General features: G+C 40.3%; 4 protein-coding genes across 6 annotated transcripts; 3 read left to right on the top strand and 1 right to left on the bottom strand.

Annotated features, from left to right (window-relative positions):
* The first annotated feature begins 1,088 nt into the window (after positions 1-1,088).
* SLC16A12 (solute carrier family 16 member 12) lies at positions 1,089-12,903 on the top strand. 2 transcript variants are annotated; one of them, XM_069864326.1, is made up of 7 exons: positions 1,089-1,442; positions 1,720-1,939; positions 4,043-4,146; positions 5,365-5,508; positions 7,930-8,521; positions 9,625-9,884; positions 10,977-12,903. In XM_069864326.1, exons 2-7 carry the CDS (start codon positions 1,734-1,736, stop codon positions 11,237-11,239), a joined length of 1,569 nt encoding a protein of 522 aa, XP_069720427.1. In that variant the 5' UTR covers positions 1,089-1,442; positions 1,720-1,733; the 3' UTR covers positions 11,240-12,903. The 2 variants fall into 2 exon arrangements, with proteins under 2 accessions (XP_069720427.1, XP_069720428.1); XM_069864327.1 differs by having other exon boundaries at positions 1,089-1,395.
* Positions 12,904-16,794: 3,891 nt separating this feature from the next.
* Positions 16,795-20,846, bottom strand: LOC138723844 (interferon-induced protein with tetratricopeptide repeats 5-like). Of its 2 annotated transcripts, none has more exons than XM_069863226.1 (2): positions 20,685-20,846; positions 16,795-18,821 (listed from the first exon to the last, which is right to left on the bottom strand). In XM_069863226.1, exons 1-2 carry the CDS (start codon positions 20,687-20,689, stop codon positions 17,390-17,392), a joined length of 1,437 nt encoding a protein of 478 aa, XP_069719327.1. In that variant the 5' UTR covers positions 20,690-20,846; the 3' UTR covers positions 16,795-17,389. The 2 variants fall into 2 exon arrangements, with proteins under 2 accessions (XP_069719327.1, XP_069719326.1); XM_069863225.1 differs by having other exon boundaries at positions 16,795-18,824.
* A 4,048-nt stretch (positions 20,847-24,894) lies between these two features.
* Positions 24,895-38,663, top strand: LIPA (lipase A, lysosomal acid type). Its single transcript, XM_069864386.1, has 9 exons — positions 24,895-25,009; positions 26,855-26,975; positions 30,789-30,987; positions 31,370-31,479; positions 32,081-32,217; positions 33,601-33,747; positions 34,798-34,869; positions 35,927-35,998; positions 36,710-38,663. The coding sequence occupies exons 1-9, from the start codon at positions 24,902-24,904 to the stop codon at positions 36,941-36,943; spliced, it is 1,200 nt and encodes a 399-aa protein (XP_069720487.1). The 5' UTR covers positions 24,895-24,901; the 3' UTR covers positions 36,944-38,663.
* Positions 38,664-42,520: 3,857 nt separating this feature from the next.
* On the top strand, positions 42,521-46,122 carry CH25H (cholesterol 25-hydroxylase). Its single transcript, XM_069864336.1, has 2 exons — positions 42,521-42,579; positions 44,607-46,122. Exon 2 carries the CDS (start codon positions 44,652-44,654, stop codon positions 45,549-45,551), a length of 900 nt encoding a protein of 299 aa, XP_069720437.1. The 5' UTR covers positions 42,521-42,579; positions 44,607-44,651; the 3' UTR covers positions 45,552-46,122.
* The last annotated feature ends 24,921 nt before the right edge of the window (positions 46,123-71,043 follow it).

Genomic DNA, 71,043 nt, shown 5'->3' on the forward strand with positions numbered 1-71,043 from the left:
GAAAATGTAAACTCATTGGATCTCATTTGCTTTGTTTGGTTTTTCTGATCAGCTGTAGGAATGAACTTGTAAAGACTGCATCCAGCTGGGACCCTTTAAACTCACTTAGGAGCCTCTGTGCATGAGGTACCAGATCTGGTGGCTGCTTACAAAAGCTCTTGTAATCCCAGCTGCAAATTCTTGTTTGATCTTTGTGAGCTGGTATGACCATTGCTATATAGTCGAAACTGTAGCTATGTCAGATGTCCCATTTGAGATATAACCTCTTCTTCATACAAAGAGTGAGGCATTTACGTCATCAGGCAGAAGGGAGCACTGTGTATCTCTCCAAAGACACACAGAAGTGACAAGCAAAGCAGATCATTAGAGATTTTGTTTTTATCATATCTGAGCTCTCTTCTAGTTCATTAGTACTTTGTGCTGCAGTGAAAATCCTTGTTGTGCCAGTCTCCATATAAACACAGAGAGTAACCCAGAACTTGCAAAGACTTTTTAATATAATTTAACTTATGGTGAAACACATGCTTGTGGCAATGGAGAAGTGAACAATAAATACAGAATTGGTACATGTTCTAATGTTTATTGTGGGCATTGCTTTGAGCTCTGAATCATTAGAAAGCTTTATACAAATATTTACTTATAAGTAAATATTAGCAAAGCCTATTATATGAAGAGAAAAAATAGGATAGTAATTTTTATTTCCAAATAGTATACAGCTTTTTTGGGCTAAAGTAAAATGTGCGGTTATTAACGGGCTGACTAGCACAGCGGCAAAAATAAATGGTACATGAGGAATGCACAAAGACCTGAAACAGATATTTAATGGTAGATTTTTTAGCTTGTGTAACTGGATAGCAGTATAATATAGATTTGGCATCTTTTGTGGATATTTTTATTCACTGTTATTTTTCAAGGATATTGTTTCAAACATGGTCACCTTAAATCACTTCTCAAAAGAATTGACAAGGACACATTTTGTTGTGAGATTGTGAAGAGTTCTGTTTGCCGTTCACTTCCTGTGGCAGTTCAGGTGCCGCTGCCACTGGCTTTTGGTCTTAATTCCCATCTTTCAAAACTGCACTTGGAAGAGTGGGAGAAGCTAGCTCTAATCTTTAGTGAATTGTCCATGCTCAGAAAATAAAGTTGCTGTGTCCTGCCTGATTACATCCTTCATCTAGGGTTTGCCTTGTGAGAACAAGGAGATCATATGATTTTCAAATCTCTGATTTTGCAGTGAGTATTCCCTTTTCGTACAGAGGTGATAACTGTATTCCCTCAAACAAAAATTTTGCACTAAATTGTGTACAAGGAAGTATAGCTACTTGGAGCGGAGACTGCAATCAAAAAACCAATTCAGGCCAGGGACTGGTGTGAGCCAAGGGAGCCCCACTGAAGGTAAATAAGCTGCAGCAATTGGCACCACTAAAGTATGTGACTTACAGGTACGTGCTCTGACATTTGTGGGGAAAAAGGATATCACGTGTTAGGATGTAACTGCTGAGCAAATTACCCTGAGATAAATGATACTGGACACACAGCCAAATTCTGATGGAACTCTTGCTTCCAACAGATTTTCATAAACTGTGTTTGAAAGAAACCTCCCCCTTTTATGGGGTAAAGCTGAAGCCACATCTCCTAGCTCAGCCATGCAGTTTATAGTGTGTGCTGTGTGCCCTGATTCCCTCTCTGCCTGTTTTTTTTCTCTCTCTCTCCCTTCAGATGGCCAGTAACCCATGTGCTGGGTGGCCCCAGCGCCTGCGTGGCGTGCTGGCCGGAGTTGGCCCCTGCCACTGAGGCAGGAGGAGGGAGGCATCGCCCCAGCCTGCACCATGGCCTTGCTGCAGAGTGCCCGGCACGCTGGCCCTCCCGATGGAGGCTGGGGGTGGATGATCGTGGCTGGCTGCTTCCTTGTCACTATCTGTACCAGGGCTGTGACGAGGTAAAGGGGCTGCTTCTTGTCTTTCTGACCTGTTTGTGGTATTACCCTGTTGTTTTATTTTTCCTTTGGAAGAGTATTTTGGATCTCCTTTGATGTCCCTCAGCTACAGGGGTTATATTATTTGACTAGCTGCAAACCCACTCCTGATACGTTTTAAAGGCTTCCCGAAACCCCTGAAGCTGTGAAGGTGGATGGGGTATTATGGGCCCTCTGGTTTTAGTCTCGCCTCTTGTGACAGCTGCTCTGCCTCTCAACACCCTCTCCCTGATTTTTTGCACAATCAAAGCCTCGGGCAGGCAGCATTATTTCAGGCTCTGGTGGTTTGGTCAGGGAGGGAGGAATTGTGTAGGGTCTCTTTGGGTCCACTGTGTCCATCTGACCCCACAGCCGTGCTCATTTTTGCTAGTCCCACTGGATTTACTTGGCTCTTGAGTCTATCTGAGAAACCTGTAAATACCCCCTTCTCCTACTGCAAGCATTTCAGGTACCATCCATACTGAGAATGCACATGTCCTACAGTAGGAGGCCCCTCTCTATACCCTTCTGGTATCTGAAATATGCAAAAATAGACTACTGTCTTGCATGAACATAATGTACACATCTAGTATGAGATGGTTTCCACAGCTGCTGTTGGGTGATTTTGATGTCAGCTGGAGGCAGAAGAGCCAAGTCAAGTGTGTGTGGACATGGTCATTTAAACTATATTAAGCAGAGAAATAAGCACCCTGGTAAGCGAGGAACACTGATACAGTGTGTTGCTGGGCAGCCAGTATAATGTAAATACAGTGTTTGCTACTTATATTTTTTTTTAAATTAAGGCTGTCAGGTTTAGGGATCTAAAATCTAAGGTCTTGGAGTCAGCAGCATAAAAAGGGCATGGAAAAGTTGACACAGTTTATGGATGCAAATGTGCCAGTTCCATAATGACAGCAGAGATTTCCCAGTTGATTTAATTCCTTATTCATATCTGAAATATAGAATCATAGAATCACCAGTTTGGAAAAGACCCACCAGATCATCGAGTCCAACCATTCCTATCAAATACTATGTTTCATTCAAGAAATCATCTGGCACAGATCTATAGTATATGCAAGAATGAAGTATGTGAAAGACAAAAGCTAAGGAAAGTGTTATTCATTGATTTGCAGGAGAAGGAAAAGAGAGTGGGAAAAAGAGCTCTCTGGATAAGCCAGAAACTAGAATGAAACAATGCAGCCTTTTAATCCATTCCCCTGCAGAGAGAGGTAGAACAGTAACACTCATTAAACTGAGGAAAGTAACCTCTCCTGGAAGCATTTTAATGAACTGCTGGAAGGTCCATGGGCTCCTTCTGTGTTTTGATCCTCTGTTCATGAGGAGTTGCTTTTCACTTGCTTTGCGCTTGTACATCCCATAACACATAACTAGAGGTGATGTTGGCTCTGTGGTACCATCCTGGCCCTGCTGTGCCAGTTTGTGCAGATATGAACGCCACCATTAACGAGCAACCATGTCAGTGAAGAACTGGGGAGCTGGGGCTTTGTGTACCAGGGAAGCAACATCATGACATGGGCCATAAATTGCTGGTGATAGTTACAACTTCAATTTCATTTCAGTTAAAAATAATATAGGTTATTATAGCAGCAGCATATACCACAGTGAGAAGCATGGTATTATAATGCTCATAATCTTTCTGGAGTAGTTATCTGCCTGAATTAGGTTGTACATCAGCCTAGTTGTCTAATCTCACTGTTGGGATAAGAGTTGGACGCTAATTTGTGATTCAGTTGTTGCCAATGCAAAGCAAGGGCTCTTCTCAGGTTGAATCACCCTTAGCCTAGGTGCCTTACACAGAGTACTGTTGGAATTATCTGACTTTCACAGATGATGTCATGTCTTATCCTGCATGCATTAAAGTAGTCTTTCAATTCCAATATCTTTTCCAAACTTTTTTAAAAAAATCTTCATCTTGTTGGGATTTAGGCAAACCACAGATCTAATTTTCCTGGGGGCTGGAGAAGACTTTCAAGTGGGTACTCTTTATACCTGAAGAGTGAGACCAGTGTTTTCTGTGAGGCAGATATCCCATGTTCAACAGATTGGTGTTCATGTTTTCTTTCCTAGGTGCATCTCCATTTTTTTTGTGGAGTTCCAGGCATACTTTGGGCAGGATTATGCCAGAACGGCTTGGATCCACTCCATTGTCGACTGTGCTACGATGCTTTGTGGTGTGTATTACCTTCTTAAGACAAATGTGTCTGCTTTTTCTTCAGTTCCATCTGTATTTTTGCTTATTCACAAGCTGGTGGTGTCAGTTGGGAAAGAGAGATACTGTAGACTATCTGGGATATGGTACAGTCAAGCTGCTACCCCCAGCATAATTGCACAGAAAGGAAGTGTCTTCATACAATAGAAAAGAAGCAGAACTTTGTTTTGTCAAATAATCTAAGTTTTCAGAAATGTACTGTTGTCAAGGTACGATGGAACAAGTCATGGTGGAGAGCTACTGAGTACTTATTTTTTTGCCTTTTGTTTGAAATCATATTTGAGACTTAGCATGGGATGTACATCTTGCCTTCAGATCAAGTCACAGTCTTCCTCTTTTTCGCAAACTTGTAAGCTCGCAGTCTTTTCCCCTAAAAGAAAACTCAATGTTACTAAAAATAGCATGCATTCATACAGCAATTGTATCGAATTTCTCATGGGTTTACTTTAAAATTGTACAACTAGGTGAAAATCCATCCCTAATCATGTGGAAGAGAGTTAATCCATGAGAACTGCTGTGAAGGCACAGGGACACAGCTGGAATGAGATGTAGCAACTCTCCCATGTCAGCCAGGTTATATTTTGGGAAAAAAAAGAAATTAGGATAACCTTGTCATGGTATTGCAGGTAACAGAGAGGAAGTGGACTGATGATGACACAGTGGTAGAGGTAGGGTGAACTGAGAGCTGTCAATGTTAAAAAGTGCAGGAGAAGGGGTAACAGCCCTCGAGATGGTCTGAAAGATGAGACCACTCCTGTTGTGCCCACAAGGCCAGGGAGGAACAAGGAAGGATGCTTGAAGTTACTGAGCGGTGAAGTGCAAATTCCAAGTTGTAAGTGTTGTAAGTGTGGAGTAATGAACACTATGGGCTATTGCTGTGTCCTCTCTTAACCTCAAAAACTGCAGAATAGCTTGGTCCTGTAACAGCTTTGATCTGCTGAAATGGTTGCTGAGAAAGCTACTTTAAATTTCAGTTTTATCCTGACTTTCAGGAAAATGATTTTCAGAAGTTTTGTGGTGCTTACACCATTGTGATGGGGGGATGTTAGAAAACCAGTCTGTGTAGCTGTTATCACCATTTTCTTCTGATTGCCTGTTACTGCCTTTTCCTTATGACGGTTGCAAAAAAATCTGTGAGAGGACCTGCCATTAACTACCAGCTTTATTTGTTTCTTTGAAGCACCGCTTGGGAGTTTAATCAGTAATCATGTGTCCTGCCAAGTTGGTATTATGCTAGGAGGGCTGCTTGCATCTACCGGACTGATTTTGAGTTCATTTGCCACCAGCCTGGAACATCTCTACTTATCATTAGGAGTCCTTACAGGTAGGAGGCATTTGGCCCCTTTATTCCTTCCAGGAAAAAACACAGCAGTGTTAAAAATTATTATCTTTCCTTTCAAGAGAGGTAGTGTCTTCTCCATGTCATATTGCCACTGCACTGGTCCATAGAGATAACTCAGAACTGTTCCCTTCACTGTAAAAGAGAGGCTTTGGCTGCCCCTGTAAGAGCTTCAGCACTCAGTGAGTCTGATACAGCACAAATGTAGCACCCTGCCAAAGCAACTCTAACTTCTTTTAGGGAGAGGACTGGTCAAAGTTCTGAAATTATGGGTCAGGAAGGCCTGCTCTTACAGGCGATACACAGAAAGGTTTCCTTTTTTTGCCTGTAATTTGGGAAGAGTTTGTTATAGCAGGAGTTCTAGAGTGATCCAAAATATTTCCATATTTAAAAAAAAAGAAAGTTTAAATCAAGACATAAGAGTAAGCGGGCAGAAGAACACTGGGTGAATACATGGTACTCAACTGTGCACTTTATTTTTGTCTGTTTGTTCCATTTGAAAAGCAAACCAGTTGCTGGTCGGTAGTGTTGCTGTAGCAGCTCCTCAGTTTATATTCAAATGGTAACACGTATCTTTGCTCTGTCCTATCTCCCTGTGTTTGTTGTACACAGGGGAACTTGAGAGGTGCCCATGGTCACACTGACATTCCTTCCTCATTAATACTGACCTGGTAGCCACGGTGATATAAGCCTTTGTACTTGGTCCCCTGCTGTTTAGTAACAGTTGGTGGAATTACTCCAGTTCACATGCTGCCAACAGCTTATTTGTTAAAAAAAAATAAAGAATCCTTATTGTAGTGCATGTCACTCCTGTATTACAATGTTAATCTTTGACAAATGTGTTCATAAAAAATAAAAAGGCTCCTTGTAACTCGAGGGACTGTGCCACATGCCATGCTAATGCCTCTGAGGCTTCTGTAGCAAGAACCTCTGTGAATACTGAGGTGGAAAAGCAGTTGCACTTTGTACCTGGAGTTGTAAAGAGCCAATTCAGCAAGCAGTGAACTTCTAGTCTGTGGGGACTGGTTAATGAGGAGGTGAACTGTTGGTAAAGGCTAGAGATGGTGCCCCAACCCAGAGAATGTGTGGGAGCATAACTGGTGAATGTCTGAATCCATAAAAGCTTCAGTAGTTGAAACTGTGAAGAGTGAAGCAGAGGTGAGATGTGGGAGTAACTATAAGTATCAGAGTTCTTTCTAAGAGAGATGAAAATGTTTTCAGCTCCAAACTTTGATTTCCACTTTTCACAGGACATTTACAGGGTTTTCTGTGACCTATTTTCTCCTGACAACTCACTTAAATGATATATGCACCAAATAGAGTATGATTTTCACAGCTTTTGAGTGATGATGGTCTATCTCAAGGCTGCTCCTCTGGCTCTGCTAATAACGCAGCTCCAACTCCAGCTCTCTACCATACTTCTCCCTTTGCCTCCTGAGGGGTGGCAGTGGGCACTTGCAGCCTGGAGTCTCTCTAATCCACTTATCCTGTCATGGCAGGCTTAGTGCCTGCCTGGCACAGCGCAGCCTTTGAGGAGGATGTGGCAAGCTGGTTGCAAGACTGGGTGATTATTTTCTCTATTGACAAGTTCTGCCAGAGGCAGTGGGGACTGTTTTGCCCTCAGTGTAGAACACACTCCAAAACCCTGGTCAAGAACACATTTCTGCAGCGGATTCAGAAATATATGGGGTTTAGTGTTAGGGCAAGCATTTAGTTCTTAAAATTTGCTCTCTGGTTCTGCAGCAGAGGCCACAATATTTTTCCAAGTCTGAGAGATGGATATTATTTGTTTACTAAATCAAACATGGCACTGTTTTCTGGGGCTTTTTCTCCCCTCTTTTCTTGTGAGCAGGGATTTAAAACAATCAGCAGCACCTGCTGCATGAGGTTTGTTTAGCTAACTCAAAAAGGTTTATTGTTGAGTATTAGTAACAGAGACAGACCCTTTGTACTGTGTTTCAGAGACCTGAAAACTAATGTTCAGGGCTGCAATAGACCAAAGCACAAAGCGGTGGTGCCTTGTCAGGACAGTGTGCCCAGTGCCATCATCTGTGTGGACCCTGGGGCAAGACCTCATCTTGCGTCCAGGAGAGGTTGACACACCATTTCTCTGATGTTTATTGATTGTCCTTGTTCTTGTTGTTAAGTGGACCCTACTACTTGTTTATGAGCGTTGTTATCATGGAATAATGATGATCCATTAGTTTTGTCAAGTCAGTAACCCTGACAGTGGACGAAAGGAGTTATCCTACTTTCTCTTCACACTGTAACTGGGCTGCATGATGCAGTACCAGAAAAAGATTCCTGTTCGTTTGCTCTAATGAAAGTAGGTTATGCGGTTTAATTTAATGTGTTCCATGTATTGTGCTTAGTATTAAGCCATCTGCACTGTGCTTTCACTTCTAGGACTTGGGTTTGCACTCTGTTATTCTCCAGCCATCGCGATGGTGGGCAAATATTTCAACAAAAGAAAAGCACTGGCGTATGGAATAGCCATGTCAGGAAGTGGAATCGGTACCTTCATCCTGGCCCCTGTGGTCCAGCTCTTAATTGAGCAGTTTTCATGGCGTGGAGCTTTACTCATCTTGGGAGGTTTTGTTTTAAACCTCTGTGTCTGTGGTGCCTTGATGCGACCTATTGCTCTTAAGGAGGACTGCAAAAATGCTCCTGAGATTCTTGAACACGATCACATTCCTGAAGCACAGAAACGAGTCTTAAAACGAATATCCATCTGTTCACCTTTAATCAAAGCGTGGTCTCATGAGTGTTTATGCTACTGTTCATGGAAGGAATATGACTTTTTACTGATGCCAGGCTTCATGATGCTGGCAATTTCGGTTTTATTTATGGCATATGGATGTAGCCCTCTTTTTGTCTACTTAGTGCCTTATGCTTTGAGTGTTGGAGTGAGTCATCACCAAGCTGCCTTCCTCATGTCCATACTCGGTGTCATAGACATCATTGGTAATATCACCTTTGGATGGCTAACAGACAGGAGGTAATGGCTTACGGCTAAGCAAATGTAAGCTTTAGCTGGTGGGAGGCTAGATGCAAGTGAAGTGTAATGCATATACAAGTTAACATTATAGACCTTTTCTGTAGCAAGTGTAACTTTAAAAAGTCATTGTGTCTCCCCCCAAATTTAACTTTCAGGAATGCTTGCTATTTAATGTTTTTGTGTCTTCCGAGTTTGTTCAATTCTGCTGGTTTAATTATTTTTTTTTCCTGAAGAAATTATGTGTTTGTGCAAAGATCTTGCATTTGACAGTGGAAATGTAACCCCCTGCCTGAGGTATGTTGAACATGATCCTCTGTACCTATTTCCTAGAAGTTGTCACTCTACTTCTTCTGCCTTTCCATCTTTTTTGTGCTACTGGGGAGGCACAGAAATTATGGAAAAGGGTTGAGGGTCTGGCCCAACACTGCCAGACATATATTCAAACAGATTGGCCTAAAATTGTTATACATTTTCCAGTATGTAAGAACTCACCATGCTTCGCTAACTTAGGTCACTCCAAGCATTTGTGTGCAGCATCTGCAACATCAGTATAAATTGGCTAAATTAAGAATTATTTTGAATCTAAGGGGCACGTTCTTTGTGCTTATACATTTTGTGGAAAAAATCAGTTATTGGTTTTGTGGGGCAGGGAGAAAGGGAATTACCATTTCACTTAGCTAACACTAACTCCAGTATTTAAAGGCTGATGTGAAGGATGACAGCTAAGAGAGGTATACTGTAACCTTTTTTTGCATAATACTGAGAGCATCTTACTGAGCTGGGATATAAAGCCTGATGGAATACTACTTTGAACACTGGAACTTCACAGGGCTGCAAAATCCTGGCAGCAGAGAAGCTCTCCTCACTAGGGGCAGCCCAAAGAACATGGCAGGAAGCATAAGCTGCTGCTTATCAGTTATTTCTACAGCTGTAGGTGGGCTTGTCAGTGTTGAGTTTTCGTCTTGAAGACTGTGTAAGAAAATGAACTTAAAATCGAGCTATATGAAAGAGAGTGAGAGACTGAAGTGCTGCATGCCAGGGCATAGAAACTGAGATGCTGTGTCCAGCGTAAATCTTTTTCTTTTCTGTTTTGAAATTTACAGGTGTCTGAAGAAGCATCGGCACTTTTGCTACCTCTTTGCTGTGGGAATGGATGGCCTATGTTGTCTTTTCCTACCAGTTCTGAAAAATTTCCCCTTGCTTGTGCCTTTCTCATTTACTTTTGGCTACTTTGATGGAGCCTATGTGATGCTTATCCCTGTCGTGACTGCAGATGTAGTAGGAACTTCTTCCTTATCATCAGCACTGGGTGTCGTGTACTTTCTGCATGCCATACCATATCTAGTGAGCCCTCCTGTTGCAGGTCAGTTCATGAATGACTTTCCTATATTTTTATCACTACTTTAGATTTACCTTTTGGTGTGATGTAAGCAGAGAGGAAGGACAGGAAATGCCACCTGCATGTGGAGATCACCCCTGGGCAGAGAAATAACACACCTAGACCTCCATAAGACTCTAGATTCCACTTAATGTCTTGATGTCTACATATAGAGTGAGTTGAAATTTGAAAAACAAACCAGAATGGAGTAGGGCTTCTGAGAGCTGTTACATCACCACTTCATGTAGTTCAGAAATTGAGCAAGTAGAAGGAATGAAAGACTTTACAGTGAAATAACACAATTTGGAAAACCTAACTTAAAGAGTTTCATTCCAAGGTTGGGTTTTTTTGTATGGAGGACATGATCTTTTCATCTCCAAACTGCTTTGAACAGGTGAGTGAGTCAGCTTCTCTACTGTCTGGTCACAGTTCATCACTGTAGGATTTAACCATCATTTTCCTCATTTGTTCATTACAGCGAGATGAGACCTGTATTATTATTCTTTAGAAAGAAGTTGACATGGTTTCCAGTGTTGTGGAAGGACAGAGATCTTTTTTCAAACAAAAACATCTTGCGTATTTTGTCTGCCATTCACATCAATTCCCAATTAATCTGTGCTTCTGAAGCTTTTAATTTAATTTTCTGTAGTTTATTGCAAAATTGAATTATTTTAAGTGATGCACGAGCCTAGGGCATAGCTCTGTAGATGTTTCTGTGTGAGGATATCCTGCATGCAATATTTAATCCCATGGCTCTCTTAGCATGTCCAAAGACTGCTAGTTAAACCTGTCCAATTGAAAGATGTTTATTTAGTATTGTAGTGATGACTGCTGTGCTTTTACTCATGGCTTTGACCTCCAAACAAAAGCCCATAAAAATCTTATCTGCCTGCTGAGAACAAATCCCTCCTTGCCTCAGGAGGTAGAAGTATAATGATGGTGATGTAAATCCATATTGTTTGATTGTATTTGTATGTGATAACTCCAGAAGTTTCTAAAATTTCTGTTGATCACAGGATTTGTAAATTATCAGAATTCTGATGTGCCTTTAAAAACCCATGATTTTATTTCCTGCAGGTTGGCTTGTGGACACAACTGGCAGCTATACTGTATCATTCCTTCTGTGTGGATTTTCTATGATATTTAGTTCAATGTTATTGTGCTTTGCAAGACTAGCAAAGAAATTCAAAAGAACACATTTGCGGTCATTCACCTATGGTACTGGCACCAAACAGCACATCTGGACAAATGGAGGAATAGCTTATTCTGTCACAGCAGAATTAGACCAAAAGGATGTTGAATTTTTTGCTGTGGATGCAAACAGCTACAGCAACAGATGACAAGCGCTGAAGATTCAGTTCTGCACAGCTGTGACCAAGACAGAGGTGGCTCTATAGCATTATGCTGTTGAAGATATTAATCCTGTGAAACAAGGCATTTCTTTATAAGATTTTTCTGTCGTATTTTAGTTGGCTAAAATCTACGTGCCATCAAAGCGGTACCAAGTTAATGCAGTGATAGAAGAAAGCTAGACTAAAATAACGAGAGTCTGTAGATAACAAATGTTCACAGATTTATTTGAAATGCAATATATCAATGCCAAAGGTAGTCTCAAAAATGATAATTGGCTGTAAATCAAAAGAAAACTATAATCAGTCACCAAAACTGAAAAATAAAGTTTAAATTATTTCAAAAATAGTACTAATGAAATAAGCTTTTTGATGTTCTGGTCTATTATATTTCAATGGACTCATCACACACACCACCAAAAACTTCCAAATTTACTTGCAAATAACTGTTTCAAATGATAAAGCCTTTTTTTTTTCTCAGAAAATATATCAGGAAACTGTGACTTATGCTGAAAATATCTCTGGAGCAGCTTTAATTTTTACAGCGTGCCTGAATTTTGTATATGTTGCAATTTCATTTCAAATATGGGTTTAGACCTGCTTTCCCAAGCACCCCACAGCAAAATTTTGAGGTGGTTGCTGTTTTTTCACATGGATATCTTTAAAGCTTGAATTTCTAAATATTGACATTCTAGGTGTGATCCTTGACTAGATCCTTATCTGGGAGGGTGGAAGAGGTACTGTGGCTACTCTACTGTCTGAAAATGAGTAAAGTTGTGCCGTGAGACTAAGCATGCTGATAGACAAACCTGCTCTAGCTGCATTAGTTGGAAGAAGCCCAAAGGCAACCCCAGGAGACCACAGGAGAGGCTTGTTGTTTTTCCAGATGCAGACCCTCTTTCTCCTTTAAAATTAGCAGCTGTTGAAGAAATTTAGAGTCCATGTAAGCAGATGACTGAGAGACTGTTCCCTCCACAGGCTATTAGTGAAGACAATGTTGGCAGACAATGTTGTTTCTGTGTATTCCAGTGGCGAGTCTGTCTCCTCTGGAACCAGGAGCTGTATTTTTTGATGGTGCAAATTACTTGTTTTTGCCAGCTGAATAGCTGATCATGTCACTTGTGCTGTATGGCCAGAACACAAGAGCTGCAACTTGCCAGTGGATGCCTGCTACTTGTGTGAGGAATATACTACAGCTGGCTGCTTCATAGGAGCTATGAGCTGAGACTAGCTCACAGGGTAAATTACTGATATGATGATCCAATATATAATGGAATGTTCCTACATTTCCAGAGTGAAACGGTTGTCAGTGATGAGGAACTTCTCATTCTGCGGTGCAAATGATATCTGTGTTTTGTTGCTGTACAAAACTGCGTTCAGTTCATTAGCAAATTGATTCAGAGTCCAAATAATTCTCATCAATACTGAACTAGTAGTTTTGCTAGTCATCTGCAGTGTATTCAATGGGTACTCATGGTGTCCTGTTCCACTCTGTGCCTCAGAAGGGAAAGCAACATAGGCTGATGTTCACAAATTTGATTTAGATCAAGAGTACAGACAAAGGGTTATAATGTATTTTTCTAAATATATGAATAGTATGTGTATCAAGTTGTTCTATTATTCATGCACATTTCAAATATAACATATTAAAATTGTATGACTTCAATTATCTGTGCTCAAAGCATTTCTTGCTGCCTGCTTCAGAAGTGTGGTCAGAACTAGTAGCATGATCTACATAGAGACATCACAGAATAAGAGGGTGCAAAAACTGCTTAAAACTAATGACATAAACTTTTTTCAGTTCTGTGTGGCAACTGAGTCCTGGGCCCTAATTTTGGTTTTAACACATGTTCGCAAAAAAATTAATCTATAAGTATTTCTAGTGATTTAGAAAAAATATGCACATTTGGGGGGTGGAGTAAGGTGGCTTTATTAATTAGTAATGATGAAGATACTGGTTTAGATCTTAATGCAAAAGTTTCACATAAAAAATAAGGGAATTGCATGCTCTATAAAGAAGATAAGCTGTTTCAACAAATTATAAGTTACCACTGTTATTTACTTTGCAAAAATTTAGTTCCTATTTTACTACATCATGACATGTCAGCAGCTGTTCGTGCCACAACTGCATGTTACAAAAGCCTGTTGGAGTAATACTACATATGTTTTTATCCTAGTAAATTTTTTTATCCTAAAATCCTGTGTAATACATTACTAGCAATTTGGAGATTTTTTTAAATTTTAAGATATTCTTTCATAGGCCTTTCTGGTTTGTGTTTAATTTATAATTAAGGCAGTATTCCTTGTTTTAAATATGTAATTTAGCAGAAAACTTTTGTAGAAAATGGCAGAATTGTTTCAGGATTTTCTAAGACTTTCTGCTCTAACTTAAGCCTATAGACAAAAGATTATATACCGGAATGATGCCTTCTGTGCATGAAACATTGTGAAATATCAGCCTTGACATGAATCTCTCCATTAAAAAAACAGAGAAGGAAGGAAGCGCAACAAAAAACGACCTGCAAGTAGAAGAAATGAGAATAGAATCTAGGTTTACAAAGCTTCATGCCAGACTTCTACACTGTAGTCCACACAACCCAAACTGAACAGCTTATCTTCATCATGCCATGTGAAATGCTTCAGGTGGTCCATTATGGAATTCTCTGGATTATACTATTTTTAAGAAACAATTTATTGTATCTGCAGTGTTTTTTCCAGACATGATAATAGTCAGGTTGTTCTCCATAGAGGATATTTCGTGGCACGGCGTGGTGCAGCAGTGGGCAAAGATACCTAGGCTAGCTGTGAACAATTTCCCTGGCTAGTACTGCCTGTTCCCATCAGCCCTGCTGAGCACTGATGGATACAAGCTTGGATGGAGTGCTGCACTGCTGAGCCTGTCTGGCTTCCCAGGACAGTGTGGTCTGACTTGGCTGGGCTAACATGTGTCCAGGACAGAAATAGATGGGTTCTACCTCACACGAAGCCTGCCTAGGATAATGCTCTATTCCATACAGTGAACAAGTCTTAACTGTGAAGTGAGTGAAATTGCTTACAACTGCTGAAGTTATCCCATCCATTTCCATTCCATGAGGTTTGAAATGGGGAAATCATTGTTCTTTTTCAAATTGCTTATATTCTAGTGAGAGTTTTTATCAGATCAGCTTTGTAATATTTAATTATACCTTGAAAAATGGTGTGAAAACAGCATTGGAAAAGTCATAGAATCATAAAATGGTTTGAGTTGGAAGGGACCTTAAAGATCATCCAGTTCCAACAACCCCCCTGCCATGGGCAGGGACACTTCCCACAGACCAGGCTGCCCAAGGCTCCATCCAACCTGGCCTCGAACACCTCCAGGGCTGGGACATCTACAGCTTCCCTGTGCCAGTGCCTCACCACCCTCATCAGTCCAATATCTTCTGTTGAAAAATAGCCCTCTTTTCAAACTCTGAGCCTGAAACTGTCAACATCTGTCAACTTGGATGATAACTTATCTCCTGAAAAACAGATGTTGCATGTGCTGCTATATAATGAGTATATTTTACATTGCAACAAGAATTCCTTGTGTGCTTTCTAGTATGGGAGAAGGAAGAATTTGTTAAGCTTAAGCTGTAGCTGTACTTCATGGTCAGCACAACAAGGTCCTTAATTGGGAATCACCGCAATAAATAATATCTTCTTCTAAGTGATCATCCTGGTGTATTCCGGTAGAGTTCTCTATATAATTTAAGAGGTGCTTTTGGTACATTAACAAATATTTCCTGCAGGGTTATCATAGGCTCCAGTGAAGTATTCATACTCAGGTGTGAACTGGGAGGTGTTCAGCTTCTGTGTGAGTCTGAGTTTACCCATTGGACTTGGACATTGCAAAATGTGTGTTTTGTTTTGTCCACTTCCCAAAGCTCAAACTCGGCCTCTTCCCTGTATCACTATGCCAGGCAATGCAGCAGCACCACCCTGTGGGAAATAATATTTCTCTTTATTTACAAGACAGTAGGCAAGAACTGGAAGGCAGTGTGTCTGTACAGAGCAGCCCTGGGCAGTACTGCGGACCAGTGCAAAGATGGTATGGCACAACAGATTACTTGCATCATTGTATCTTACAGTGAATTTCTTTAATGGAGGGTAGATTGAGCCACTCTTGACTCTTCATAGAAATTCAGGCTCATATTTTTTTCAAAATTCTTTATTGCTTCTCTTTATTTCTTCAGAGTTCATTTTCCAACAGAAAGGCAGGAGCGTCTGTGGTGGCAGAGTGTGGAGGGGAGCACAGATGTGCCACCACAGCTTTGGGAACCTACATCACCTCTTCTTTGAATTCTTCCCTGCTGCCCTCCATGCCCTCAGGAGGGTTTAAATAGCAATGATGCTGATGTTAGAAGTCTCAAGATTGAGAAGGACAGTGGGGGTCAGCTAACATACCCTTTTGCCCCACTTAGCTGAGCACAATAACGTAAGTAGTCACCAGTTCCTGACTTCAAACCTACTGTCATTCCTACCAGCTTTCAGGAGTGCTGTATCAGTCCTGCTACCAGTCGTTTCTGTTCACCCTCCCCACTCTTTCCCTAAGTAAGACCATCTTTGTAAGAGATAAGCTGGCAGGTGGCTGGAAAATAAAGGACAGGTTTTGCCTCAGCCCTTTTTTTTTTTTAGGGAGAAAGTGTGGTTGTATGATGTGTACCGTTAAGCTCCTGATCATTTTTGCTCGCGTGATGAAAGATTCTTCGAGGGAGAGCTGAGAGGGCTTGATATTTCATGATCTAGCATCATGTTTAACACTCCTTCAAGCCCATCGTCCCATCCCATTTGCACAACTGCCACTGTGGGGGTGGAAATGCTCGCTGCTGCCTGAAAACAAAAATGCAGATTCTTCCTGATGGGCTCTGTTACTAGTTCAGTTCATTCTACGTTACTGGCTGTGGCTCGAAAGTGTTTTGGAAGTGCAGCATTAGTTTTCCCTGAGCATCATGATTATACCAAGGTAAAATATAATGGAATTAGGCTGGCCTGTTGTAAAGAATGCTGACATCTGAAGACAATCTCCTCTTCCACTGGTTTTCTTTGTCCTTTCAGCTCTTTCTTCCACTCACACAGACTCTGTTGGCACCCACCCCTTTTCACACCTGTGCCTGCATTCTGATGCCCTGTTCTCCGGTGCTCATGCAATCTGCTCTAGGTGTGCTTTGCCTCCATGCCCACTTCAGTACATTTTTTGTGTGTGTTTTCTATCACTAGCTTGTTTAATAATCATGGCTGCAGATGGCCATCTCTTTGGCATCTCAAAGACTGTCTTTCCTTCCTTTCCAGAAGTTTGCTGTAGTGGTTCCTCAGAGCATGGTTTTGGGCAAACTAGATGGATGCTGGTATTTTGCACATTTTAATTCTCTGATGCAAGACCTCTGAAGCAACTTTACTGAGAGTTCAGGAAAATAAACAAGGCTATCTCCTGACCCTTTTTCCCTGTTACTTTTTCATAGTTGTTTCCCTTTCTTTCACCTAGTAACATGAGGATTGGTCAGCAGAGAGAGACCAGAAGCGACAGGTGATGGATGCAATACTCTTTAATAGTTCACAACAGTAACACTTTTTGTAAGCTTTTCAGTGAACTAGCCAAACAGTGGTTATTTTTTACAGTTAAACAATATGCAAGGTAGTTAACTGAACAAGTCTTCAACAAAAGTTTTTTCTAGATAACACTGAAAAAGATATTTTTTAAAATATTTGAAAAAGCTTCAAAAATTCCATTACTGTATAAGCATGTCTTTCAAACGGATACATGAAATACCACAGTACGATTCCCTTGTCTTTTTCTCAGTAGAAGGCAAGATCTGAATTCCAGCTTAGAAGTTCTGTGTTCTACAGATCACCACTTTAAAACAACTTTTATACCAGTGTTAGTATTGAAAACTAAGACAGCTTAGCTATTCTTTAGTCTTTTCAAGCATGCACTCAGTTGATGAATGAATAAACAAATGAACAATCATCATGTATAGTTTCTAGATTATGACCAGAAAGCGATGCCACCAGATGTTTCAGCTGGTTATAACTTCAACCTTAAAGAAAAAAAAAGGTTCTGAGAGTCTGTTGAAATATCCTTGGGTTTGGGGTTTTTTTTGGTATGGAGGATTTTTGGGAACTTTACATTGAGATAGAAAGTTGTAGCTGACATAATGCACTCAGATATTCTTCATTGTTGGGACACAATTCAACAGCTTTCTCATAACACTTAATTGCTTCATGTTTCTCACCATTTAGGTTATAAATGAATCCAAGTGTACCAAAATCTGTAGCATTTCTTGAACCTCCTTGAATTCTTTGATCCAACAATTTCTTCAGAATAGTTCTGCACTTATGGGCAATGCCAGAAACATTTTCAATTTTCAGTGCTTCTATGTAACACTGAATGGCTTCAGATTCCGATTTCATTTGAAAATGATGAAAATTGCCATAATGGTAGTAGAATCGTTGTTTATCAATATTGGGTATATTATTTATCTGAAACATTTTCTGAAATGTCGCTTTTGCTTCTTCATACCTCTTCGCTTCCACATACATTTTTGCTAGGTCAGTATGGGCAACAAAAAGTTTTGGCCTTTTGTCAGTCACTATTTTAAAATGAAAAATGGAATGCTGGATGAGTTCTTCCACTTGATCTTGAGGTGGATATCTTGTAGACTTTTTCAGTTGAAACAACTTTGCTCTGTAGCAGAGTGCTAGCTGGTGATGCAAAAACACAGAGTTTGGCGTCACTTCCAGGGCCTTTTTCACGATCTCCAGTGCCTTGTCCACATCTCCTTTCCTTCTGTAAAATTTAGCAGCATATCGCAGGAAATAAGGAAATTCAGGGGTTTTCTGCATTGCTTCTTGAATGTATCTCTCCCCTTCATCAACTCGCTTTAAGTCCTGAAGTTTTAATGCAAGTAATGCCACAATGGGAGTATCCTCTGGATTCAGTTCCACTGCACGCTTCAGGGGCTTGAAGGACAGGCTTACATCTTCACATTCTCTGTGAAAACAATCTTCCAAACGATGCATTGCTATTGCGTAGCCAGCATTAAATTCTGGGTTGTTGGGTTCACCCTTCAGAGCATTCTCAAAGCAATCCTTTGCTCTCTCATAATAATTTACTCCAAACTTTAAAAATGCCCATCCTTTCTCAGCATTGATTTCTGGAAGATGAATCTTCCATTGAGCTATACTTGAAAGTTTTTTGCAGCTGTTTGCCACTTTGTTTACATAACTTTGAGCTTCTTCATATCTCTCCATGTAGTAATAGATCCAGGCATAGTTCCCCCAGGTAACAAGACTTCTGGCAATTTCACCTGGATAATTTCTTTTCACTATTTCTTCAGCTTTTTTGAGACTTCTGAGGGCTTCCTCATTTGCATCCTTTAGGTGGCATACATATGATAGTAGATTATAAATTGTGATGTTGTATTTTGTGAAAAACTTGATCTGATCACCAATTGTTTCCTCTAGGTCATCAAGATCCACATCCTCTCTTTGCAAATTCCATGTGAAATGACATTGTAGCTGCAGCAGGGGCTGCTGCAAGGCAATCTTTGAAATGCTACTAAAAGAAATCAAAGAAAAACTTACTGATAGTCCATTTGCTTTTTGTAACCACACATGATGTACTTCAAAAGCAAGCAATACCTCAGCTGGTGCCTCTAGTCAACAATACTTCAAACAAGCCAAAGCTGTGGGAAGACATAGGTCTAAAGACCTGAGTATTTATTTTAGTAATTTTCCTTGCCAGTGCATGAGGGTACCTCTTGCACAGCAATGGAGCTGGTGTTTTGGATGTCAAAGAGAAGGGTTAATTTCTATGGTAAATCTGGTACACATCTAGGTCATAGGAACATATTTCTTACGCTGGGAACAGTTGCTGAAGCCTACTCAAAAAGAGGTAATCAAATAAAGAAAAAAAATCCCCCAAATACAGAGAAAGTAATATGGTGCCTTTCTCCTGTCTGTGTATTATATTTAAATTTAATTTTGAATTTTCTGCATTTATAAATGCATATTTGTTAGATTGTAGCACTGCTATGTTACGATCATACTGATGTATCCAGTAGCTGGCTTTCAAATCCCACCAGTCTTCCCAGCTGATAGCACTTGGGCACCCACTCCACTTCTTGGTACAGACCACACACTCACTCACTAACCCTCATCAGGAATCCTCTCTCCACCCAGCTGCCTCACCCCTACAGGCGACTGTACACACACACACACACACACACACACGCACATGCATACTGACCAGACCCTGTTTACATAAAGTGGTCTGTAATGCCCCTTTATTGCTTTCTGGTTTCCAACATTTGTTCCTTCCCAAATCACCCAGATCCCTCACTTCCCTGCCTTTGGTCCCCTCCCCAAACATCCCATAATAAGTCTTGTGCAATCCCCAAATGCTTTTCCCTGCTTCTTGTGAAGTGTCCCATATCCCTAAGCAGTTCAGACTGTAAGGTGTTCCTGTGGACCCCTGGTGCTGGGTGTCCTCCTGCCCATGGAGCTGAGGATCCCCTGGGAGGGCCAGGCAGGGGCTCATGTCCCTGAACTGTATGTGAGGTAATTACAGTACTTCTGGGAAGTGAGAGCAAGTTCCTGTTATCTCTGTCTTGTTAGAAACCTTTGGCTAGAAGTGAATACCACAGAAGGCCAGATACTAGCTTCCAAATCAGCAAAATATTGCAAGGATAGCTTGAAGTATTTAAGTAGCCCCATTCAGTTCAAGATGAAATGTGTATTTACTGCCTCAGCTGAGAATCATGAAAACATCAGTGACTGAAAAAAAAAAGAGTGGAGGGTAATAAATGAAAAAGTATTTGTGAAATGAAAATTTCAATGAAAATGAAGATTGATGGATGTCACAAAACCAGACTTGTGATACAAATTAAATGGAGTTTAGCTTAGTTCAATACACAACTGGTAAATGCAATTTCCAAATTGTCATAAACATGTTGGCTTTGCCCTAGTTGAGTGTGTGTGCACCTCTGTGCACACATGAGTCTTCAGAAAATGTAAGCTCCTCACCTTCCACTTGAAGCTGCAGCCCAGAACCTGCACTGCCCTGTTTGCTGGTCCTCACAATAGCAGAGATGAGAAAGTTAAGTTCGCAGCTGCACTAGCACCAGTTACCCATTTGGCTGGGCACCAGCTACTGCTGCAGCCTAGAATTCGTCCCTAAACTGCATGCACAGAGTTTTTCTGACTGTCAGTTGTGTTCACAGAGACTGGCCCTTGTTGGAGAAAGCAATAACATCACCATATTCAATAGCATCCTTATTTTACTTTGATTTCTTTAGTAAATTTTCTGCAAAATATTTTCCCCAAAGTCCCTCGCTGCTTACATTTATGTAAATAATAAGAATTACTTTCTATGCCATAGCAAAAAAAAAATCTTTCAAAGACCAGGTTGCCCACTTACCTCATGGTTTTCCTTCTCTGCTCACTTGTCTTAAGGTATCTTCAAAGCCAAATGAGTGTGGCTTACTGTTGTTATGATTTCCCTTTTATAGGCTCTAGACCTCATGTGGTCTGTGACCAATTTAATGAGACTCAGAAACTGAAACTGGCTTACATCTGAATCTGCAAACATTCTGAAGCAGCTGCCAGTTGGAGAATAGAAACTTAGAGTCACTGGCTCCGTGCCATGCATTACACTTTGTTGTGGAGAATGTGGCAACAGCTCCTAATAGCTCCCAGCGTTTACTTTGTTCAAATCCAGAGGCATCTATGATAAGGAGAATATTTCAGGCTAGTATAGGCTGACCTGGTTATCATGCATAGGCTAGCGAAGGGGCATTCCCCCCTATTCCCTGCCTCTGCTGATGTATCTTTGCACAATTTTGCACCATGCTTTAGGCTCCTGTTTTATTGGTATTCTGTCACCCACACAACACACAGCATCTTATTCCTTCTGCCTGCATGCCTTTACCCTGTGCCTTCATGTTGCGAGGTCTCTGCAGTTGTACCAGGCACTGTGTCATGGTGTCAGAGTACTAAATAGCTCATCCCATCTAGAACAACTGTTTGTTGCTGCTCTTTACATAAAACTGCAGTTGTACTGTGCAAAATCAACAGAAGTGATGCAAATAAAATGCAGACAATTCGAGAAATAGCTCTCACAGTTGTGCCAAGCAAAACAAAGCTGCAGGCAGTCAGGACAAACTCAAACAGAGCAGGCATGGCTATCCTTGGACCTGAGGCCATACAAACTCAGTGCAAAGCCTATGGCCTGTTGCTAGCAAGAGCAATGCCATGTTACAGGGCTACACATGAACAAATAGATGGGGCATTGGCTGGGTACTGGAGCTCCTGTGGATATAAACAACTCACTGATGCTTAGTTTAAAAATAAATAAATGCAGACCTGGCTTGATAAAATCGATTTTAGGGGTAACAAAGAGATCAAAGAAATACTATCTAACATCCACAAAGTGAGTTCCCAGTAGACAGTAACTCTTCAGGACAAGGCTGTCCTTTCCCTTCTCTCCCTTCTTTCCCATGTCAGAACTTCTGGTTTCTACAAGAAATTGGAGAGCCTTTGTAAAACACAAGTTTCTTGTATCTCATTTAAGTGACTCTGTGTGTGTGTGTGTGTGTGTGTGTGTGTGTGTTTGTTGATATTTTTTTGTTGGACCTGACGTTTCAGAGCTCAAGATAAAGGTTAGTACAGCTATTGCTCTGAGTAGTGTGCAACCTTCTAGCAATCAGGTATTTGATAAGTGCTGAAAAGAGTGAATTAGAAATGAAAAGATTGGAATATCTACACATACTAATGTATTTTATGGAAAATAAAAGGTGCGAGTAGTTGTAGAAAACTGTATTTAAAAGGTTTCTGTAAAATCAAATGTGGATACTAACGATTTCCCATGCCTCTAAGCACCTATGTGTTTCTTGTCCCTGCTTCTCTCCCAGTTGTCTGTATTCCTTGGTACATTGCTTAGTACCCAGCTTAGTACATATGGGAAAATGCAGAAATTTTCCCTCTGGAATGCAAAAATTTGCCGTAGTATCCATATTTTTACATATGTAGTTGCACCTATGTGTTTTGGTTTGACATCTATACCTACTGGATGAACTAACTGTGGGAAAGTACTTCAAAGAGAGGATGGGAAAGTAAGAGAATGGTTATGCAATGCCTTTCTGCAGCTATCTTTGCAACTCTCCTGGCACAGCACGGGAAAATTTAGAAATACTTGTTCAGTCCTGCTGCTTTCACTTTGGGGGAAGCTGCAACTGGGCTGACTGATAACAGCAAGAGCTGCGTTGCATAGGGGCAAATGCAAGACCTTCTTGGAAAACACTTGTCCAGAAATGGGCTGGAAACAACAACTGCATTCATATTTAATACAAAGTCTTTGTTTACTTGAGTGTTCTGTACATACACAAGAAGAGAGAATGATTTCAAACATATCTGCACATTTTAGAGAGAAAATTCGCATCTGTGCATTCCCTTGGAGCTGAAAAGGAGACCTGCTGACAAAGAATTCTCCCCTGGTACCATTAGCCCAGCCAAACAATTGCCTGAAATGTACTTTCCATTAATAAAAGAATTTAAATAAACTATACCATTGTAAATGACAGGATTGCTATAAATGTTCTATTTTATACTGGTTTCAATTTAGCCAGGTTTAGCCTTCTACAACTTGTGTTTTCCCCTGGGGGGTAAAAGAGTACCCTGTAATTAATTTTGCTGAAAACTCAAATAAATCAAAGAGCAATATATTTGCTGCCCAAATGGGATCCAGGGATGCAAAGGTTTGTATAACATCACTTGTATCAAGTGGTGTATCCATGTATCAAAACAAGTGGGTACTATGAAAACATAAATGATTTTTTGCAACTAAAATATTAATGCTTTCTAAATAAACAGAAACATTTTGGTACCTGGCATACTCCTGCTCTACCACTGTGTATTTTATATCGGGTTTCTGTGCTACTCTGAGGATATTACTATGGTCCTGGACCTAGTAACATGAATATTTATATTATAGGATTGAATTCACTCCAAGTTTTTGCAAAGCTGGTCACGTGTGCCCTGACCACAGACACACTTCTCTGGGAAGTTATAGTTATGCAATGCAGTGCTAGTTCCCTCAGAGCATGAAGGTAAAACAGGTTTGCAAGAGGCTGTGATGATTACCATGCTGGAACCGTGCCCCTACATGTAACTTGAGCCCACTTGTATTAGAATTGTTCTATTTAGACTATGCTCAAAGATGATGGAGAGATGATCAATTTGTGCATGAGTGATTGCTGACAGCGCACTGTGGTCCTCACAAAAGCCCTGCAGGTGCTCCGCACAACCCCAGGGATGCTCCCACTGTGGGGGATGCGGGGGGGCGGGGCTGCCTGGAGCCTCAGGGCATGTGGGGTGCAGAGCTCCCTCATGGGCGCGCCCCAGGACTGACGTGAGAGGGATATGGAGCTCTTGGAAAGAGTTCAGAGGAAGGCTGCAAAAACGGTCCGAGGGCTGGAGCACCTCTGCTGTGAGGACAGGCTGAGAGAGTTGGGGTTGTTCAGCCTGGAGAAGAAAAAGCTCTGTGGGGACCTTATAGCAACCTTCCAGTAGCTGAAGGGGCTACAAGAAAGCAGGGGAGGTACTTTTTACAAAGACATTGCTCTCTACAAAGGAAGTTGTGGAGAGGAGGGTGCTGGCCTCTTCTCCCAAGTGACAGGGGCAGGAGGAGAGGGAATGGCCTCAAGCTCTGCCAGGGGAGGTTTAGGCTGAACGTTAGGAAAACAAACTTCATGGACAGCGTCATTGGGCACTGGAACAGGCTGCCCAGGGAGGTGGTTGAGTCACCTTCCCTGGAGGTGTTTAAGGGACGGGTGGACAAGGCGCTGAGGGGCATGGTTTAATATTTGATAGGAATGGTTTGACTTCATGATCCGGTGGGTCTTTTCCAAAGTGGTGATTATATGATTCTGTGACATGGAGTAATACGACCAGGGGCAATGGCTGTAAAGTGGAGAGGGGCAGATTTAGACTAGACATAAGGAAAAATTTCTTCACCATGAGAGTGGGGAGGCACTGGCACAGGTTGCCCAGGGAAGCTGTGGCTGCCCCATCCCTGGAGGTGTTTGAGGCCAGGTTGGATGGGGCAGCCTGGTCTGGTGGGATGTCCCTGCCCACGGCGGGGGTTTGGAACTGGATGATCTTTAAGGTCCCTTCCAATCCAAATGATTCTATGATTCTACGACGTTAGGAAGAGATTCTTCATGACGAGGGCGGTGAGGCAGTGGCACAGGTTGCCCCAATGCCTGGAAGTGTCCAAGGGGGCTCTGAGCATCCCGGTCTGTAGGGGCGTCCGTGCCCACGGCAGGGGGGTGGAACTGGATGGGCTTTAAGGTCCCTTCCATCCCATCCCATCCCACCCCGTGACAACGCGGCCATAAGACCCCATCCCTCGGCCAGGAGGAACAGACGAGTAGGCAGCAGCCGCCCCGGGGACCCGCGCAGGCCCGGCTGCGGCAGCAAACAGTCACGCGCAGCCGCGGGGGGGGCGGCCTCATCGCTGATAGGGCCGCGCCGCGTGGCCCAAGGGGCTCCGCCCGCTGCTCCCGCCCCGCCTCGCGGGTCCCGCTGCTCGCTGGGTTCCTTCATCGTCCTGCGGATCCCGCTGCTCCCGGCGCAGGGATGCGGGCGGCGGCGGTGGTGGCCGCGCTCCTGCTGCAGAGTGTCGCCGCCTCGGGCGCGCTCGCCAGAGCCCCCAGGAATGTGGACCCTGAAACGAACATGAACATCGTGAGTGCGCGGCGGGGCGGGGGGTCGGGACGCCTGCAGCATCCTCTGCCTCTCTGCCGTCCTTCTCTTCTCCTCCCGGGCTCGACGCGGTCCTCTGTGCCCCGTGGCTCATCCCTGTCACGCATTTTCTGGTCCAGAGCTGCGGTTTTTCCTGGTGCCGGGTCTCTCTTGCTGCTCTGCTCTCGCTTGGCATTACCTCTCTTAACTTTACTCTCTTTCTGACACAACAGCCAGCTCCAGAAATTCCCTGCTGTTGGCTGTTGAGCTGCTCTTTCCTCTCAACTCTTGCATGTTTCCACATGCGCACGAGGATCCTTCAGGCTAGAAATGCTAGAAATAAGCCCTACAAGAAGAGAAGCGCTCCAGTCATCCGTGTAATCTAATTATCATTTTGGGGATTGAAACTAGTCATTTAGTCTAAGGTGAATTGCATTTGAATGGAATTTAGGCTTAAAATAATTCTGGAATGTTAATGGCACTGTGGATGATTAAAGATATACTTAAAAGCAAACATGTTCAATTCGTAGAAAAGAATCTTAGAATAGTTGGAATTAGTTTGGGTTGGAAGGGACCTTAAAGATCATCTAGTTCCAGCCCCCCTGCCATGGGCAGGGACGCGTCCTGCCACCAGGCTGCCCAAGGCCCCGTCCAGCCTGGCCTTGAACACCTCCAGGGATGGGGCGACTACAGTTTCCCTGGGCAATCTGTGCCAGTGTCTCACCACCCTCATCGTGAAGAAGTTCTTCATTATGTCTAGTTTAAATCTGCCGCTCTCCAGTTTATACCCTTTGCTCCCAGTCCTATGACTACAAGCCTTTGTAAAAGGTCCCTCCCCAGCTTTCTTGTAGCCCCCTTCAGCCACTGGAAGTTAAATGCTCCTTCTCTATCTTGTCTAGCAACCGAAGAGTAGAACTCTGATGATGTGTTGCATTTTTTACATTTTTTGTAAGGCATGGTTGGTGTTATAAAGCCAATTAAATGGCAAGTTCCCTGTCCTAAGGGAGTTGCTCAAATGAAAATGACATAAAGCCAGAGATGGGAGATAATCCTGTTAATGAAATCATAATGTTAAACAAGCATAGGTGGTTTCATAATTTTTTTTCTTCATCTTGTCAGCAGTCACTGAGAAACTCTGCCAGAGACGTAAGGGTTTGAAGAGAAAGGTGGATAAGAAATGGGACATGAAAATATGAGATGAGCTCGCAATGTCAGCAGCTCGCACATGTGCAAAGTGTTAGTGTTTTAAAGCTACCGTGTTTCTGGTTAATTTAAGCACATGACCAAAACTGATTGTGTACTCTGTATAACAGAGAAATAGGCATAAATTTTGAATATAAACCTGAAATGTTTTTAAAGAAGCTTTTCCCTACAGGAGATATGAATTCTTCCCTCCTTCTTTGCTTATCTATGCTGCTGTGGCACCGGTGGTTTTTTGCTGTTCTCACTTCTTTGTCACTGAAGATACTGCTTTCCTTGAGAGCAGACATTTTCATTTTGTCTGCCAAATCTGCATCTCAGTGTTTTGCCCAATTACCTTAATCTCCTTTTCAACATATTTAATCTTCTTTCTTACTCTAAGCAGCATGTGAGTAACTAATGTGACAGTGGATAGGAACAGGCTAGGGAGATCCAAGTTCCTAGGATAAGGGTTGTGCTCTGGCTGGTTCCTGACACCATACAGAGATAAGCCAGTCTGCATTAAATAGGCAGGTGGTATGGCACAGTCCTACCACATCTATAATTTCACATCACTGTCTTTGGAAGGAACCCAGACTACTTTGCACATGTTAATAAACTGAGGAGGCTCGCAGTCTTACTCCGGAGTGGTTTCTTTTCCTTCTCCAGAGTCAAATTATTACCTTCAGGGGATACCCTAGTGAGGAGTACGAAGTGACAACGGAAGATGGGTATATCCTTTCCATCAACAGAATTCCTTATGGAAGAAAAGGTCATGAGAGCAGCAAAGGTAAGATTTATGTCTGCTTGGAAAGGGAGAAGTCATGAAAAAGTTCTCTTATTTATAAAAATTATGCTCCTGTAATAATCTAGAAAAAAACTTAAAGACTCTATGACCTTTGCAGTTAGAATGTTTTACTGGTGAATATTGTGGCTGAAATAGATTAGGTACATGTATAGTGACTTGTGTAAAGGAAGGGAGAAGTTAGAAAGCTGCATTTTCCTGGCATTGCCTTTTTGTGACATTAGTAGAAGCCCTTCATCGTTGTTTGATTTTTTTTTTTTTTTGAAAAAAGGCTGAGAGGCCTGGATTTCTAGCAAGTGGAAAATAAAGACTGAGATTTCTTGGGTTTTTTTTTAAGAAATGAAGTCTCTTGAAAAGAGATTCAGTGGAACATTGCTGTGTTATTTCAACCCCCATTTTAAAAAATACTTCTTTATAGCAAATAGGTTTGCTAAAAATGCCCGACTATTTTCATAAGTAGAGGTAGTTCACATGCCTCTTTTGGTAAAATATAACTAAGCTACAAGAATTCCTATTAGAGCTTTCACAAAAAATGACTGTCTGATTTCTGCATGAAACAGAAAAAAAAAATCATTTTAACCTGTCTGAAGATCCCTTCATAGTAAGGCACAAGCCCGACCAATACTGCATACTGCTGGGGTGTCATATTTTACACAGATGCTTAAATAGTTAAAAGAATATAAGATAAAATGACTTGAGAACATCTTGAGTACAAAACATTTTAAAATATATTGCAAATTAGGATATGTGACAGGTAGTTGGCAACAGGCAGCGCTGCCCAGGTTGTTTTATGTATGTGATTTGATGGGGGACAGGGAAGAGCATTGGCATGTGCCACCAGAGCACTGTTAGAAGCTGTAAGATTAATTGTGAAAGCTAGTATAAAACCATGGAAGGGATGCAGGGGGTGTAGTGTTGAGGAGGTAGAGGAGATAGAGGAGAGGAAGGATAGGGATATGCAAACTGAAATTTAAGGGAGCAATATGGGCGAAGGTTGGAATGATGGAATGCTTTAAAAAAAGAGACAAATGCACGTGGAAGAGGACAAATGTAGCCTTCAACTTGCGTTCCTTGTACACTGCATATGGAAATGACAATATATCCGAACAAAAATGGCTGGATTTGGTGCAGTCTTCTTGCTGTCGCTTATAAAAGATCCTACAGACAATCGCATGCATACAACAGCAGACTGTTGGCATAGAAACTGTACTTATTCTAAGGACTGCCTCCGAACCATTACACTAAGAAAACCTACGATGAGAGGTAAAAACATGGAGCTCACAAAAGACATCAGTGATTGTCATGGAACCTTGTGTGAATAAGACCCATGGAAAAAACCCTCTCCTCTGCCAAAGGCCCAGCAACAGTCTTCTTTACCTAATCTGCTGCTTTTTGTATGACTTAGGATGTTTGCACTGCCTGCTGCCTCTCACAAGATGGGTATGTAAAGATCAATGGGCGGACGAGGCCGGTCAAACCTGGCAGGTGTCTTTGTACTTAAGAATTTCAGAGAACCCCACAGGAAAAAGACAAGCTATCTTTGTACCTGTTGATTTTGTCAATTCCTTCATCAATGACATAAGCAAACAGAAGTTTCCTGATGTGTGGGAATTCTCCACATTCCCCTTGCCACACCCTCGACCCCAAGTTCATATTTTGCAAAGTGCTTTCATTTTAAAAACAGGGACTACTGAGCACATTTGAGGAAGTACGATCTCCTAGAAGAATGAAGATTTCAAAGTTCATGTTGATCTTAAGTTTTTATAGACGTGGTATCTTTTCCCAGAAAGATACCAATAACGTGTTACTGCTGACTTAGCATATATATGCCATAATTATTATTTCGTAATACCTGCATAATGTGAATAGCATCCCTTGGAATTATGTGTCACATGGTGTTTTGGAGCAAAGCCTACAGTTCTTCAGTTAAAACCAAAAAAACCTAAAGGCAAAACATGAATGATTTTCTGTTTTGTTGTTAACTAAAAATCTAAGCCAACTTCACAGCAAAGATAAGATGGGTATGGAAACAAGTCTCTCTTCAACTTCTCAGAGGGCAGTGAGGAGGACAAAATGCTCTCTAGGAGGAAGGTTTTAATGTTCAAGGCCCCCCTTTCTTACTCCCTCTCTGGGGTTATAGGATCAGAGGGGTAATACAAAATAATCATTGTCCAAGTCAGTGCTTCATATGATTGTGCAATTCATGTGCAGATCTGATGACTGCTTGGTCAATTGAAAAAGGAACTAGCAGAAATTGGAGTCTAAGAGTACAGAATTGAAGAGTTAAGCTGGTTAAACAGTTTCTTCCTCCCTATGTTGTGAAACATGCTAGTAGCAGCTGTAAGGGAGCCTCTTCAAAAAAATCAGAAATTGGTTGATTTTAATTAAGTAAAAGTGAATGAGGTATCAAAACTAAATTGAATACTGCTGAAAACATATTTATTGTTGAGCTTGAAATTCCTGTGCACTGTTCATATGTCAATGAGGTATTCCTGCAGTGGAGTAAACAGTCATGTTGAACTGTACTGACTTCAGTGGCAGTTTGGGGCTGCTGGAGATTTGCTCTGGTTGCAGGGAGAGCAGTCAGAATATTTTTTAAACAAAATAGGAGAAGTGGGCACTGACAAGGTTCCTCATCACAGATGTAAAGGCTGCCAGGAGGGAAGAATATTGCTAATTTGGATTTTGGAACCCACAGCAAATATTTATGGACTTGACCTTGAATGGAGAGTGTAGATGACTTGAAACAATTGTGATGTGGCTGTTTCTGCTGAAAAGTCCAAGTCTAAATTATCGGTGGAAGAAGTGTTGCGTAAGTAGTAGAATGATGTGTCATTGGTGGAGGTAAATTCCTGTGTAATTTCTGGCATTGAGCTAAAGTTACCATGTTATCAGTTTTATATTATTACAGCAGGAGAAAAAAAAACTTACCTGAACTAGTGCACGATCCAGAGACAGGCCTTTGGGTTTTCTGAATTTCATGTTTCTTCTAAAGAATTACATGTCACTTCATATTCTTTATGTAGAAGTAAGAAATTTAATTTTTTTAAAATCTGTATTCCACATAAAGGTGTTATTTTCCTTTTCAGTACGGGGAAGTCAGGAGAGAGGCTTCCTAAATTCCACCTGGGTCTTGAGTGATTCTTTTAACTACTCAGGTCCAGGGGAGTAAGTAGTTTGAAACATAATTCCCTTGTTTGGCTGCTTGTACTGTTCTTCGGGTTCTGCCAGAGCTTTGGTGTTGGAAGGGAGTTGCATAGAGATAATATCAGTACGGACTGCAGACATTTCCACAGTTTGGAACCTAGTTTAGCATTATCTCACCTGGGAAATGAATATATTAGTAGCAGATATATGGGAATGCCTTCCCTAGGGTTAGGGGCAGGGCAAAAGCTGTAAGTAGTTTCTCTGTCTCTGTGTTTGGGCCACTTTGCTGAGTATTTGTGAGCTTGAAACAGTTGTAAGGGCTACCTGTATTTTTTTTTCTCGTACCTTATGTTTTTCTCATATTTGCTTATTGCACATTTGCGCTCTCTTTTGAACTTCAAGGAGTCTTTGGTTCTAGTTAGGAAAATAACAAGTTGCTAGTTTAAATTTCTTAATGATACAAAGTAGCTTCATGTGAAAATATGATTTCATGGCACTATGGATGTTATATGGATTCCTAATCTTGGCAGATTAAGTCAAATAGGTTAAATATTCAGAGTACAAATCCAAAGCAGACTTTCAATAACTCACTTAAATTACTTGTAGGCATTCAATTGAACAGAAAGCTATGATAAATGCTTTCTTTTTCAGGTCCAAGGCCTGCTGTGTTTCTGCAGCATGGTCTGCTTGCAGATGCCAGTAACTGGATCACAAACTTGGATTACAACAGCCTCGGCTTTATGCTGGCAGATGCTGGCTATGATGTATGGCTGGGAAACAGCAGAGGGAACACCTGGTCCAGGAAACATAAACACTTCACAGTGAAGCAAGAAGAATTCTGGGTTTTCAGGTATCCTCATCTTGCTAGAGAAACTGCTGCTGCTGTTTGTGAACAGGCTTCTCTTCTTCTCTGCCCATCACCATAGTTCAATCACAGTGTGAACGTACAAGATACTTTTGTCTTGTTATGTGTGCTGTCACATATGTAGAGGCAGTAAAGGGGAGTTTTATGGTCTGTGTAATTTCCTGAGACAGGCCTTTTAGGTGGTCAGTAGAATGCTAATTGCTTTCCCTGGTGCTTGGTGTGAAGTCTCAATCACCAGTGTTCTGCTTCATCCATAGGAAGCTTTTCTTTGTCTGGACAGCTGATTTGCTGTGCAGTAAAGTTCTGTGGAGTTGTTCCACACTGGTAACTTTACTTACACAACGGACTCTTTATCTTTGCTTTGTAGCTATGATGAAATGGCTAAGTATGACATTCCAGCCTCAGTGGACTTCATTTTGAAGAAAACTGGCCAGGAACAAGTATTTTATATTGGCCATTCACAGGGCACCACAATGGGTATGTGAAGAGATGCATTTGTTTGAATATATTGTGTTTGAAATGATATCATGGTCCACATATGTGATTTAATGATAAAAGTAGGGCTTTTGAAATTTATTGCTTCTGGCTTTTAGCTCCTTCCTGGAATATTGATCAACATTAAAATGAAAAGACTTAATCTTTCTGCATTTACTTAAAGTGGGAAACTGTTGAAATGATAGTTGCAGGTACACACTAGTACAATTTCTATTGAAATAAATTAATGAACTGTGGATAATGAAATTAGAATCATCAGACATGTAGAATAAAGATTTCCATTTCTAGAGAATTTTTTGTATGTAAGGACGGTCTTGGGGGCTTTTAGTGCTAGAAGAATGATGGATTAGTTAGCATGAACTTGTTTTTCAGAAGAAAACAAATACTTCTAATTTGCCTCATTTAATTTGTCTTCTGTTAGAAAGAGATCAATTTACAATATCTGAACTGATTCTAGATACAACAATCAAACTGTTGATCTAAAATTACTTTTGCACGCTTTATCTTAGATTATATAGAATCATTGTGAGGTAAAATTCTGATCTAACTTGATGTTTGTTAATTATTCTCATATTATTTACAGCTTTCATTGCTTTTTCAACTCTGCCACATCTGGCTAAGAAAATCAAAATGTTCTTTGCCTTGGCACCAGTAGCTACAGTCAAGTTTGCTACCAGCCCTCTGGCAAAACTGGGAGTGGTTCCTGACCTGCTACTCAAGGTTTGTATTTGAGTGTAAATGTTTTAAGCCAAATGAGATGTTGTCCCCTTTTGTAGTTGAAAACAACATAGCAGACAAGAATACCTGACCAGTTTTTCCATAAGGCTGTGGAAGTCGGCAGTGGCTTCTCTGGCTTTATTACTGTCTAATGAGACAATTTGCATCAATTTAAAGTAGTATTTTACAATTACAACTTAATAGATGGAATAAAATGATGGTTTTCCATTCACATGTTTCTAGAATTTAAGCTACAGAAATCACATGATTAATTAAATAGTTAATTTTAGAAGAGTCATATGATTGCTTTATGCAGGATACTTCCGAATTCTTATGAACTTTAACAGATTTGTTTCACAATTAACCATTTGGTATTGTAAGAGGATCCTTTGGAGTGTGATTAAGACGAGCATCTTTATTTAGATGCAGTGAATCATCCTCTGGAGGAGTCTACCTTTCCCCATTAACATCAAAGGGAATGTAGTAGGAGTGGAAGGCTGCAGTAAATGCCTGAGGTCAGACATTGTGAACACCCTGCTGCGGGTCTTTTTTTAACCATCACTTTTCTTTCCACCACCCGTGGAGATTCCCACACAGAGCTGATTGTTGTGTGAGATAAACCTTTATTTAATATACCTTGTACAGATTTAATGTCTGTTTGTTACTAGTTCCCTTTTCCAAAGGCTGTTAACGTAAAAGTGATACTAATAGTTGTGACCTCCTGTTCCTCATGTCATTAACCTTGTCTCATGAGAGTGATAGCTGATCAGTGCCCTGTGCAGATGTTCATGTTGTGCTGAAGAACTTCATTCTCATGATGACTTGAAAAAAATGGAGTGCAGAAGTACGTGACAGCGACAAACCCATGGGTCAGGCATATCTTGAAAGAGCTGCGTCACTTTTAAGGAAGTTCTCAGTGGGCCATACCCATCAAGAGGAAGTGGCCACCACAGCTCTTGCAACTTGTTTTTCTTACATGGTTTGAAGCGAGGAAGTTGCAATTACAAAGCCGCTTAACAGCAGATGCTGCTTTATAAACATATTTTGGCCATAAACAGTTCTGATGACAAGAAGCTTTACAGTATTCCTGTAAAATACTGAATTTAAAATTGAATCTGAGCTTAGGTTAGGGATTGCTGAAAGGTTGTTCCAGTTCCCATGTACTTCTTGTGTGGGTAATGGTCTGCATCAGTTGTAGCAGAAGCACTAACTGTGACCTTCCCATTGGACTGTAAACAAGGTTGATAAGGAGATTAATCATTTTCACATGACAGGCTCATCACCAGTGCAAATAGAAATAGTTACTTCAAGAATGTTGTAGTATAAAAACTAAACCCAAGTCTTTCTATGCAATTACATTTGTCCTCTGTGTTTGTTATTTTGTAGGACATGTTTGGAAAGAAACAATTTCTCCCTCAGAATTTCGTGCTGAAGTGGCTTGCTACTCATGTTTGCACCCACAGAATACTTGATGACCTTTGTGGCAACATGTTCTTTCTTCTGTGTGGGTTTAATGAGAGGAACTTGAATATGGTGTGTCCTAGTGATTTCAATAGCTAAGTTATTGTGAACTCTAACACAGTATTGAGTCTGTATCGCTACTGATTGTCCTTTAAGTGTAATTGGAAAACTCACAATGCTGTCCTCATCATATTGTGTTTGGATAAGTATCTTTCCTTGGTGTAGATTAATTGTCCAGTTAGGATGGATAGAATTGACCTTTTGAAATATTGCTGGAAAGCTAAAATAGATTATTTTAGATCTGTTGGGGAGCTGGGTAATAGAAGTGAATTAACAGGATGGACCGGTTTCTGACCCTGCTGATGCCTTCAGCTGTGGTCCTAGTTCCAAAGCACTTGCTCATAAGACTTGTTTTGCTATCTAAAAACTAGTTAACAGCAGCTGGTGTTAGACCACCTTTTTTCATAATGCTTCTTAAAGCGTTCCTGTCTCCCTAAAATCAGTAGAAGCTGGTGTCAGTTTACCACAGGTGGATGAAGGCTGAGAATGTTTTTTGTGGAGTGAGATAGAATTAGCATTATTTTTTTGACCATTCTGTGTTCAAAAATGTATATTTTTTGTGTTTTATATCAAGGTGAAAGTGCAGGTTTTTGATGTTTTCATGCCCAGCACATACAGTTTTCGTGGTTTTAATGTGGATAATATTTTTTTTCTGCCAGAATTTGTTTCCTCTGGGTATTTTGTACCTCTAAACTCGAAGTGTATGAAGTTCTGAATCACTTTGGACTGACACTTACTTGCTCAGATGTAGAGTAATGCAAGGTTTCTGTGGAGGTCCACCTAAATATTAGTTAATGTGCTACTAATTCTTACAATACTAGCACTTTTTAAAACATTGTGAATATACAAAAATGCTTAAAGTGCATCATAATTAGGTTTGAAGTGCTGCTTTAAAATTCTGCACCTAATTTTTTATTAACCCCCCAAATACTTTTACCTCCTCTTTAATATGGCTCTGTTTGACTTCTGTTTATAACAGTTTTAAGGGGAATTTTCCAAGAAGCAATAGTGGGTAGAACTATTGCATTATGAGGAGTAACCATGTTAATTATCTTGTTGCAGAGCCGAGTGGATGTGTATTCAACACATTGCCCTGCAGGGACGTCTGTACAAAACATGATCCACTGGAGCCAGGTAGAGTTTCCAGAATCCAAAATGTCCATGTCTCTAGCTCATTTGTAGAGTATTGATGTCTCTGATAGTAAGTGGAATAAAATGACTGAATATATACACAGCGTAGCCCAGGTGAAATTCTGGGATGGCTGGTGGTCAGAATGGCAGCTGTTCACTGCAGCTGCTTTGATGATACTGACATGGTGGCTCATCCCTCTCCCCTATTTCTTTGAAGATGTGATAACTGTAAGTACTTCAGGCTAACAAACAGTGGATTAACTTAACTTAGAGAGCTGTTGTAAATAACTATTTGCTCCCCTTTCAGCAAACCCTGTTTTGATTAGAAGTTATATTTTTAGTCAATGAAAATCAGCAGATTTTCTGTTCAGTTCTATCTGGCTTCATTTTATATGTTATTAGCATGTTTTGAATTTTACCTCAATGCACAATTTCATGCCTGTGATGCTATTATGCCTGAAGCTCGCTTGGCAGGCTGACAAATAAGAGAAGATGTTTGCCATGGAAGCAGTGCTCAGTGCTCCTGGTGATCTTGCAGCTGGACTTGGTCATTTATTTAGAAGCGGTGTGTTCTGCTGTACATTGGTGTTCAAGTGTTGACTCGGAAGGAAATTTGTGAAGGCTTTTTTTTTTTTTAGTCCCGATTCCTATTATTTAGACTTCTGTTCCTGAAAAATAATAGGTGATAAATCATACAGAATAGAAAGCTTCATGCTATGTTCATATACATTTAGACAGCAATGTAAATATTTCAGAAGTAAGCATAGAGATGCCACATCCTAGCTTTGGATACACTGAATCGTTTTCCTCAGTCTTGCCTACTGTTGTTATAAAAGACTGTGAAATCTTAAGGGACCAAGTCTCATGGTATTGAATGTTATTTTTTTCCCACTCCTGTGACACTAGGCAAAGCAGTAACACTTGTCCTTGTTAATACTTGGCATTTCATTGTTTCTTCTGTCAGTTGCCTTTGCTAGTTCTCCAGGTGACGTGTACTTTTTTATTCTTGCAGTAGACATGTTGCAGTTCTTTGTATTTGTGAATATTTGTTTATTTCTAGGCTGTGAAGACTGGGGAACTCAAAGCTTATGACTGGGGAAGCAAGGCTGCAAATATGGCTCACTACAACCAGGTAGACATCTTTTATAGATATTTTATAATTCTTGAGTGTCACAAATAAGTCCTTGGGCACTTCTCTGGGTGCTGTGCTTATGCTGTGTGCCAAATAGCTACTAGTGTTACCCAGTAACTATGGTAGAGATTGGCCTTTTAAAAAAAAACCCGACAGGACTGTAGAGCTCTGAGTTAGTCCCAAGTCAGTATGGAGCCCACATTTGGCATCGAAGTTGTGATGGCACAGTGTTTCTTGAGGGTGGCCCTGCCTGCCTAGATCATGAGATCCCACTGCACTTCTTGCAATAAGACAGTCTGTCAATTAATGTGTACTGCTTATCTTCAGCCTGCCTGATCTCTGCATGTTTGTTTCTAAATTGCTGTCTGCAATACTAAAAATATTTTTCCCCTTGTCACTTCAGTGACTGGGTAATATTGCTGTATAGTACTTTGAGTAGGAATCACTTTTTGTATCTGAGACTTTTGCTACCCTGCTGTCTTGTAAACTCCGCAAACTACCTTTACTGGTATGTGTGTTACAATATTGTAGAACTCTTGGAATTAGTTTTCTGTTGAGTCAGGACTCCATCTCCATCTTAAGCTGCCCAAGAGAGGAGAAAAAGAGAATGTGACAGATTCTTGCATTTGCTAGTCTGTCACAGTACAATTTAGCATCACACTGAAGACTTGTTGTTTCTAATGCTTTTGTTTTCACTTTCCACCTCCTCAGTCTACTCCGCCTTTCTACAAAGTAAAAGAGATGACTGTACCCACTGCAGTGTGGACTGGTGGGCAGGACTGGCTGGCAGACCCAAAAGATGTTGCTATGCTGCTCACTCAGATCACAAACTTGGTTTACCACAAGAACATCCCAGAATGGGAACATTTGGATTTCATCTGGGGCCTTGATGCACCTTACCGCATGTATAATGAAATAATTAACATGATTAGGAAGTATCTCTAAACTGGGATGGTATTTCAGAGTATTGGTTCACCAGGAATTTATCTTTTTGGAACATGTGCTTTTCTGGCAATAATGCTACATTGTTTATTTATGATGCATTTTTAAAATGCCAGCAATGACTACTGGATCGGATTCATATTTGATTTGTTTTTCTCAGTATTATTTCTCTCTCCTGCAGAAATCCTCATTGTTTCCTGCTGATTTTGCACCCAGTGCCATGGTAATCAAAAAACAGCAGTATGATTTTGCACAAAATGAGTATGTTATGTGCATATAAATTTAGTATTATGTCTAAAAGACATATTTTCTATTCAGCACCTCAGGTGCTTGACAAAACAATAAACGTTTCGCTGTGCATAAGCCACTGCCATTTCTCAGTACACTGCCATTTCTGAGTACCTTTGAGAAGAACTCCTTGTAGCGCAGTGATGCATTTGGTGCTGGCACTTGAAAAAGCACTTAGTGACTTTTTGCTGCTTTGTTATTTTAGCTATCACATACAAGCTAGCTACATCAGATGATTTTCTTTTTCAATATTGCCCAGAAGAACTGTCATGAAAGCAAAGATCACCACTGTCAGTTTAAATCTCCTGTTTTGGAACTGATTTATTGCTGCATTTTTCTTGATTTAGTAGTGTCCCTGAAGCCCTTCATGTTTCATATACCAGCTAAGGATAAAAATCATTATTTACCTGTGTGAATTCCTGGAACAAGAGAAGTGGTTAAAAGAAATACCATGTTCAGTTAACTTTGATAATAGGTTATGGCTTTCAAGAAGAAACACGTAACATACTTGTGCTTTGTTTTCTTTGCACTGACTACTAGAAAACAAGCTTCCCCAGTTTACTACTGGTGTGGGAAAAGCCAAAGAATTGGTTCTATAGCTTCAGTGACTTAATTTGCAAGGACTCTTCATCTTAATCAGCTGCTACTTTGAATATCTGTTTACTTTCTAGCTGCTTATGTGGTGCTTGGACCATTGTGTTCAGGAACTGTAAAACACTGTGGTAAAGCCTGGAAGTATTAACGGCAGTCTCCATTTGTCTCAGTTACCACTTGAAGTGGAGCTAAGACCCTATTTAATGGGGAGAGAGGATTCACATCTGCTTCAGGGGTCTGACTTGACTTTGGAGCTGCAACTGTCTGTGGTATAGGTGCCTTGCTCTTCCCATTGACTATGCAGAGGACTTTGGCTGCTCTGAATTGCACAAAAGTTCCATGCCAAATGTAAATTTATGAACAATCTCCAGAGTCAATTGCCTCGGTCTAGATGATAATTTCTGTGCTGTGGTTGGAGTTCAATCTGTATCTCTGTCAGTAATCCCAATAGGAAAAAAGGCATTTTCTACATGGCATAGAAAATAGGGCATTTTAAAGTGAGGCAAACTTTTTTGTGAGGAGAAAAAAGAAAATGCAAAAGGATGCAAAAACTGTAAGGTTTTGGGTTTTTTTAATTCCTGATTCAGACTCGGGGAATATTCAGGCTTTGTTTAAGGACAAACCGGTTCATGTTTCAGTTGTTATTCCTAGCAGAACCTCTAAGTTTGCTTTATATTTGTAGCAGCCAATATTTGCTTCACCTTGCTGTGCTGGAAGGAAGTTTCTGTAGGAATCCCAAGTGGCCAACTCAGCAGTTGTGGGGGTATGTGATATGGCAAGAGCCACATGCATCATGTTCATTAATCTTGAGATACTTCAATAAAAGTAAGATGTGCTTGGAGTTCTGAGCAATGTGTTCTGTTTCACTTCCTGTTGCCTGAATACATGTGAGTCTTTGGGGCAGAGTATCCAGAGAACCAAGTCTGTTTTTCACAACTGTTCATGCGTAGAACAAGTATAATACTAAAGTAAAATAGCCAAATAAGCTTTCATTTTAGTTTTGTCCTGGAAGAGGCTTTTCTTAAGCCCAAAAGGCCATTGATGTTGTTTCATGGGACTTCTCTGAGCATTTTAACAAAGGTACCAATTGTAAATAACCACTCACAAGACCTCTGGATGAGGTTCCTTTCAAATGAACCTTTCCTTTCCCCTGACATGGTGGAAAGCTCCTTGTATCGCATTCTTAAACCTTGGGTTATAGGATTGCTTAATTGAACCATCTGGTAACCTCATAAATAGCATTTAGCCACAGGCTAAGGCAGGGAACTAATCTTTGCCATGGTACATTTGACGTGATCACCCAGCTTTTGACCTTTGTCATCTTCAGTAATAAATACGCTTATGCTGTCCCCTTTCCATACATTCTGAATGCACTAGATGTGCAGTCAAGATGCCAATGTGTATTAAATCCTATCTGTTACCAGCTTTGCCAGCTGATGAACCCCCATGTGCCTAGAAATAAAGGCAGAACAGTGGAAATTGATGCAAAAGCCATTATGGAGTTTTTGAGCTTCACTGGAGCGGCATGGCTATGGGGATTGTGAGCTGCTGTATTCTCCCTGCCTTGCTAAAGTTATAAGCAGTGTGTGACACAAACTTGGAGAGGTGTCAGTGGAAAGAAGTGTGCAAAAGGAGACACTGAAAACAAAGAGGAGCAAGAAGCTTGGTCTAATAAGAATGGGCAGTGATGAATGGTACGTTTTTCAAAGCAGATATTAGATACATGGTGCCTGTTCTGTAGACACCCTTGTGTTATTCATGATTTATATGATGTTGAAGGTTGGCTGAGCATCGGCTTCAGATAATATGAAGCGTAGTAGTATAACAGAGGGCATCAGATACCTTCTGCTGATATAGGCTCTGCATTTAATAATGTGATCAAACTGTGCTAGGAAGCCAGAAGACCTATTCGGCTGATGGATTGCCAGACTAAGAGACCTGTGTACAACTGAAGTGAATGCACAATCCAAGGCTGTGACTTAGAGATGTACAACATGTGTTTGTCTGTGTTGCGCTTGGAACCTAATAAGGACTTTTTATAGCCATCTGTAAACACATTCAGACTGATAATGTTGTGCAGAAGGCCTAAAGGTGGTAGAGTCTATGTATAATAGTACTGAGTGATGTACCAGCTCACTGTAGTGCATTTTTACACTCTTCAGTGATTCTGTAGCTAGTGATAGCACTGGCAAAAAGTTTACACATCAGCTCGAACATCATAGAAGTGCCTCAATGTGGGAAGTGGTGTAAAACAGAGCTCCTACTCTCTGGGGCCCTGTAAGAGAAATAGTTTTGTCAGCTTGTGAACAAAATAAACTGTTTTTCTGTAAATTACTCTTTATGGTGAATGTGCTGTACAAACAAACAAAAAAACCCAAACAACCAAACAAGAAATATGAATACCTTAATACCAGGAAAAGGTACAGATTACTCTAATCATAATATGAGAGAGAAACCTTGATGGAGAAATAGGTTTTCCGATACATAGTAAAAGGTGGATCTTGGAAGGTTTTCCTGTGATGGAAGAATTTATAATGTCTTCTCCCTTTCTTTAATGTCTTATAAAATGCAAACTCATGCTGCATCGTTGCCTGGCATGAGAGTGGCCTCTCCTCTCTAAGTAGCCTGTTTTCAGATAGCTGTACAAAATAGCTGTACAAAATACTTCTGACATTCCTAACCTGCAGCAGAGATCATCGAAATCCGCAGTGAAATAATAAATCACAAAGACTGGATGGACAGTAGCCGCACCTGTAACGTGATTGCCTAGGTTTTTTTTTCTTAGGATACTGAGCTGAAAAGTGTTTCTATTGCATTCTGACTCCTCCAGAGACGATGAATGTGTGCAGTTGAAGAGGATGTGAATCAGTTTCTCACTATGGAATAATAAATGATGAATGAATGAATTTTAGGATCCTTAACTGGCGGTTATTATTTTGAAAACTAATCCCAATAAGGTAAAGCTTGAGAATTAACAATTTACTTCACTGGCAGTTTTCAGTCCCTAGTTGGGAATCCATTAAAGCCCTCTTTGATTAAACTTTCTTTCTGTGATGGCTGGAGAGTTTTTTCAGTGCAGCTTGTCTGGGGAGACGGAGTGTCGATGTGAAAATATTTTCATTCAGAAATGCGTTAGTTCCGTTAAGAAAAGTACTTCATGTTTAGTCTAAGGTTTTTCACGCAAACTGAAGAGGGATGTGTTTGCATCCTCGAGTACCCGAGCACCCGTCAAACCTATGGGCGCAGAGTTATAGAATCACAGAATCACCGGATCATCGAGTCCAACCATTCCTATCAAACACTAAACCATGCCCCTCAGTGCCTCGTCCACCCGTCCCTTAAATACCTCCAGGGAAGGTGACTCAACCACCTCCCTGGGCAGCCTGTTCCAGTGCCCAGTGACCCTTTCTATGAAAAATTTTTTCCTAATGTCCAGCCTAAATCTCCCCTGGCGGAGCTTGAGGCCATTTCCTCTTGTCCTGTCCCCTGTCACTTTGGAGAAGACGCCAGCACCCTCCTCTCCACAAGTTCAAGCTGCTCTCCAAGTAGAGGCTCACGTCCCTTCAGATTCAGATCCCGGACTGGAGTCTCGGTACTCCTGGATAAAAGGAGAATGTGGGTTGTGAAGGTGCAAGTTCGGGAAGCTCCCTCCCCTTCCCGGCTAGGGACTCTGTGCACTGCTGGTCGCCGGGCGCTAGGGGGCGCTGTGCAGTGCGGGTGCCGGGCGCTGGGGGGCGTTGTGTAGTGCGGGTGCCGGGCGCTGGGGGGCGCTGTGCGGTGGGGGCGCTGTGCCCCCGTTTTGGCTCCGGCGCTGCCGTGTGTGCTCACGCTCCGAGGCTCCTGGAGGTCGGTGAGTCAGGATGAGAGGACCTCAGATCCACTGAATTCTCCCGGCATGGTAACAGTTTCTTTTAAGGAGAAGGGCCTGCCTGTGCCTTCCTTCGGATTGTTACTGCCCTGCGTCCCTGCTAATGTCCTAATGAGCTACCAGCCCTGTTCCCCAGCGTCTTTTTCTGGCAGAAGGCTCAGCACTCGGGATGCTGCCTCACCTCTGGTTCAACAATATCCGCACCACACCGAGGGGCAGAAGAGGAGGAGGGAAAAAGAAATGTTGCCTCTGCTGCTGTGAGATTAGTCTCAGTGATCCTGCGTTTCACAGAATCACTAGTTTGGAAACTTCCTCGTATTCCTGTTTAGCGTTTTTGTTGTTTACCTTCTAGCTTGTGCCTAACAGGCTTGGGGTAGGTGCTCGCATCTCGTGCTCATGTGGAATCTATTTAAGACCCTTTGTGGGGCCTCATTCCAAACTATGTGCCCTTCAACCTAAACTCTGCAGCAGAATCTTAATTTTTTTGAGAGACCTATTTAGAGTCTTGCAATGCATGAGAAAGTTTGGCAGCATCGTAAACTGAGCGAAAAAAAGCTGGGGTTGTATTGCTGAACTAAGTACAGAATGGATTTGTGCACACTTTGTCTTTTCTTCAAGTTGTACTTTGTCTTTTCTTCATGTTGTACCTTGCACTGACATGAAACCTAAGTGAGCGGAGTGGAAATACGTGCCGAGTGCTTTTTGGTGGCTAAGCTAAACAGCTTGAAATCATTTTCTGGAGAATAAGGGTTTGCCCTCTCTGATGTACGAGGATTCATTTTCCTGTGCGTACTCTCTGAGCCTGACCCGCTGCTCAGCTGGGGTGAGCCTGGCTGCAAAACCCGTCGTGCAGCGCTGGCAGATGGGGTGCGCAGCGCGCCTTGGGTAAGTTCTGCTCACCTTGTGACTTGCTTGGGCTTTATGTTGCAGGTTATACTAGTAATAGCACTGCAGAGTTCCATTATTTTTCCTTAAGGGATTTAAGAATACTGTTCTATGACTTAATCTGCAGGCAAAATGGCTATTCTTTAAATTGTAGCTTATAGGCAGCAGTGATTCTAAAACTTCTTGAGGTTTTGCATGGCTATTAGGGATTAGTTGGAGGAGTGTCTTTAGGGCAGCAGGGCAACTTCTGTCAGTCTCCATTTAGGCTAAGTTGGAATACATTATAGAATACATGACTGTAATCAAATAGAGAGTCACGTATCACATATGGGAGGCTTAATTTCTGATTGTAACTACATAAATCAAAAGAAAGCATCTCTCTCAAGAGTATTTCCAGACCCAGACTGATTGAGTTGCAAATGCATTTTTCATGTCCTTATTGTGAAGGTCAGGATAAAATACAAACATAAGATTGAAATGAAGCTCTTAGATACAGATCCTTATTCATTAAACTAGTGTCTCTTGCTGGGTTTTAGTTTCACTGTATTTGATAGTCTGAATTAACTGAGTTCAACAGAATCGTCTCACAACAGCAGAAAACCTGAATCTATTTATTTCTAAAATGTGTGCACAGCGAGTGGGTCTTCGAAGGTTGTACCATACTTGTCTCCAACAAATAGCTTCTAGTTGCCTGAATAATAGCACAGAAAATGTTACTGTTTCTGTAAATCTCTTGAAGTCTAATAGGAGAGTAAAATCTGCACTTCCTTAAAAGCAGAATCTCTTGAAGAGAAAATAGTTAAGACTGAAAGCAAACTTAAGACTTACAAGTCCACGCATAGTTCGGAAAAGATCACTGCTAATTAGTCATACTTAATTATTGAGAAGCAAGGAAATTGTCTCCCATTTCCCCCCATCAGATTTCTTTTCTGAATAGCAAAGAACTAAAATCTTCTGAACAAGATAATAAAGTCATCCAGGAAGTTGAGCTAATTTCCAATATTAGAATAAATGCTGTACCTACAAAAGAGGTGAGTTCAGAGGAAGCTCATGGCAAGCTCTGTTTTCCTAAACGTTAAAAGCTTTGTTTTTTTCTAAAAGCATTGAGGAAGTGGTTAAATCAAAACCTCCATCATTTACTCCTAGAATACTTCTAGCAAATCAGAATTGTTGCAAGTCAAGCCTGCCAGTTCCTGTCTGCTGTGTGCCTGTCTATGGTCAGAGGAAGATCACTTAAGAGGATGTAGGTCTAACCAGTGGATTTTTAATTACATAAGTTAGTTTGATACTTGGGCAAAGGAGGATTTCCGTATCACATTGCTGAAAGATCTATTGAGATGTGAAATATTGTAATAATACTTGTTATGAAGTATATGTTTTGAAGCATAAGACAATCTTACCTTTCATTCCTCCCAGCATCTGGAGGATATTTTGTTCTTCAAAAGTTATTGGCTCAATTTTGCATGTAGTTAAGTCAGGTGGATTTTGCCATGTCAAGTAGATATAGGTGCATAAAGGAGAACATGACCTCAAAAGTAGATGGAGATAAGTCACAGCCACCACATTCAGACTGGAAGCGTAGTATAGGTCTCTGTAAGGTTTAAACTTCGCCTTTTGCATACCTAAGGGTATACAATTTTGGGTATACCCATTTTCTTAATGATTAAGAAAATGTGTACCCACATCCATTACCCACCAAACATCCACAGGCCAAACCTAGGGTTTAGGTACACTTAGATCTTTGGTAGTAGTCGCATAAAAAACCATGTTAGGTTGTATTTACTTACCCTATAAAGGCAAAAGAGTAACGGAAGATGACACAATTTACAGTTAGTAAGGTACAGCAGTTTTTCAAATGCTTGCACTAAGCAGAGTGGAAAATGTTCCTATGCTTTCTCTGAATTCCAGTGTTAAACTTCTGTTTATTTTTCCTATTGTACGAGTGTCTTGTAGAGCTCCAGTGATTGCCCCGGACAGCTAATTCTGTTCTGAGATTTCAATGCATTATGTCATTTCTGTATAACAGGAAAGAGAACTTCCTCTTTAAAGCTACGTATTAGTAAAGGAGGATTTCTGATGGGTGGAGTTTTCCTTTCAAGCATGCTAGATAAAGGCTTGCAGGATTTACAGACCTCTCAGACTGCAATCAGCATGAACTGCAGTCTGCCAGACAGAGGTCTGTTCAGCTACGGCATGGATAGACAGCGGGACAGGTTGTGCCTTCAGTCTCTCTGGGACTTTGTCACAGCAAAGGAGCCATGGATCAAGTCACCGTTTTTTCCAGTGCTGTTTTCTTTTACAGCATACATGGCTTTCTGTCTTCCATATATTGTACTGGACTTTGCAAGCACTAGGCTACCAAACTTGAGAAAATACAAAATCCAGCCACAGAACTATCCAACCTCTGGAATGATGGTGCCTTGCATTGTTCAAAGTGTATATCACCATGTTGTTTTGATCTTCCCAGTGACATTTCTTCACTGGTACTGGAGACCAATGAATCTGCCAGCGATAGCTCCAGAGCTGCCAGAGGTCCTGCTGGAAGTAGCAGTTTGCCTTCTTCTGTTTGATTTTGAGTACTTTCTGTGGCATTTGCTTCATCACAAGGTGCCTTGGCTCTACAAGACCTTCCACAAGGTGCATCACAAGCATGTGTCAACATTTGCTCTTACTACACAGTATTCCAGTGTATGGGAATTGCTCTCACTGGGGTTTTTTTCTGCTATCAACCCAGTGCTCCTTGGATGCCATCCTTTGACAGAAATGATTTTCTTCCTTGTAAACATTTGGTTGTCAGTGGAGGACCATTCAGGATATGACCTTCCATGGTCAACTCACCGACTCATGCCTTTTGGTTTGTATGGAGGAGCACCACATCATGATCTTCATCATCTGAAATTCAAATCAAACTATGCGCCTTACTTCACACACTGGGACAAAATCTTTGGGACATTTACAGAGTCACATTCTAATTAAGGATATTTACCTGTGGACAAACTCTTATTTTTTTATAGACTATACTGGGACGTTAATTTTTGAAAGACACACAGAAGATTGTATATTTGAAGCTGCCTATAAAAGCTATAGCTATTTATAACAAATCCGTTTAATATATGTGTATTTGTATGTATACTTGCAACTGCCTATGTTAAATGACTGCAAACAGGAGGGTAAATAACTGTTGCTTAAATTTGTTTCAGTCAAAGGTGTAAGGGAAGCATTAAGAGACATTCTCTCATCTTTCCTTCTTTCCAGCTTTCATAAAGCATGTATTGTATTACTGTATGATGTTTTATGCATACACCGGAACAATGATCTTACTGTTGTAGGATGATTTATGATGTAAACAGATAAGGTACACATAATGGATTTTGAGGAATTTAATCTTCCAGAGCATATTATTGCACACCAGTGTTGTAAAATATTGTTGCCAAGCAAAGCTAGTTGGCTAGCTGTGCGACAATTTTGATATTTATATTTTAAACCTTGATGTACTGTCTGTTTTTAATAGAAAATAAATATGGCCATTCTTTTAAAATTATATTGTGTTTCATTTTTACTATGTCCTCTGTTCATATGAGGAACAGGTATAGTTCCTTTTGCATAGGTTGTATTTATTTGAGTTTCAGACAGTTCTTAATAAAATATTGTCATGTTATTTCAAAAGTGAACCATTTACTTTTTCTCCAGAATCATGTGTTATTTTTAGATAGTTCTCAGTTCTGTAGAAACAGAATATTGAAGAATGCAGTTTAAAAAGCCATGGTGAAATTTTATTATTACCTTTGTGAGATGATTGAATAATTTTCACTACATTTATGGTGTGAGTGCAGAACATTAAGCCATCCCTTAATAAAAGGGAACACTGGTCCTTCACAATGACATTAATTAATTGTTTCTTGCATGCAAAAACCTAGCAAGAAATACAGAGTTTCTTCAAAATAGAGGATTCTTTCAAGCAAATTTCAGAAGAATAGAATCAAAGCTTTCAAGATCCTAAATCACAGAACTAAATGGCAACATGTTGCTAGAAGAACATTTTTATATAAAACATTGTCAGGTAGTCTCACAGAAATCACTCTGAAAAAAAAAAAAGCATAAAGGGAAAAGCAAGTCTTCCATGTCTCATTCAGCAGAGAACCCTGTGGACTTCTTATACCTACTACATAACATTTAAATGCTTATAATCCTCTATTCTGTATTACTAATAAATTTCTCAGGATAGTGATGGGAACAGAGAAAGTGTAAATAAAGTACAAAGTGTGCAACAAACATCCATCATCATCAAAAAATGTCGTTGTCATGTTGTGTCTAGAGGGTTCTGTGACCTTACACAGGCTGTTTGTCCAGAAGAAGAGTGAACCCTTAATATTTCCAGCAATGTGAACTTATAAAAGGAACAGTACTTTTGGACACTGCATGTTTTTGATAACAGGAAATAATTTCCATAAACTTCTTTATAAACATCATGAAATACTGCAATCTTAATACTTAAATGTCTCCTCTGCTCTCTGAGTATCACAAAAGAGCAAACCTTCTTTTCAGTGGTAAGAATATGACACATCCTTAGAGGAAAATTGAGGCTTAAAAGAATATAAAATGTGATATTTTGCCATGCAAAGAATTCCTAGTTTGTCTGATGATTATAATCTTCCATATTTTGGGGTGTGCTAAAAAGACAAGGCAGTATTCTTTTTTCTGCCAAATGCAGGAGACAAAATGCAGTCTCTAATGTTTAGCCATTTTTGAGGTATCCCAGAGTTACTCTGGCTTCTAGAAATCCCACTTAATTCAGCTTGGCAAATACTGATGAGGGTGCTCTGTGGTTTCAATGGGTTATACCTTATACTGTAACTATATGTTCTAACGATACATTATAACAGTCTATTTCATGTACAATTGCCTCTCTAAGTAAGTACGGTTAAGGCTAACTGGTACTGGGATATGTTGCTACAGAAAGTCTATGAGCAAATCCCACGAGAAGGGCTGTAGCTGAACCCACAGGGACTATTTAACTTCTTTTGCATGAAGCTTGGGAGTTGATATAGCAAATAGAAAGTCTTAGCCAGCTGCTGGCAAAACTATGCTTGCTTTTGTATCTGCCAAGTGAGACAGTTTCAGTTGGCATTGACAGCATAGTGTAACAGTGGTGAGGATGATGAAAATGATAATGGAAAGAAGCAATGTACCAAATGAAGATCCTGCCTACTTCTCCCTCACATCTGCAACATTTGCAAGACTTCAGACACACACCAAGAATGCATTTCCTTAAACGTGGAATTTCCCTCAGGCTGTGTGTATACTGAATCTCTTGCCAGTCACACCTGGAATCTCAGTGTAAAGGCTCTTTATTGCATGAACTTGCAGTATTCCTCTCCCACCCCCCCTAAACCAACCAACTCCCCCACCTCCCCAAATAGTTGTTATATGAAAATTTGACTAGTACATGTCTGGAATGGCTTATTTGAATTCCATGCTAGAAGCATCTGTGCTTTGTCATGACGACATAATCCTAGCATACCTTGTCCTTTCTCCAATGCTTTGAAGGTAACTTAGACTCTAGCCTGTGAGGGTTTGTAACCATTTGTGTATTGTGTATACTTTGAAGCACTTTCTCTAACAGTGTACTGTAATGTAACTTTAGGAGTATGTATGAGAAAAACTCATGAGTAGAAAACCCAGACAAATATGTAACTTTAGGCCTTTGCAATTCATTGAAAATCAAAACATAGACAAAAACATATACCGAAGACAAAGCAAATAAGAGGTTTTTTTCCTGTTTTTATTGAAAATTCAGCATACGCTGCACCAGTGAGTGTGAGAGCACAGTGACTTCTGTTTATTGACAGTGTTGAGATTTTAAAACAGGATGTTACTTCCTATATTTGCATTTCCCCATGGTCTTTACCACAAGTCTTTACTAGACAAATGGAATGGCATGACACTGTATTGTAAGGGTTTATGTCAGAAAACCAAAACCAACTTTCTCTCTTCTGTTCCGAAATTCTCCTAGCTTCCTTCCTCATTATTATGTGACATGATGTGCGACACAGACTACCTAACCTGCTGAAAGCTAATCTCTTGTGAATTGCGAGTAGATGGAGAATGTTTGCACAGACCCTTGAAACTATAAAATGAGATTTTTTATGCTGCTATTGTCCACCTTATATGTTTAAAATTCCTGATTTAATGAAGTCCAAAGAAGTACGATTTTATGCACTTCTCTTTGTTACTATATCCTAGTTCTTAGACACATGGTTAAATATTGAACTCTTTGTCTGATCTTACAAATTGCAGGAGTCCCCAGATTTTCACTGGCAATTTAGTACTACTCTTGAAATTTAGGCTGGGTCTTTCAAATGATATCCAGTTTGGCAGTTTTGAGGTAACAGTATACAATACTCCAAAGGGACAGGTTTTTGCGTAGTGGATGCAGTTCTCAGCACTGTTAGAGTGCTCCTTAGTGCTTTGGAGAGAGCCTATGGAGTTTAGAGCCATGCTGTGTCAATAACCACTTCTGCAAAAGACTTTGTCCTGATTCATGTTGACCTAATACAAGTACTTTACAGAGGAAAGACAACACATTCTGCAGTCTACAGCTAGGACATTTTATGATTTGAAAAATAATCAATGTCAACAATGGATTTAGTGACTCAGTTAATTTAATGCATTATATGAATGAAATGAAAAAACATTATCTTTTTGGGCTGTCAGACTCTGCCATCTCTAAATTAGCTTTGAAGGCATTTGTAATGATAGAACACTTTATTGTTGCCCACTGCCCTTCCACTTTATTGGAGAGAGTGGACAACTCCTTCGTGTGGCTTTATCTTAGTGGACTCACCTTGGACTTTCTTAAAATACAGGACTCGTGGATTTATTTCCAGATTACCTTAGATTAGAGACTAATCAGTGTGAGCCTGTCAAATTTACATATAAACTGGGTCTAAGAACCTGGCTTTGTGAGCTGGGCTTGGCTGATGTGGCAGTTTGTTCAACTATTTAGGCTGGTCCTGCATAGCTCAGTACAATACCACCTGAAAGGTCTTTGTAGCACAGTCTGGAACTGTGTTTGCAGTATGTTTTTCTTGTAAAAACAGCTGCCAAACTATTGTTTCCTGAAACTTAAGTGTGTTTCTAATTCATGGAAATTTGAAGTTGCTTAGGACTTGCACACCCCGCAAAACCAACCGACAGAAGCATTCGAGACTTTAAAGGGAACAGAATTACCATAGAGGGTGATTTATCTGTGGAAAATGATGCTGAGTTTTTTTAATCCTTCTTTCCAGACTTTTTTCTTTTTAAAAAGAAGATTTGTAAAGCTCACTAATCTCCTTGTCCCCCAGACTACAATGATTGCTATGATCAAGGCTATGGGTGCGGTCAGGGGGAGAAGAGTAAGGAGAAAGCGCAAGAAAATCAGTGTGCCTGCAGACACTTCATTACTGTCCCTTGGTGCAGCGCTCATCAGATGCATGTGGATGGAGTGCTGCACTGACATAACCTGCCCTTTGCCACACAGATGCTTTCAGCTCTCAGATTCTTACAGCTGGGGCGGTACAGACTCCACCTCCACATGCAGCTTTTCCTTTCTGAGATCTATTTCTTTCTGGAAATTCCCACAGCAGTAGAGCACGGTGACCTGCAAGAGGTAACTCCGCCTTTGGTCAGTGTAAACGCAAACGTACTTTTGTGTCACCAGGTATCAGATCAAATTATAAAAAATCTACAGGCACATGGACTCTACTATTCTTCCATGCTCAGTTTTGAGGTAACAGGTTTTACATATGGCAACTCAAAAGCTAACAAACCAGACTATATGGTTGGTACGCCCAGCAGGCAGAAACATGGCTACTTTGTTTTTTTATCAAAAAGATGTTGAAAAGCACTGCTAGAAATTGTGTTGATATAAGCCTGTTTACGCACCTCTTCAGGCATTCACAGAAGCTGTGGAAGATTACACCCCAAAGAAATAACATGTTGGAGTAATTACAAAGCTCCTTTAAGTGAGTTGTTTACAAAATTTTCAGAACTTGTCTAAATAGCTGACACAACAGAATCAGTCAGACTATCCTGAACATGGGGAATATATAGGTGCTAAGGGCTAGAATGATTTATAATACCACATGAGCATGCACTTCTGATGCTTGCTTACAAAAACCTCTAAGCTCAGAGGTAGTCTAGTCAGCTGAGCTTCTAGAAAGAGCAAATATCTACCAGTTACCTTCCCTCTTTTTATCCTAGCAATCTTCCCCACTAGTATTCTCATTTCCTGGTAACCCCTAAATACTTCTTTTGAGCAGCTGCTGACAGCCTCTCCTCCTCCCTTAAGAAAACTCGCTGAGTACTGCCAGCTGCTTTGCCAGGTTTGCAGTGTTTTTTCATTTAGGCAGTCAGATGATCACTCCCTTGTGCCTGCATTAGTGGAGAACCCATAATATATTGCATACGCGTGCCTGGCTGCAAACAGAGGCTTATCTCTCATAATGTGTCCTGGACAACTACATCTGAGAAGGGTAGAGAAAAATTCTTGCCCTTTTCCTCTCCTACTCAGCTCTATGTAGGCTGGCTTGTATTTCAGGTCTTTTCTCTCTAGGTCTTTCCCTCTATGGGAGCACCTCCTGTTACCTTCCACCCTGCTTCTCTAGAGCCTACTTGAGCCCAGCTCAAAGGAGCAGGACAGGTCTGTCTCTCTTGAATCCTAATCCAGGTAGATCTTGGTTTGGCTCACTCTGCTTGCTGAAGTGACCTTAACTAACAGTGAATTTCTCTGCTGTGTAGTAAGCGTGTTTGTGGGTGGCAGTGTAGCTCAAACACCCCTATGCATGGTTTCTTCCCTGGATGAAAAACATATGTCATGTCCTCTGCTGCTGATGCTGAGCAGACTGATGTATGAGGGGAAAGGCGTCTGGTGGGTCTGTGCCTGTTGGGTCAGTAGGGCTGTGCTGACATAGAGCAATGTTTGAGGGTGTCAGTTGTTGCACCAGCAACAATTCCAGTGTGATCAGGCTCAGCCCAAAGTTGGAGCCCCAGCAAAGTGAGTAATGGATTAGTAGCTGTGCTACAAATGTGATGAGGAAAGTAAGGAAAGTAAAGTAAAATTTAATTACGTGTTCTGTGGGGATGATTGTTTCCAGCTAATTTCTTTTCTCTGTTTCCACAATCATGGCTCATCCTGGATTCAGCAGTGTCTGATGCTTCTTGCAACTCTCCTGTGGGGAATTGCTTTTCCAGTTTATATCTCTATTTCGTATTAGCCAGAAAGCAGAAGTACTATCACTAGCTTTAAACTGGCTTTAGTCTGGGGAGCAACACTCTTTTGCAAGCACAACAACCGTTAGTTTATTATTTTATCTGCTTTCTAGCAAATGCTGACACTTTGTTTATAACAACATTCCCACCATCACCACCATTAAACCTAGTCCATAAGCCTACTGTTCTGTTTTTTTCTTTCTTTCTGGAAATTAATCGCATAGTTTAGCCCATATGCTATATGCATTTTTTTTTCTCTCTTTTTGAGACTTAGATTTGTATTTTGAGTAATTGAACTATTTTGTAGAAGAGGGAATTTCAAAACAGTGCTATTCTGCATAGAATCATAGAATGGTGATTCAAGGCCAGGTTGGATGGGGCCTTAAGGTTGTGCCAAGTGTGGTGAGAATCATAGAATCACCATGGTGGTTCTATGATTTTCACCACACTTGGCACAACCTGTAGAAGAACACTGTTTTTTTTTCTGAAAGCTGCAAACAGATAAGAAGAGCAGAGCATGTTGTATGTGGAAAGGCACATGCACTCAGCCACATGAGCATAACGAGCTGATTCTGTGTTTTATTTCCTTTGCCTATAGGCTTCAGCTTACTGCTTCCCTGCTTTTCTCTCAGACCTCTTAATCGTAGGGTAATGGGATAAAGTAGTGCTCATCTACTAGCATCACTATTGTTTCTAGAAGTTAACCATTCTCATAGAGCCTAATAATTTGTAATTAGCACTATTTCAAATACTAGTATTTATAATATCATTTTGAAAACATGGCCAAACTCTAGGTGCCAGGAGTTCTACAGACACAGAAGAGAAAGCTATCTCCCAGGAGACTATTGGCATAGTATAGACCTTCTGCGTTCTTGCAGCCTGACTTTCTTCTGAGACCTAAGCATTCCCTGAAGATGAATTATGTTTCTAATCATTACAGTTGCAGAAAAGCAAAATGAAGAATAAAATCCATCAATATATACATCATCTGCTGTGAGCTGATTTATCTTTCCAACTAGGTCTGAGAATAAGAAATAAGAACTAAACTTATAACTGTAGAAGGTTTAAAAAATTATGATAGCAGTAGAAAGTAAATATTCAACCTTTCCCTCCCAAGCATTTCAGCAGAAAAGTTGAATTGCATGTTTTACCCTGGTATGCTGAACAGCTGTCTTGATATCTACACCTTCCTGGTGGCTACAGGGAAGTTGTGAAGTAAGGCTGAAGAAATCTATAACGTGTATTTTGTGAAAGCAGTGTTCACTCCTTTGTTAGAATAATATAATTATAACTTTCTCAATGCAAACATCTAAATTTGACTTGGCAGCAGCTGTTCCTTTCAGACACAGAAAAGCTGATGGTTATGTTATCTACAAAGCACTAATACCGCAACAAAATAAGTAATGGGGATTTATGTATTTCCCAGTGCTGTTATTACAAATCCTGACTATTTAATGTAGCTGTAGAACCTGCTAAGCTCCTAGCTGGCTGTGGCAAGGAGAGGTATTTAGAAGCTCTTCTTGCTTGTTGCAATACATGTGATTAAGGATGTAAAATCCAGTGTTGTGTAAGTGTTTTTTAATAGTTATGCTGTTACAGCTGGGTACTCACACTACTTCTGACTTTTACTGTAAAAATTCCTGACAACAGCATAGAAAAAAATTAACGTAGGATCTAAACCAAAGACTGGACTCAAGTCACACAAAGGTAACTGTTGTTTATTCTAATGACCTTTGCCAGGGGCTTCTGGGAAAAAACTCCATTTTCATTCTGCTTGGGTAGGAATTAATGTATGAGATTATTCGAAATAGATGTGTGGCACTTCTGATGTTTGTTCAGCAATATATGAGGTGGCCCATGATAGTGCATATATATATCCATTTTATTTATTTATATATATATAATTTTTAAAAATTATTTTACAATCATAGAATCATGGAATGGTTTGAGTTGGTAGGGACCTTAAAGACCATCCAGTTCCAACCCCCCTGCCATGGGCAGGGACACCTCCCACAGACCAGGCTGCTTAAGGCCCCATCCAACCTGGCCTTGAACACTTCCAAGGAGGGGACATCCACAACTTCTCTGGGGAACCTGTTCCAGTATTTCACCACTCTCATTGTGAAGAATTTCTTCCTAATGTCTAATCTAAATCTTTCCCTTTCCAATTTAAAGCCATTCCCCCTTGTCCTATCACTGCATGGCCTTGTGAAAAGTTCCCCCACCCAGCTTTCTTGCTGTCCCCCTTCGGGTACTGGAAGACCACTATAAAATCTCCTCGGAGCCTTCTCTTAAAAATATGGAATGCTTCACAAATTTGCATGTTGTGTTAGTATACGTTTAGTGTATGTGGATAAATAAAGCCCAGTTGTTTGTTTTGCTTCATTATTTTTATATATATATATATATATGTATAAAACTACGGTATATAAGACATGGTGTAAGAAAGCTGGGTATGACAACAAACCAGGATTGTGGTTCGTGACTGATAGAGTCCACGAAGGACTATAAGGGAACACTGATGGGAAATGCAGGCATGCATGCTCAGTCTCAGGAGCAACTTAAGGGTTTTCCCCCAGGTCAAGACATGCTGACAGAGAACAAGGCAGATGAAACTTGCGTAGTGGTGATAGTGTTGGGTTTTACTGATTTTCAGAAGGAAGCGACAGTTACACAATTGCAGTGTCTGCCAGGATCTTCCAGTAATTTGTGGAATTATTGCACAACTCAGCAGACTTGTACAGAGCAGGAGAGTTCCCAAAGATATTAAGTGCTTTCACATTTTATGAAAACCAATAGCTAGGCAAAGACGAGATAACCAACCTTGGTACACTCCTTGTGAGATCAGACTGCTGGCCCCTGCACAAATGTGCAGCTCCAGATTAATTGCAGCCTGTACTGTCTGTTCTTTAGCTAAAGGCTAAAGAGGATAAAAGAGTGCTGTTGCAGTGCCTGCGTGAGTGAGGACATGGGAGAGGATTAAGGACTTTGTGGGGCATGTAGAAAAACATGGAGGTAACTGGAGCTACTGCTGTGTCAGGGAGGACCTGACAGAGGTTCTGTGGTTTTTGTGGTTATAGCGTGTAATTCATCAAGACAGTAATTCACAGGAAACTACTTACAATCAGTGTCGTTGATTTGAACTATGCCCCTCTTTCTTTCGTTGAAAAGGGTGAGGATAAATATGACAAAATCAGGGAACTAACTTGTCATCCAAACCAAGCAGTTCTGCAGAAAAGACCTAATGATGAACTCAGCAGTGTAACATTTCTTCACAAGAAGATGAACACCAGAGTTGTGATGCCTGGTTGCAAAAAGAGAGAGCAGGTCTTGCAAGAGGTGCTCGTCAGTGCTGTCAGAGAAAGAATGGTGGCAGACTGACCACATGTAAAAGTGAATCGTAGGAAGCATGGAGTGAATTCTAGGAGGCTACTTGTATGACAGATGTTCTGTGCATACTAACTACCTGTTTGTACTTCTTTCTGAAGGTCCATTTAATGTGTTATAGTACCAGAAGTCTTCTATGGCAGGAATCTTCTTATCTTTAGCTTTTGTTGCAATGAGAGCACTGGCAGTTGGTAAAACTGTTTCTTATTTTGGCTCTCACTGCATACTAATCTATTTGAATTAGCTAATTCAAGTAATAATGCATTATAGACATATTGCCCTTGAATGATTTAATGCATTTGCTGTTGGTCTTCAAAAAGAGTGATGTATTCACACTAAGAATATGCTGCTTAAAAAGCTCAACCAGTGATGCTTAATAACAAATCTTAAACAGATTTAAGAAAAGAGGAGGAAAAAAAAAGAAGAAGAAAAAAGAGGGGGGAAAAAAGAAGAGAAACCATATGCCTAGGGATGCCCAGCTTCTGAAACAACACAAGTGGAACAAGATAGAAACATGACCGTAAAGATCAGTGGTAGTTTTAGTGGCTAAAGCCACTAGGAGTGCAGTTTACCCAGCATTCAGAGAGAAAGGTAGCATCAATCTTGACTAAATAATCTTTGTCATAAAACCAAGTTCAGAAGTTTTTTGTTCTTATGTACAATTGTCCCATAGATCCAAACAGATCAGTCTGTCCCAAACTGCGTACCCTGGCCTCCAGTCTCTGACTGTTGCAGTCCATGCTGCCTGGTCCTTTCCACACCTGATCTTACAATTATCTGTGAATCCTACAACCTAGCAAAGCCAACCCTAGACTCATCCAGCTCAGCCACCCCCTTGATTCTGTATCCCCACTTCCAGAAAGCCTCCTTGCATGGTGTAGTTCTAGCTCTTTCCAGTATCCCCTTCTTCTGCTTAGTACATCCCTGCACCAGACAGAGAGAGGAGAAGCCCGGGAACATATCTGAAAATGAAAACACTCTACAGAGTTTGGGTTTTTCTTTCTTTTCTTAGTTTAGCTTCTCTTTAGCATTTTACTGTCAGCTTGAGCAAGTGACAGCTGGTTAAAACATCATGTTACTAATTCCAGAAATGCTTCCTCTTTCATCGACCGGTTCAAATGAGCTGTGCTTACTTTGTTTGAACAATACTCTTGCAATCATTTCCCTTGCCTGCAGGTATTGCATTGATTCGAGTCGTGTCATCCTGGTTGGTACAAGTTGGTATGCATTTGGAATAGAAAGATGAAAAAATCCCACCTTGAGTGGGTCCTAATCCTTTCTCCCAGGTAGAAGCTTGGTTTTTGCTTGCAGAATGTCAAGATGAAGATAAAACATCCCCTCCAAAAAAAAAGAGGAAGTGCTGATGAAGTCTTTAGCAATGTTTCTTATCATCCGAAATGAAGATCTTGATCTGGAAGGTGGAGGGAGTGGGAGTGGGGAGCCTGGAGGGGAAGGTTACTCAAAAGTACAAGGATCTGAAATGTCTTCTGGGGTTTTCTCAGCTTTGTAACACAAAAGGGGAATAACAATCTTTAAGGACAAAGATAGCAGAAGTTTTCTTGTGGTAAAGGGGAAGCTGGCCTATACTGGGACCTATCAGGCTAATAACATGCAAATATTCTACAAGAATTTAGAATTGGATAAATTACATTTACCTAAAACTCGTTCTGAAGTGAAAACAGAGACTTAACAATATGACCTTATTGGAATGCAAAGATCTGGCACTTTCTTTCAAAAGTACTTGGTAAATATGTCTTTTGAGGGTTGGTTGGGTTTTTTTCCCCTCTCTTCATTTCCTCTTATCCCATCCTGTACCATTTTCCTGCACTACCTCCACATTGCTCCTAAAGACCAGTTTCACAGACTCTTACTCCTCTGTCCTCAAACTCATTTTCTCCACCTTAACATCTGTTGTTTCAAGCTCCTGTGTCCTCCCAGAACCCACAGCATGGTGATCCATAACTCATGGCAGCTCTGCAGGAGATAGCTTGATGGCAGCACAGGGTCTAAAAGGGGTCCAGGTTCAGGGATGGAACAGAGCTCAGTGCTCTGGTGTCTCCACCTGCCTCTGCGGGGGCAGAGCTTCTAGTCTCTCTCCTTGTGGAGCCAAATGGGAAGGGGTACACAGATGTATAGAGCTGTCTAGAAACAGCTGTGTGGATCAAAGAAAAATTAGAGCTTTCTGTGGCTTTAATTGCCTCACTTGGAACAATAGTCATCAGGAATCAAATCAAGTGGGATATTTTTCTTTCCATTTTCAGAAGGAAAGTTGCATTATCTATTCCTTGGTATTTTGAAGTTTTGTATTAATCCAAAATTATTACCTTAACTTGGAAAAAAAAAAAATATATGTTCCATTTAGAAATGGAAAATGGAAATTAATGGAAATTAATTGTATAGATGTGTTACTTTAGAAATTTGATTTTTAGCCCCAGCAAAAATAATATGAATTTTCTAGCTGTTTTTAGTGATGCAGAAATGTGTATTTCCAGGAAATGACAGTGTAGTTTTATTATTAAAAAAAAAAAAAAGCCTAGTTGCTCTGTGAGAATTTAATATGTGATGTCATCTCTGGAGGATATGTTCTCCTATTTCAACACTTATCAAAAGATAGTATGTTTTCCTTTCTTTCATTACATTACCTTTCTCTGGCTTATCTTTTTGATATTGTATAGCAACCAGGAATGCACACAAGACATCTATTTTCTGCCTATTATTATGTATGTTTCATCTAATAACTTCATTAATGAAAAGCTCTTCCTAGCTGGGCTACTGACAGTGTGTATTATGGTTTATTGAATATTTTAATCCCATAATTTATATGAATGGATGATTTGCTGCTAGCAGGGAAGAAAAGATCCAGTCTATTTTGAGGGTACTGTGCAGAGTTTGTATGTAAGATTTACTTAAACCAGATGCTGAAAATAACATTCCTACCCCTAGGCTCTCCTTTATTTTAGACTTATTTTGGGTTTGGGTATTATCTAGAAACAAAGACTGTAAATGAGGCTTATGTTTTCTAATGGCAAGAGCAAAAACCTGCATCCCACCAATCCTAGAAGCAGTTTATAGCTCTGTGTCTTGCAGCTGAATCATCCCTGATGTATTTATTTTACATACACTCTGAGGGTTTTTAAGTCTAATTGCTGTGGGTTTTGTACCCAAGAAGTATTTTGCCACATATAAAGCAATTTCATTCCTGCTACCTTAATTTGTTCTGGTTGCATGTCTTCTAACGTGACAGGAGTCATAACTGTACATGCTAGATTCTGTAGAAAATATCACATATAATTCAGAATTGAAACTAAATGCTAGTTCTTTACTGAAGACGTCACTAAAACTTGTATGAGTTTGGTCTACAAAGGTCTTTTGTTGAACTCTGTTCTTTTCTGAAGGCCAGTGTCATCTCTAACAGTGCATTGCACGAACAAGGCTGAGACTCAGCAAAGAAACTCCCAGTAGCTTGCTGGGCAGAGCTGGATTAAAGAGATGTAGAGTCTCACCCTGTTGGAAACGGGCTGAAGGAGAGGGTGGCCTGTATTTCTAAGAACTTAAAAGTCACATAAAGTTCACCAGCCTGGAATACCTCTGTCTGCAAAAAGTGTGTTCAAAGTCAGAGCTGAGATTCCTAACAACACTGTGCAACTTTTTAAAGATGTTTTGAATGTAAGAATGAAGAAAGCATGTCCTGGCATGACTCTTTTCTTTTACTTACAAAGAAAAGCCCCACCAAAACCAAACCAACCAACTTCTGTGAAGGAAGATTTAGTGGCTTTAGATGATGCTGTTTTTCTAAGGGAAGAGGAAGACAAAATTATGATGGATTATTTTGATTGGGAAACCAGCTGAGCCTTTGGAATGTGGAGCTGAAGGAAATAATGGACAGTGAGTCGAACATGGTGCAGAAGGAAAGGAGGCTGGAATAGCAGGGCTGTAGGATGCAATTTGTAGAGGAAAAGGAGCAACATGGCTTATGGTGAGCTGCTGGATCACTATGGAGGCTAGGGAGCCAGTTTGTAACAGCTGGTTACAACCATTTACTGCCAAATTGCCTAAGATAACTTGGCATTAATATGTGGGTAAGAAAGAAAATTGAAGTAGACTGCAATGGTGAGTGATGTTTAAGTGCTCATAGAAGCATTTTCTCACTTAGGGTTTAGAGCTATGTTACCTAACAACTCAGTTTAATTAGAAATATTCCTCTTATAAAAAGGGATACTAAAAAATTATTAAAACAATAGATCAGCACCATCATATCACTTGCTCCTTTCACAAAAATTCTAAAAGTTCCTTGCCACCATGAAATTCTGACTTAATATTTCTTGGAGAAACCTTTTTGTATTAAGTCTTCATGTTAGGAGAATTATGGCTTTTTATGGCTCCTCACTAGTGTATTATTACATAAATCACTGAAGGACAACAGCAGATCTTTGATGGTACCTAGCACGAGGCCCAGGTCTGCCAGATGACTTCCCAAAAGAAGCAGCAAAAGATTCCCATAAGCTTCCTGGTGTACTCTGCCTTCCAGGCAAGCTTAGAAATATTTGCAGGGAAGAACAATGTCTTACTGATAATAAATATGAGATTAGTCATTGTCCAAATGTAAGTTGATGCTGGTTAATAACAAACATAGCAGCAGGACCAGGAAATTAACTGACTTTGTCAGATCAATCTGCTTACAACGTTCCTGCTGATACTCAAACAGTGATACATAATATAAATTCCCAGACTTTTCTGGAGGGAAAAAAAGTCCTACTACTCCCACTCACAGATAATTTGAGTCCTTACCCATAATCCAACTCTCAACCCACTGTCCGTATACATTGATTTTTAAAATATATTTTATTATCATTTATTTTTCAATAAATAGGACAGCAAATCCAAAGTGATTCAGTATGTATCTGTGAAAGTGGACTGAGTGGACAAAGTGATTCAGTATGTATCTGTGAAAGTGGACTGAGACAACAATCTTCTTTATGGACCTCTGAAAATCAGAGTGTATTCAAATTCTGACTGATGTAATCATTTCTAGTGGCAGCAAGTTTAACAGAGTAAAGCTGTTTGTACGTGAATGTCAGCTGAAATGTCAGCTGAAAACCAAGGGTTTTGATGCCCCTCCCTTCCCGGTTCCTTCACGAGCAGCACTGAAAATGAAGGCGTCTGGGACACAATGTCTTCATTGTGCAAATGGCTTTTGGCTCTTAGTCCTTTTATGCTTGCACATAGATGAAGAGGCTACTTGGCTTTCCAGAGACAAAGCAGAAAGGCAGAAGAACAAATCTGTGTATACGGTGGAGGTATCCCTAATCCCTTTGAATATGGCACTGTGGGCATTCACGTTGTGTGTTCAGCCTGGTTTAAGCCACCTTCTGTTTCTATTACTACAAACAATTGACTTCATCTCAGGCTCCGAAGCCCATGAGCTGATGATGTGGGCATGGAGACAATTGCTCCAAGGGCTATGGGTGCTAGCTGGCATTGCTGTGAGTAGGAGGTTGGACTAGGTGATCTCTGGAAGTCCCTGATAGCCTCCAGAATTACCTGATTTCCTCTGCTTTCAGAAGAGCCTCAACATTACTTGCTGACAGCAGGTGTATTAAGTTTATTTTAACCTTAACAGTGTTATTCATTAAGTTACAAAACTGGTTGGTGATGCTCACTGAGGAGAGTGCTCCCCAATCCTGTTGTGATGTGATGTGGTGGCACCACTCTTCCTCATTTTTGGTGATGTAGCTCTGCTTTTTGCATTCCCGCAGAGTCTGTTGCAGGATTGTTGACCCTTTGAACTTGTTTTTGCATCCTGTCAGCAGAGCGTAAGGCAGGGAGTGTAGTCATCCTAGTAGGAAACTGCTTACTGGGAGCTGTGAATCATTTTGTGGGGTTGTCAGCATGCTTTTGCTCCTTCACCACAAGTACTGGAGCTTCTGACACCCACTCAACCAGGAAGGGTCCCTGCCAGCAGCTGGGGCACGTCAGTGTGTGGATCTCCTCCAGGTTCACAGATGCTCAGGGAGCTTTGTCAGGGCTTTGATTGCTCCCGTACAATGGATGGGAGTGGAGGTATGGGAGCCAAGCAAGGCTGAGTGCTAAGAACACCATGGATGACCTCTTAATGAGAACTAGGCTGGAAGGAAAGCCACTAGTGATTGTATGGGAAATCCACAGTGTTGGAGAGGGATTAGGTGCTCGCTATCTGGGTTGAGAAGCCTCTGCTTCTGCTTGGCTTGCTGTTACTGCTAGTTTATTATCACAGTCTCTAGGAACTGCACTTATGGAGGAAGACTTCTATTGTGACTGGAACCGTGTAAATATATGGTACCTACAACATCTTCCCCTACTCATTCTTTTTCCAATAAGGTGTACACACTGAGTGTAAAGCATGGGGTAACAGAAAGATCCAAGCAGTTGGAAGAAGGTAAGGAGGCGATTTTGGTCATGACTCTTGTCTGTGTACCATGGCAAAGGAGGTTGTCTATCCTTGGAAGAGGATAGCAGAATGCTCTTGCAGTTTTTTAACGGGAGCTCATCACAAGTGTGAGTTTTTGCTAGATGTGGCCTCCTGAGACAAGCAGTGGTGATGAATAGGCTGACTGGAGCTGGGAGCTAATCTTTCTGTATAGATGAATAGATGGACAGAAAAGGCCTTGAAAAGAAAGAAAGAAAGAGAACTTCAATTTCATGTAGTACCATGGAAACAATGAAAAGATGCAATGGAGAGAAGATGAGAGGACTGTTCTTTGCAACTGCTTTCTAGGTGGCTCGGAGCAGGACAAGACTGTGCATAACTCCTGAGAAAAGGATGTTGCAATACTTGATATGATGAGAACATGATAGGATTTTTGGCTGGCTGGGGTAGGAAACATCTTGGACAGAAAGAAGTATGAATTAGCTGAGAGTTGCACCTGAAGACTTGAAAAGAAGCCAGTTCTCAAATCTCTTCCCTTGGTTTTGGGTAGACAAAAGACATGGCTTCAAGTGAAGAAACAGGAGAACAAGAGGAATTAAAAGTTTTATTGAGGGTGCAAATATAATAATATTCTCTTTGCTTTTTTAAGGAACACTTTACATTGGACATCTGAACTTCATTATTCCTTTCATAACATCCTCTTCATTATTTTTGAGCCTAAACCAACCATTTGGTGAGCTACTTAGTGTTTCTTCTCTTTGTTGTCAAAAGCAGAAGTACATTAACTAACATCCTTGTTCTATTTAATTTTACTGAAATTTTTAGCATGGAAGAAAACTTCTGTGACATCTAATGTTGTATGACTGGTGAGCTGGAGTATTTACATGGGGTTAGTTGGAGAAGTGATTGATAGCTCTTAAAAGCACATGGGGAAAAATAGGAGATTGATTTAGATTAAAAGTTAAGCATGTCTGGATAAAAGTAAACAGTTGGACTGCGGCTATTATTTTACAGGAGTTTTTTATAGCTCTTTCTTGAATAGCCTTGCCCATGGTCTGCATTGCAGTTCATTGGCACTCCAGCATGGCACTTTCTTAGGAGGTTTTATTAGGAGCTTGCTTTTAAACTCATTTCCCTTTTCCATTATACATTAACTCCCTTTTCTGTTTTATGTACATTAGATTTCAGCTTGTCAACAAACTTCAGTTATCTTTCTAAGTTGTCTGGTAAAATTGTGAGGCCAGATAACTATACTTAGAGGTAGAGGATAGGAACTGATTATCAGGGTGTGCCTTGTACATAAAGGCAAAGGAAGGAGGGATGGAAGAAAGGTCAGATCTGCTGAAAATAGGCTGTGGTTAGAATTGTGTCTCACAGGAATGTGTAACTTGACAAGGACTTAGCATATAGGTAGATCAAGCAGGCTGATTTTGTTACATGCATTTCTGTTTTTTTCACTGAAGTTAATGTGAAAAGCAACGGGGAGGAGATAAACAGAGATCATGGAGCGTGAGATGAGGGTTTGGAGAAAGTGGTAGAAGTTGTAAGATGGAGAGGGAGAGAGTTCTGAACTACATATGGTAGAGAGTTCTGAGCATATGGTCCCCAGTAATGAACAAAGCAAAAATTAAATATACTTTTGCTCACCTCTAAAATTTCTCACTGTCTTCCTAGTGGGGCTTAGTTTCTCTTTAGCAAGGCTTTGTCTTCACCAGACACACTGCTGAGAAGAAGATAGCTTCTTACACATAAACATACTGTAGCAGGAAACTGTGTATGTTCTGCAGTAAACTTGGAGTGTAGTCTTTGCATTAAGCAGACTGTCTACACCTCATGTATTGGAATGCTCCACCACATATATCAGAGAGGAACACATCAGTCCTTGGTTTTCATTTAGAGGCAAATACTGCGATTTTATTAAACATTTGAAAATATATTTTCAGTGGTTTAGAATCTAAAGTTTTATATTTCAAGAATGTTTCATTTAGTAAAAGCATAGAAGTAGGTCTTGTAGCCCTGGAAGTTTTTTTCACTTTCATAATTTATTTGCACATTCGTTTGATTGCCAGATGCATTAGAAACTTCTAGAGCTCTGACAAATGGAAATGTAACCAGAGGCATGTACTGCTGGGATTTTTACACTGCAGTTTGCAAATTCTTCTGTATGTGAAAATCCCTTCTATGCCCCATGAGAAAGTCTGGCAATTAAAGTATGTGGTGGCTTCGTAGGCAAAAACATCTACGCACCTACATCTGAGTCATAACATTTTTCTCCCCATCATCTGGCACCCAAATGTCAGGCAGACAATTAGTTCCTCATGGCCCTGAATTCAGCAGCCACAGAAGGTGGCTCCCATCTCTGGATGACATGTGGGTCAATCTATCACAAGACAAGGAAGGACAATGAGATGAGAGAATAAAATATTTCTTCCTTTCCTGTTCTGGAGATGAGAGTTGATCAGGACAATTGCATGAACACACTTTAGGCAGCGCCACGGGTGATTCCCATTGCCTGTCATTTCTGAGTAGCTGGTAAGCAGCAAGGAACAGATCCCCTCTCCAAAGCTAGGGAGTATGGTTTCATTTTATCTTTTAAGTCTGAAAGTAATTTCACAGCTGGAAGTTTTTTACTAAGCAGATTTACACCCAGAGTGTATAATTTTTGCTTAATGATGATGAAATAGTACTATTAAGTGCAAAGCTCATAACAAAGGTGGAATTTTGATAAGATTTTTGAAAGGGTTCCATTCCCATGCAGAACAATGCACAGAAATACAAAGCTACAGATTTAAAATATAGATAAGAAGCGGCCACAATGGTAAAAGGTTAACACTAAAGTACAGAACAAAAAAAAAAAATCAAAGTACATGTTTAGACATATTTAGTCATGTTTAACACTGATACTTGAACAATTCACACAAACCAGTTTGTAGGTAAAGCCATTTACTATAGTGACTGGCAAATTTGCAAGTAATTCTAAATGCTGTAACCTTTGTTGGCTCAGCAACCACAAGGAACAACGAAACTATGCATTACCTGTTTTTCTTATAAGCTAAATGGGAGAAATTACTGAGCCAAACTACCAGTGTGATTTTTTTTCAGTGTAAGTTTAGGATAAGCTTGACTATAGAGAAAGTATTCTGTCTGGTTGGTTTCCTCTGATGACAGTGTAGCTTCTTTTATAGTACAAGGAGAAAATACCTTTCAAAGGAAAACATGAGCATAAACCCATGGTGGAAACTTTGGCAGGTACAGCACATAAAAGCCATTTCTTCTCTTTTGGTTTTACCCTGAATAGACTACTTACGGATTGTTCTGCTTTTATGTTATGGTTCTCAGTGCATAAGCTGTAGGAGTTTTTTTTTAACAAAAATTTCCAAGCAGTAATTTTGTGTCAAGACATTCTTCTGGTCTACCCTTGCAGATAACTGGTACAAACCAGCAAGAAATGTCTATTTCATGAGTGGAATTTCACAGCCAGGTGCCCCTCTGTGATAAGTAAAACTCTGCATGGTGTGTGTTTGCACCATCAGAGCACCTTGGAAGCAAAGCATATGAAGTTGGACTGCCTTGGCAATGGAAATGTTTTCTGCTTCCTTGTCCTGCATTGTGGAAGATATATTTTGTAACTGAGCTCAGGCTTTTCCCTTTGTTCTATTGTTATTTTTTAATGTCAATAAGTTCAGGGTTTATTGTTTAATAAGTTAGTACAGTGTTAATAGGTTCTGGGAGTGGAGGACAGAATTGCCTTTGCTATGAGGACAGTGCTGTGGTGAAATCTGTGACCATTTTTGGTGTATTGGAATGAACTTTCAAATCTTGGGCAAGCAGCCGAAAAAACTTTACCTCCTATGTACACAGTAACGTAGACAGCTCTTGGAGAACTCATGGTAGCTGAGGGAACTTGAAATCTCCAGATCAGTGCAGTTCTATAAAACATGGATTAGAATGAATGACCTGCAAAGGACCTGAGCTTTAATCTTGATTTATGTATTCTTTAAGCCTTATATGCATATTGTAAAGTTTCCCTTTTTGCTTTGCGTTGTCCACCCTATGCCTTCTTCTTCCAGACAACACGCTCCTTCCTTTTGCAGGACCACTGGCTATAGGCTGGCAGGGGGTTTCTGCAGGTCATCTGGTGGGGGAGAACCCAGGCCCTTCCTAGCTGCGCTTTCCCTTGGTGATGGCAACAGAGGGATGAAGGGCCATGAGTGGGAGCCCTTGGCAGTCCAAAAGTTGAAAATGCCAGACCTCAATTCCTATATCAAATGCTGTTTCTTTCAAGAGAAGGTGATTTAATATTGCAAGGTTCAGCTTTGAAGTTAACACAGACATTTGACTGCTGTCAGAGAACTCAGTATGTAGGCTTTTAGCTAGATGAATATATTTTATATGATTTTATTATATGAAACTCCTGTGTCAATGAAGAATCTAATAAAAATTGTTGGTCTGTAGTCTGTAGTTTTTAACAGCGTTCACAGCCAGGAAATATGCCAAATTGGCAGAAAAATGGAAATATGAAGTGACCTGCACAGGCATAGCTCCTTGAGGGACCGAAGCATCCCATAGCAACAAGTGTATTTTAACTTTTCCCTTCATTAAATCAAACTTCTTCCTGCTATTATTTGTATACAACTATATATGCAAATAGGGATAGGTAGAGGATGCTTGTGTTTCTGTTATATGAAAATAAACTGTACGCTTCAGTTACCCATTGATAGTGAGATGCCTGGGGTGAAGTCAGACCCAAGCAGGCCAGCAGAAAGGATTCGAGAAGTCAGTCCAGGTGGGGTGTCAAGAGAGCAGAGTAGAGGCCATGCCTTGCCTTTTTTTATTGCAGCCCAGGACATGGTTGGCTTCCTGGGCTGTGAGCACACATTGCTGGTTCACGTCTAGCTTTTCATCCACCAACAAATTACTACTGGGTAATTTGGTCTGAGAAGAGCAGCTTGGGAAATGGAACTGAAGCTTGAGGGGAGAATATTTGCAACCGTAATCTATCTCCTGGAGTTTAAAACCTCATATCTTACAGGAGGACAGCACAGGCAAGGTGTTGCATGCAGAAATAAATGTGACCAGTGTAACTGTATCAGTTCCCAGCCTCCAAGGGGGTTCACTAATTCCAGAGACTTCCCATGTTTTTCAGACTTTGTTACATACAGTATGTAAAAATGTGACTGAAGCTGCTTTTTCCTCTTTCTGTTCTGTTTTACCTGTTTGACCTGATGCATATCAGACGATTCTAGTTTTTGCAAACATGTTTATTTAAAAAAAAAAGAAGTTAAAATTTTTCCTTCAAGAATGAAAGTTCTTTTTAGCAATCCTTTTTTCCCCAAATTAAACATTAATTTCCCAAATATACAGGGGAAAAAAGCAAGCTTCATTTGTTATTTGCTGTGATTTTTAGCTACTGTAGAATCCTAATAATACAGTAAATTATGGTAGGGGTTTTTGTCAGGTATGCCTTTCCTACTTATTATGTTCTCTTTCTTCAATAATGTGTTAGTATTGAAGACATACCATAATGCTTCTTAATGCAAAAACTTTTACAAGTGTATCTATCATACACATTCATTTCCTATCTTGAAATTATTGTTTTAGAAAATTTCCTCTTAGTGTATGAAGTAAGGTCTTCATTATCTGGATATCTAGGATACTGAAAAAAATAAAATTAATGCAGAAATAGCCCTTTCAGATGAAAGATTTAAAAATTTCTGGAACAGATTATCAATAATATATTTTCCTGAACCACAGTGTCTCACAAGTAAGTTGGCAGCTGAAAAATTCAAACCAAACTAGCCTTACTCCCCATAGGCTGTTTTTATTTAGGAGAAACCTCTCCTTGTTCTCATATCAGGTTTCAGACATACATAAAATAAAGGATATTGCACTCTGCAGCTGAAACAAAGCTCCAGAATGCCTCTTATTTTGGAGAATACCAGACATTCCCGTACCAAAATTACTTCTGTTCAATGCAAATCTATTGTTCCTTCAGCTTTATTAGCAATAATTGTTTATCTGAAGAATTGTGAAATGGAGTTTTACCATACTCTCACAGAATAGCTCCGAATGGCATTTATTGTCACGGAGGGCCAGCTCTATTATGATCATGTGTGATTGCATCCTGAGTCTTCCTGTTGTATGGCATGCAACTTTTTGGCCATGGAAGACTGAGAAATTTAAACTGAAAAAGACACCTGTTTGCCTCAATGCAAATGGATGAACTATTCCTTATTTCAGGCTGAATGAGTAGAGCTATATCTTGTGAATTATTTACTCAGTTCACCTCATTTATTTTCCAGCTCACGGATCTTCCCGTTTGTGTTTTATTTGTTATTATTATTACTACCAGTATTATTGCAATGCTGGGAAATTGTAGTTACAGAATAGGATTCTGTTTTGACTAGCACGGAGAAAAACGTCCCTTTATCACAAAGCTGGGAGTTTAAGTATGAAGCAATACAAGTGCCTGGAGGACCTAGGTACAGAGACAATAGGGCAGTAATGATCACCAAGACAGTCTGTGGTCATTGTATGCCAAATTCTTCTCAAGATTTTGTAACTATCACTGCACGGGAAGGTTTTGAAGCTGATAGTTGAAAGACAACGGTACTTTTAATTTTGCAAATATTAGTGGGGACATCCTCCAAGTTTAAGGTGCAAAGTGAATACAAACAAAAAGGCAAAAGTTTAAAAATGTAAAATATAATGATTAGGCAACAAGCATCGCTGGCAGTGAAAGCTGAAATCTGACCTTGATACTACATGAGAGATAGCAAACACAAATGGATCATGTTATGAAAAATGTTGAAAATGAAGATAGTCTATGCTTCATTGGTCTGTGCTTGATGTACACTCAATGAATTTAGAGGTTAAAGGCAGAAGGAAGCCAAGGATGTGCTTGTACATGGTTGATACTGGGGAACTGAAGGTGTGTTGGAGTCCTTAGAGGAAATATTCAGAAATAATAAGGAGGAAATGGAAGCAACATCACTGTCCATGAAACAGATCAGAGGACACACACAAAAAAGAATGACAAGAGCAAATGAAATAAGTAGAGGGAGAGATCACTTGAGAAACTTTTGTGTCTCTTTCTTCTGTGTGTAAATTAGAGGGCTTTATGGCCTAGGATATTAATCAAACTTTGTGAGTGTAAGTACATGTAAATGGGATTTGTGTGGGTTTTTTTACCTGGGTTCTGCATTTAAAATTTCCTGTATGCAATTGTTTTGTATGCAACATGAATATTTTAAATATGTTTCCGGATCAGAAAAAAAGGTTTGTTTGCCTGTTAGTTTCACAAGAACTCAGCAGTAAGGGTTAATTGAAAAGATTAGTTTCTACACATAGGAGTTTGATTACAAATATCCCTGTTATAGCCAAGGGGACACACTTCCTATAGGAGATACTTCAGATCACCTACAAGTCTCCTGCTCTGAATGAGCCTCTTTTAGAGCAGTCTGTGAAGGTAAACTTATGAGCTTACTTGTCAGACTTCACAAATACTTTCCAAAATTCCCCATTTTATGCTCAGGAAAGAAATTGTGGTACATAATTTAAACTGTATCTGAAGAAATTAATATAATCACCAATACATAGTTTGTGGAGTGAGGTTCATGTTATAGTTGAAAATTTTTGAACGGTTTGGCTCAGACTGACCCAATCCTGAACTCAAACGGATTGAACAAGTCTTAAAACAAAAATAGGAGAATTAAAATCCAAACTTGCTTTCACTCTTGGGTTCAGGAAAATGGGGGAGGGAAGCCAAGCAGGCTACAAAAAAATTTATGTTACAAAAATAAGTAACAGAGTTTGTAGGAAGTTGAATTATCTTTTGTTAGATCAGCCAATATTGTTGGAAAATAACATACCTAGAACCTGTTTTTTTCAGTAATATTGAATTGCCTAATAAAATATAATGACATAATGGCTTTTTCAATCTCATAGTGTGTTCAAACCCCAAATACGTAACGTGAGGTTGATATGAAGTAGAGCTTTTTCACTTCAGGCATGTAAATAAATATTGCTTCAGAATAACAATTAAATCTGATATCAAAATAAAATGAATGCTTTTGCTTACTTTTTAATAGCTCTGGGACTCTTGACAGCTTTTTTTTACCTCCAAAAAGGATTCTTGCTGATAGTCTGTGAAAGCAGAAAACATCAAAGGGATGTTTTAAAACTTAAATACAGAAAAATATCAGGACATTTACAAAGCTGTTGTTGCCACCCCAGAAAAAAAAAAAATAAAAAAAGTAGTGCAAACTGCTTTGAAAAAAACCTCTCAGAAATGAAGGTGGGGTCTTTTTGTTAATGACTTGACAGGAAGTTTCTTAGCATGCATATTGTTTCATTCAATTATTTTCTTTCAAGTGCAGTACAAAAGTTTGGCTCAGCAAATATAATTGGAAAATGTAATCAGCAACGTGATACTTAATGAGGAACTGAAATTATTGTCATACAAGTTCTGAATAGCATTTCTTTCTCCATCTTTCTGTGAATAGCAGGACACCATGCTTATATCATTTATCTAAATTTAACATTGACATCATCGTATGAGCAAGCCCCTTTCCTGTCCTGTCTCTTGTCTCTCACAGTGCATGCGTGGAAGTTGAATCTGCTGCCATTACATCTGTGTTCCTAGAAGACCCTGCCCAGCTGATACCACTGTAGCTTTACTCCCTCAAATCTGTCTTGCTTATGTGAAGAGGACGCCTGTACTGCCTGTAAAGACGAGCTTTGAAGTTGTACCAATGGGAAAGAATGGGTTACAATGGCCAGCTGGGGTACCTATGTTAGACCATCAAATAGTGTGTAGTCTGGGATTAGACTCAATGTTTCAGGCAGCTGGAGGTGGTAAAGAAGGTTTACTGGTGGAAATTATAGAAACAAGGAGCTGTTTCAGAAAGTAATTTATTTTACTTATGTCTGGTAATGACTGAAATGCTTAATCTCTTGTTACGGAGATGGGTAAAATAGGCTTGTGATTAGAAAGATTGTTAAAAAAAACCAACAAGCCCAGAGAGGTTACTCTACTGCCAGATATTGTCAGGTAGGCATACTGAGCACCAGTGAACAAAAACATTACACTTATTTCTTGGACGTGTTGAAATATCTGTGGTGCATGTGTAAAGCTGAGTTCAGGGACAACACTTGAGAAGGCAGGGCTGGGAGAGTAAAGTTTGTTATTGGATCCTGTAATATCTGTGAAGACAAAAGAAAAACTGGGATCTCTGAAAGCAAAAGCTCCCATTGATTTCTCAGACTAATTCCAGCTCCAAAACTCATGGCAGCTTTAGCACTGCATGGTACCTCTGTCAGATGCAAAAAAGAGAGTGTAGAAAGGGGGCTCCCTGTTTCATCGTGAAATATCTGCAGTAATGCAGCAAGAGAGAGCTTCTATGGCCAGTAAAAATTATGTTG

The sequence above is a fragment of the Phaenicophaeus curvirostris genome, chromosome 9 (genome assembly GCF_032191515.1).
Source record: "Phaenicophaeus curvirostris isolate KB17595 chromosome 9, BPBGC_Pcur_1.0, whole genome shotgun sequence".
Taxonomy (NCBI): domain Eukaryota; kingdom Metazoa; phylum Chordata; class Aves; order Cuculiformes; family Cuculidae; genus Phaenicophaeus; species Phaenicophaeus curvirostris.

Excerpts from the sequence above, each read along its gene's own strand:
- LIPA (XM_069864386.1), top strand. The coding sequence starts at position 24,902 with ATGCGGGCGGCGGCGGTGGTGGCCGCGCTCCTGCTGCAGAGTGTCGCC. Across the intron at positions 26,976-30,788 it reads AGGTCATGAGAGCAGCAAAG|GTCCAAGGCCTGCTGTGTTT; the intron begins GTAAGATTTATG and ends TTTCTTTTTCAG. Across the intron at positions 34,870-35,926 it reads ACATGATCCACTGGAGCCAG|GCTGTGAAGACTGGGGAACT; the intron begins GTAGAGTTTCCA and ends GTTTATTTCTAG.
- CH25H (XM_069864336.1), top strand. The coding sequence starts at position 44,652 with ATGGGTGGAGTTTTCCTTTCAAGCATGCTAGATAAAGGCTTGCAGGAT.
- SLC16A12 (XM_069864326.1), top strand. The coding sequence starts at position 1,734 with ATGTGCTGGGTGGCCCCAGCGCCTGCGTGGCGTGCTGGCCGGAGTTGG. Across the intron at positions 1,940-4,042 it reads TGTACCAGGGCTGTGACGAG|GTGCATCTCCATTTTTTTTG; the intron begins GTAAAGGGGCTG and ends TTTCTTTCCTAG. Across the intron at positions 9,885-10,976 it reads AGTGAGCCCTCCTGTTGCAG|GTTGGCTTGTGGACACAACT; the intron begins GTCAGTTCATGA and ends TATTTCCTGCAG.